The following is a 72,089-nucleotide window of genomic DNA, read 5'->3' on the forward strand; positions in this document are numbered from 1 at the left end:
TGTTAGAGTTAGAAAAGTTGTAGAATATCTACAATTAGAGAACATGATAAATCATTTCAAGTGCCTTTGCTCATCTGAATCGGCTCTATTGTATGAGTTCAGCTAGGAATCACTTCATATTAGGATTGATAACAGGTTATAGCAGAACATCAACATAGAACCAAAACTCAGAATCAGTAACTTGTCCATGACATCCATCAGCCAACAGAGCAAGTGAACAACTGGGCTAGTGCACTTGGTAGCTTGTCATAGGTAAAAGACCCATCACTACCAGGTATTCGGTTGAAACCTCCTGGTTCACACATTCCCCTTCCTTTGAAATAGGACAGATTAGGACCTATTCCTCCATCCACAAGCCTACCCTCTGCAGCAACAGGAAGTCAGGAACAACGAAAGAGAGGGGAAAAAAGAAAAGTCAACCAACTGGCAGAGTTAGGATTAAGTGAAGACTGAAGAGGATTGGGATTTGTGCTCAAAATTATGGGCTATTACGATGGCCAATTGCAGAATTATTGAAGTAAAGTGCCGCAAAATTTGGACAGGAAACTTGGATCACGGGTTTGTAGTAGCTTTCCTGTTGATAGTGTGCTGCAACAGCAGGCTTGGGTGTTTATTGAGGTTCTATCAGGCCTCCAGAATGTAGTGTTGCAAAGTTTGGTTTTAGCTTCACAGCAACAGCAGCAGTGGAGGGTTTTATTTTTTAATTTTATTTCAAAATTTATCAAAGAGTAGCAGTGGAGGTTGAGTGAAGGAAAGAAGATAGAAAGATAGATAAAGGGATAGGAGCCACCTAAGTCTCTCATCAGGACATTCAATTGTACAAAAGCAAGTTTTCATTCATCAATAATTGTCGGGGGAGACCTCTATGGACATTACAGTAGAGTCAGATAGTTTGCTGCCAGATAGCTTATGACAAAGGCAAACTTCCTGTAAAATTTAGCTGCCATACATCAAAATAGAAACCCTTGCATTAGAGAAGAAAATAGAACAGTTGAAATGGGAAACTACCTAGGATTTTATTATATTGAAATAAATTTACTTCCTAAAACTGAAAATAGATACTAGACTATGGTAGCATTATGGTAGGATCTTCCTCCATAATAAAATTTACAAGCAGCAGAAAGCTTGATTTTTAACAGAATAAAATTTACACATCTTCAATATCACAACGAAATTCTTAGATCAACAATCTACCAAAACCAAACCCAGGTTCTCCCTGACATCAAATCCCCTAAAAACAATAAAAATGATAAAAAAATACAATCATAAAATAAAACCCAGAAAAAGAGAAAGATGAAAACAAGAGCGACTACGCTAATTGAAAATGCATTATTGGATGAGCAGAATGCAGCAATTATCATATACCTAATGGTTAAAAACAGATTTCATCAAAACTCCAAAACCAGCTCGAGATGAAACAGAGATAGCAAGTTTTACATAAAGTGATGCAGATCAATAACAAACAAACATCCAAAAGGCTAAGACGAAATGTTACCTCTTAACTGAACAAATTATCTGAAGAAGAGAGACAGAGAAGAATAATGGAGTAAGAACTGCGAGGAAAGAATGCTGGAACCTAATCTCAAACTAGGTGATATGGAGAGTTCATCATCAGACCGGGTTCATACCTGGTCCGACCCTCGACCCCGGTCGAGATGGAGAAAACCGAATCGCTCCCGAGCGAACCGGATCCGGAAGATGGCTTGCTGAAGAAGAAAGCTTATTCGGCTACAAGCGTGCCCTAATCTTACTTATGGATTAGGGTAATCACCCTAATGATGGCAGACACAAACTGACGGCTGCGGATAATCATTATCGAAGGGATAACCATCGCATAACCTAAAGGTTATCTCAGGAGTCCTCTACTAGGCCAAACTAGTAGAAGTCTATCGCTCAACGGATCTAACTAATGAGATCCAATGACTACCCGAAGAAGGCTCAAGTGCATCCAACAAAGGAGATTCGAAGGTACACTCTATATAAACCTCACTACCATACAAGGTGAGGGAGGGGATCGACGGATCAATCGATCAAAAAGAATACTATCTGAGACTCAGGTTCAGATAAATACTGATAGACCTAAACTATCCGCGATCTGCTATCTAGATCACCTTTCCCAGTTCTTCATTCCTTAGCTCGTGCTTCTTAGCGGAGCCGTTTGTGATTAAGTTCATCAACCGACTTAGCCTTCGGAGGTGGACTCCCGACCCCAGCGGTCGGGCCACATCTAACGCTTTCGTTTTGCAGGACATCACGTGGAGATCCAAGGGCTGAGCAGATTTTGGATGCATCATTTGGCGCCGTCTGTGGGAAAGACTTGAAAAGCCATGGTGACTAGATCAGCAGCCGCAGCAGCCGCTGCACAACGCAATTCCGGTGTTCAGATACCTGGAGTGAATAATCCAGATATTCCCCAGGAAAGCCAAAATCCTATCGAAGTGGATGATGGCCAGGGAGGACGTAATCCTCCTCCTGATACAATCCAAGATCAATTGGATCAGGTAAAGATTCAACTCTTGGAGGTGAGCCAAGCACTCCGCATGCTCACCAGACGAGTGGTTTTACCACAAGAGCCTGATCAACGCGATTCAGGGAGACGTGCATTGCCACGTGACCAGAGAATGGCGGAAGACCGGAATGTTGATCAGAATTTCCGTCAAGGAGACCGAGGACTTCGGAGGATCGATGATCAACCGAGGCGAGGCGATCGGTTCGACAGACCGCAAGAGAGTACAACTGATTCAAATACAAGGTTGGATACGAGGGTAAGAACTCACTCACCCATCGTCGGAAGAACCGTTCGTGATGATCGAGCAGTTCGTGACGAGAGGAATGCTCGGGAAGGATGGGTTGTTCGTGATGATCGAGTAGCACGGGATGATCGTGTTAATCGAGGTCGTGATCATATTGCTGAAGATCACCCGACCCAGTTGGTCAAGAATTGGCCAACATCAATGAGAAATTAGGGCGGTTGGCTAAGGGAAGAATAAGCGAGGATATTTACTCGGTCATTCGGAAGACTCCTTTGCTTGAGCCAATTGCGGGATATCGGTTTCCCCATAACTTCCGTTTTCCTACCTTCTCAACATTCGATGGATCCGGAGATCCAACAGCTCACATCGGCTATTACCAACGAGACCATGGCGGTTTCGTGTAATTCGATGAAATTTTATCGTGGGTTTTGGTTCATCTTTAACGGAGCAAGACAAAAGTGGTTTTCTAACCTCCCCTACGGAAGGATCGTAAACTTTGACGAATTGGCGCGCCAATTCATAGGGCGATTCAGAGTGGGATACGAGATCAAGAAAACGGAAGAAACCTTGTTTCTTGTCAAACAAGGAAAGAGCGAATCGATCGGAGAGTTTCGAAAAGATTCAACAAAGTGACGATGGAGATAGAAAACTTGGATGAACAAGCAGCCAAAACCGCTCTATTCACAGGACTCACTAATCGGAAACTCCTGGAGTTATTACTACAAGATATACCTACAACTTATGCTGAGTTGGTACAGAGATGCGGAGCGAGGCTGAAGTCATGGAGATTCTAGATGCGCGCCAAGGAGATAATAAAGTCTCCAATAAGGAACAAAAGGCTCTGAGCGAAGCGAAGCCAAAGAAAAATGTTCGCAATCGGGTTGGAAAATCCCAGCCTTGGCGCCAAAGATCCCCCGGTAAAAGTGAGTACACTCCATTGAATGCTCCTCGGGCTGATATTTTGAATATCCTCAAAAGAAAAAATATTATAAAGTGGCCGCCTAAAATTCTTTTGAAACCCGGAGAGCAGCAGGATCGGGAAAAGTATTGCCGATTCCACAAGGACTATGGTCATTATACTAATGATTGTCGTCATCGAAAGCGAGATATTGAGAGATTGATATCTCGGGGACATCTGTCCGTTTTGTTAGCGGGAGAAGGGAGGATCCACGTGGGCCACGTGCGGCTGCTCCAAAGAGGGATCGTTCGGTTAGTTCAGAACGATCGAGGGAGGCCCCGAAGTCTAAAAAAGGCAAGGAGGTGATTGAAGCTGCTACTCAGTCACCAATCCTTACCATCTTCGGGGGACCAGAGCCCGAATCATTCCGGAGTCTGAAAACAAAATCCAAATTTGTTGGAGCCGGAGAGGCGCAGAAGCGGAAGAAGCTGAATGGTGAAGATTCTATCACTTTTAGCGAGGAAGACGAAAGAGACGTTTGTTTACCTCATGATGATGCTATAGTCATCAAGGTAGAGATTGCACGGCGGGAAGTGCATAGAGTATTGATTGATACGAGGTCTGCAGCTGACCTAATTTCCTACGAAGTGTATCAAAAATTGAAGGTTGATCGGGACTTGATGAAACCTTCATCTACACACCTATATGGCTTTGCAGGGGGTCATCTGCGGTAGCGGAAGGATCGGTTCGGTTGGATTTATCCATTGGAAGTTTTCCTAAGGAAACAACTGTCCGAATCAATTTTTTGGTGGTTCGAGAACTACCAGCCTATAATATGATTCTCGGGCGACCATCTTTATCCAAGATAGGTGCTATTGTTTCGACAAAACACCTGAAGATAAAATTCCCGACCGATATGGGAATTGGTCAAGTCTCCTCGACCGGAAGATCTCTCGGCAGTGTTATGTTGCCTATTTAAAAGACAAGGAGGGTCCGAGGAAGGTTACTGCCCTCCCCATAGAAGTTCGAGATGATCGGGAAGAGACGAGAGATGCAAAGGCCCGAACCGGTGGAGAAGCTGGAGCAAATCCAGTGTGTACCGAAGATGAGAAAAAGATTACTTATATCGGGTCCGAACAGTTTGGAAGAGTTTAAAGATGAGTTGAAGTTTTTTCTTCAACGGAATAAGGATGTATTCGCATGGTCTCTTTGAGGACATGCCGGGATCGATCGGGCCATTGCGAGCACAAACTCTGGATAGACCCTAAGGCGAAACCGGTGATACGAGAAAAGAAGAAATTTCTCTATTGAAAAGTATGAAGCCGTTCGAAGCGAAGTTGAAAACTTAAGAATTCTGGTTTCATAGAACCAATCGAGTGCCCAACTTGGTTGGCCAACGTGGTGATGGTGAAAAAGGCGAATGGGAAGTGGAGGATGTGTGCAGACTACACAGATCTAAACAAAGCTTGCCCAAAAGATTGCTACACGTTGCCTCGGATTGACCTCTTGATAGATGCGATGCGGGATATGAAACTTTAAGTTTCATGGATGCCTACTCGGGGTATAATCAGATCCTTATGAATAAGGAGGATGAGAAGTATACGGCTTTCATGACTGATCGTGAGAGCTATTATTACAAGGTCATGCCTTTTGGCCTAAAGAATGCAAGAGCAACATATCAGAGGGCCGTCAACAAGATTTTCAAAGAGCTGATAGGAAAGAATGTTGAAGCTTATGTTGACGACATGCTAGTGAAAAGCTTTACAAAAGCAAATCATATTGCAGATTTGATCGAGGTTTTCTCAAGTACTACGGAAGCATCAAATGAAGTTAAACCCGAGAAAAATGTGCCTTTGGAGTCTCCTCGGGCAAATTTTTGGGTTTCATGGTATCACGAGAGGGAATTGAGGCTAATCCTGCCAAAATACAAGCTACGATTGATATGGAGGCTCCCAAAACCGTTCGGGATGTACAATGTTTGTGAGGGGAGAGTTCTTGCTTTAAATCGATTTATCTCCAAGTCCGGAGAAAAATGTTTGCCTTTCTTCAAGGCACTTAAAGACCTGAAGGGCGATAAGGAAGCAAAGTGGAGTGAAGAGTGCCGAAAGCTTTCGAAGAATTAAAAGAAGCACTTGGACAACCACCAATCTGTCCAGGCCAGAGAAGGGGGAAATATTACAGCTATATCTAGCGACGTCCCTTTCGGCGGTCGGTGCGGTACTTGTTCGGGAGAAAGATAAGAAACAGGTGGCCGATTTACTATGTAAGCCACGTGTTGCTAGATGCGGAGACGAGATATTCGCAGATTGAGAAGCGGGCTCGGCTCTCATGATGGCCGCCGGGAAGCTAAGGCCATATTTTCAGGCTCATCCAATAGAGGTATTTACAACTTTTTCTCTTAGTAAAGTTCTTAACAAACCTGATTTGTCCGGAAGGATGGTGTCTGGTCGGTTGAACTCGGTGAGTTCCAAGTGAGCTTTAAGCCCGGAACGCAATCAAGGCTCGGGCATTAGCCGACTTTGTAGTAGAAACTACTGCACCGGTGGAGCCCACCATTGAGGATCCCATTATACCAACCACTTGGGAGGTATATGTGGATGGTTCGAGTAATAAAGATGGAGCGGCGTTGGAATTCTATTAAAAAGTCCAGCGGGATTTATTATTCGATATGCTTTGAGATTCGCATTTGATGCAAGTAATAACGAAGCGAGAATATGAGGCCACGATAGCGGGACTTCGGTTGTCAAAAGCATTAGCTATTGTAGATGTTACTATTTATAGTGACTCTCAGCTTATAGTCAACCAAGTCCAGGGGGAGTATGGCATTAAAGAACCACGCTTGCAAAAATATCGGGAGATAGTGCAGGCATTTCAAAACCAATTTCGGAATTCGAAGATATCTCAGATTTCGAGGAATGAAAATTCAGTGGCAGATGAGCTATCCCGACTAGCCAATGCCAAGGAAAAGAATCTAGACCCTTCGGTCTACATTGAAGAGATAACTTTTCCAAGTTATCATGAGAAAGAAATTTCTTATATTGAAGCGAGAACATTCTTTGGATGGATCCAATAATCGAATATCTAAGGGATGACAAATTACCCGAGGATCCAAGAAAGGCAAGGTTGATCAAGATTCGATCAGCTAGATTTGTCATTCGGAATGGGAGACTATACAAAAGATCTTATGCTGGACCCCTTATGAGATGTATAGGCCCGGAAGGAGCAAAATCAGCTTTGGCTGAAGTTCATGAAGGAATTTGTGGAGCTCACATGGGTGGCCGAGCCCTGGCCCACAAAATTCTAAGACTTGGGTTATATTGGCCTAAGATCCAAGAGGTTGCTATGGACTACGTTCGTCGATGTAGTAATTGTCAAATTCATGCTACGATGATCGAAGCGCCCGGCGGAAACTATGACTTCAATTCTAAATCCCATTCCCTTTGCAATGTGGGGAATTGATATCATGGGCAAATTCACCAAGGCATCGGCGGACGGGAATATCGATAGTAGCAATCGATTACTTCACAAAATGGGTAGAAGCCGATTGCACTGGCGACAATTACTTGAGAAAAAGTGGAGAAATTTGTGCTTGAATCAATCATATATCGCTTTGGGATTCCAAAGATTATTGTCACCGACCATGGTACTCGGTTCGATTGTCCACAATTTGAGCAATTCGTGGAACATATATGATCGAGCATCGTATGTCCTCGGTGTCATACCCCCAAAGCAATGGCCAGGTAGAGGTTACTAACCGAACGCTACCTGGAAGGAATAAAGAGAAGACTCGAAGCCGACAAAGCTTCTTGGGTCGAAGAACTACATAATATCTTGTGGGCTTATAGAACTACGGTTCGAACACCCACGGGAGAAACTCCATTCAGGTTGGCATATGGATCCGAAGCATTGGCACCAGTGGAGATAATGGCGGGGACATTACGGGATCGTGAGTTCGAGGAAAAAGCAAATGAACAAGGACTGCTTGATAGTCTTGATTTGTTGGATGAAGTTCGGGCAAAGGCAATAGCACGAACTCAACATTATCAAAGAAGGATAGCGTCTCATTATAATACTCGAGTGAAGAATCGTCGGTACTTAGCCGGAGATCTGGTGTTGAGAAACACCCTAGCTTCCGACCCGCGTCACCAAAGAAAGTTGGACCCTTCCGGGAAGGACCTTATATGGTTGTGAAACTGGTCGGTTCAGGAGCTTACAGGCTGAAGATCATCAATTCCCAGAAAGAGTTGGATCGTTCGTGGAATGCTAGGCATCTCAAAAAGTTTTATCCTTGAGGATGATTTCAATTTTGTTCGCGATGTAATCATTTTCAACTCAATCAATGCAATTTTTGGCTTTCAACAAACTATCTTTTGATTGGGGGGCATCATACACCACATTCAAGAACAAGATCCAACTATAAGGCATCGGATGAAAATTCGTATGGGTCCTTCAACACTTCAACACTTATGGAAATTTTTCGAACTTTCTTAAGTCGGGGCATCGGATGAAAATCCGAGTGAGTTCCTTTTGCAAGGCGTCGGTTTGAAACCCGAGTGAGTTCCTTCTCAGACTTATTGTATTTCTCCGGAAATCCTTAAGTAAAGGCATCGGTTTAAAACCCGAGTGAGTTCCTTCTCAGACTTATTGTATTTCTCCGGAAATCCTTAAGTAAAGGCATCGGTTTAAAACCCGAGTGAGTTCCTTCTCAGACTTATTGTATTTCTCCGGAAATCCTTAAGTAAAGGCATCGGTTTAAAACCCGAGTGAGTTCCTTCTCAGACTTATTGTATTTCTCCGGAAATCCTTAAGTAAAAGCATTGTTTCAGACAACTAAGACCTAATACAACGGCGATTCAAGTGGCTAGCAAAGTTCAAGATAAAGTAATTTCTTATTTCTTCAAAAGATCCAAAGAGGTCAGTATCAAAACAATTACAAGAGTTGGATACAATCTTCGATCAAAGAAGAAAGTCATTATAGGTGACTGTTAACAAGTTATACAAGATCGACGCGACTTTGCTAGAACAAACATATGAGTCAACCATTGGTGGGGATACAAGGAAAAGAAGAGAAGAAATGAAGATTACAAAAATATTTCGGTATGCATAAAATCCTCCGCAATTTCATACTCTTTGTCCAGCTTGTCCAGGAGAAGAATGATCCTCGACCAAACTCGCATTCAGTACAAGCTCGTCATAATTGACTTCTTCTAGCGGAGAATAAACAGGAGAATCTTCCAGATATTGCATAATATCTGGATCGGAAGGTGGAGGATCAATCTTATCCTTGGTCCGGTCGGGAGGACGAATACCCGGGTCGGTAAATACTTCGGGATGGCAAACAAAGACTGTAGGGAGTCGTATCAAAATGAGGATCCTTCCTTAATATTGATTCCCATACTTTGTTCTCACCATCCCGATGCGCTTTGCAAGTTATAAGCATTCAGCATATCAACAAAGGGTTTCTTGTGTAAATACTTGAAGACGCGAGCTCTGCGAACATCGGTTGGAAGGGATTCGGGCAAAGGAACGACAGCTTGCCTTTCGGGTAACGTTTCAGATCCTTTGGCTCCCGACTTTCCAACTGTTCGCTCCGATCGCCGGATCTTCTCCCCCGGCATCATCCAAGTCCGACCGAAGACGACCAATCATCAAATTTTTTTCTCCTCCGCCACCTCCCAAGCTAGATTCGAAGGCGAGCAATCTCAACATCTTTAGCTTCGGAGATTTCCCGAAGCCTAGAAACTTCATTGCTCAACCTACTGAGTCTAGTAACTTGCTTCCACTTGGTTGTGGAAGTTACCCCAGAAGACTCCCGCAAACAACTTCCGAGTTAGCGAGGAGCGAGAAAAGTAATTTTTCGGAATCGGAGGATAATGAAGAAAGACTTACATCACCGGTGACTTCGTAAAGACTTCATCTAGAAGTTTGGAAAGAACTGCACTCTCGGAAGTCATTCGAGCAGCAAGTACACCATTCCAACGCTCTGTCAAACTCGTTTGACACTAATTCGAGCGAAGGATGAGAAGGATGAACTACACCAAGAGAAGGATGAGCTTCATCACTTGTCACCCGACGGCGCTTCCTAGTGGCAAAATCCTCCAACTCGGAAGGAGAGGAGGAGGATGCCAAACAAGCACTAGAATTAGAAATAGGAGCAGCACCGCTGGGACCACACCTTCATCGAGACGCCAACATAGTTGCCTCGGATGCCCGAAGAGTCTCCTTCGGGGGTGCACCAACGAGCTCACCAACAGAGCTCACCGGCGGGAGCACCGGCAGCACCATCGGCAACGGAGTGATCAAGATCTTCCTGGGAAAGACGAGCGATCACTTCGGGCAAAGGAGGAGCGAGGGACGGCATCAATAGAAACTGCGGGAATCGACTTGAAGATTCACCGCCAGCAGTCGCCTTACGCTTGGAGGATTCACTAGCTGAAACCACCGCATTGGCCCCAACCACCACCGACGGAGCGATTTTCTTGCAAGATTTTGCTCTGATAAAGTTCGGGTTGATCTTGGGAGCCACTATGCAAAACAACAAAAAAACCAGCCGTATCAATCAAGAGAAATAAACGACAGCAACAGCGGGGAAACCCTAGTTTTCTAAAGCTTCTGACAAACCAACAAACTAAACCCCAAGTATCACTACTGTGCAGTTTACTCAGGGGGGAAGTGGGGAAAGAGATGAGTAATCAAAAAACTCACTTGTTCAGAAGTGGATAGAGCTGTTGTTGGAGTACGAGGAATACGGAAGCAGTCCAAAGGACGAAAGGTTGCTTTGGCACTTTAGAAAATCTAACTTGCAGAAGTCAGGATAGATGGAGAGTACCCACGAAGGCTTTAAATAGCCTCGGGTATAAGACGACGGTTGAAGGCTAAGGACAACCGACGACCCAGATCGAAATGACGCTTCGAAATCCGCAAAAAGCAAGATCAACGGTCGAAGGGATGCCACATGGAAACATGTGGAAGCGAGCACCGATGCGAGAGATACCTCCAATCGTCGCACTGCCATTAAAATAACGGATGTATTTCCGATTCATTGGAAACAGATGAATGGTATACAAAAGCAGGAAAACGTTTGAACTTCGCGAGAAGGGAAACGTGCGGACTTTGCAATAAATGAAGTAGTGGGGAAGATTAATGCATCTTCCCGAAACGCATCTTCACAATATTTCTACAAGATTATTATTCGCGAGGAATGAAAAGTTAAGTGATAAGTTTTATCATTAATACTTTGATATTCAAGGCAAGATTTTGGCAGGAGACGGGGAAATTTAGAGGCCAACATGAAAAAAGAAATGTCTATTCATTAAATTGAGGGTAAATCTTTACAAAAGGACAACTCCCTAAGCCTTTTCTTCATTGTTGCCTGAGGGACCCCGGGTCGGGAGGACTTTTCTCGGGACCATGAGAAGAGCCTTCCTCAAGAATGGCATCGGCTGAGTCCTCTACAACAACAACTTGAGACTCGGCTTGTGATTTCTCCCTCCGGAAGTGCTTGGCTCGTCATTCGGGTATGCCTCATATTGAGGGTCAGCTGGAAAAGGATCATCTTCTTCCTGGGCCCAGTCCGGGAGATCCATACCAACTTTCCCGAAGACCTCTTGGTGGCATACCTCACGAAAAGGAGCAATGTCGAAGTCAGGGATCGATCCAAGGATTCGCTCCCAAACGTCGTTCTGCCCCATGCGATAAGCTTGAATGTTGTAGAGACCTAGCAACTCGGAGAAAGGTACGCTGTTCAGGTATTTCCGAATGCACTCCTTCCGAAGCTCTGGCTTTATATGCTCAGGCTTGCTAGGGATCCCCAACTTCAGATGTTCTTCGAGCTCCCTACTATTGATTTCAAGGCTGTCACCAAACAACGTGGCAGCTGCCTTTTGCTTCCTGGCCTAGCGCTCGGCAGCAGTGACACGAATTTTCGAAGCTTCGAGGGCTTCCTTGAGGGAGATCACTTCTTCCTCATGCTTTTTCTGCAGCTCCACGGTAGCTGCAGTCAGCTGGTCTATTTCGGAATTGGCCTTGGCCAATTTCTCTTCACAAGTTTGCAAGCAAGGAGTGGTGCGACCAACCCGGCTCAATGCTTCCATGTGTTGATAAAAGCTAAACACAGCATTCCTGGGAAGGCGGAAGATATCAGAAGAAGTCATAAGAAATTATGAAAACATAAGTAAGCAAGAAGACCGGTACCTTGTAGATTGACTAACAAGGGAGGTGTCATCCAGGGCTTCAAACTCCTGGCGATCAGAAGGAGCAAGACTGAGGGAGCTCCATTCTGCAGCTTTCTCGGGATCCCGAGTAACCCTGTCGGTCATCTTCAGGGTCCACTGGGGGATGAAGACCACTCACCATCCGTCGAAGCTTTGGATTTTTTATTGGAGGGAGCATCAATTGTGTCATGCCTCCTCTTGGTTCGGGCGGAGGAAGAGACATTAGCCCTCTCCACCATTGGTTTCTTCCCTTTACCCGAAGCATCGGCTACAGGCCTGATATTCCTGATACCCCTATAAGAGGGGTCGGGAGAGGGAAGAGAAGCCTCTTGATCTACGGTCAAGACCCTGGGCGATCGTTGCTCGGCTGTCACAACGGCCCTAGCGGCCTTCACCCGCAGGCTTTCAGGGTTCATTCTGGGAGGCACTGCAAAGAAGAAGGACAAGAGTCAGAATTCAAAACATATCACTTCAGTCAAATCAAAGGATGATGGTTAGAAGCTCACAATGAGCCAAGCCCCAGTACTGAAGGATGGAGTTATACTCCACTTCATATCCATGTATCTCTTGATACCACGGAATGGATTTGATCTTTCTGATGGCCGCCTCGTCTTCTCTGGATAAGGGAAGGCCCCGGTTACTCTCGGACGAAGAAGTAAACCTCCTCCAGGTGGTTGGGAAGTTAAGATCTGATGGAGGCGCTCGACAGAAAAAGTATCGTTCGCGCCATCTTTTGTGGTTAGAAGGGCAAGTTCCTTTGACAAGGATGCTGCCCCTCCAATCAAGTTCAGCCTTATTGCGTTTGGAAAGAAAGACCCATCCGGGAGGATGGGAGATAGAAAGAACATGAAAATGTACAAAAAGAGAAAGAGATGGCGTAATGCCAAGCTCAAAACACAAACCCAAGAAGCCGACGATGAGACGCCAGTTATTGGGGAGGAGCATTCCGGGACAAATGTTCCAGTGATTCAAAACTGCGGAGAACAAAGGATTAAAAAAGGGAAAGCGAACCCCGCTTTCCAGTGCATCTATATACAGAGAAAATTCACCCGAAAGGGATGAATCAACCCTCTCATCAGGGTGGGGAGCCCTAACCTGATATGAGGAAGGAAGATCAAAATCTTGGACAGCTGAAAGAAGGGTTTCCTCATTATAAATGGAGGGAACAGAGCCAGGTCCACCATTGGACCCGGAGGTTTGAGGTTGCCTAGAAGACTCGACAATCTTGGAAGATCCAGACTCAAGAAGGACAGGAGAAGTTTCAGTTTTTCTTTCAAAACCTTTTTGAGAAACTTCAGCGAACTCCTGCCAGAGGACAGTTAGGGTTTTGTTATCACTATCCGACTGTTCGGGAGCAGGAGAATCAAAAGCATCATTGCTATTACCAACATGGGGTACCAAAGAAGCCCTATCGTCCGCCATTACTCGTTTCGAGTAAACTACAAAAGGGAAAAGACCAGTAAACTTACCGATTCGAGGAGACGGAAGCTTGAGAGCAGGAAGGCGCGAAGCAGACAACAAAGGTTCAAATTCCAGACAGGAAGAATGAAACCTACGAAGACAACGAACCGCTTTTAAAACTCCCGCACGAGTGTTCGGGAATCTGAACGATCAAGATTGATTCAAAATCAACGATCAAGATTGAAAGACGTTTTGAAAGTTTGAACTCACGAATCCGAAATAGGCGTTCAGAAACCGTCGCTTGGATGACATGAGCCACGACAGATCAACTGCAACGAGATATGTGGCCTTACACTCACAATGCTCGAGGAAAAGTGACCACCGCATTAAATGTGATATGACATTTAATGAAGCACGCAGAGATCATCACCTGACGACGAACCCAGTTAAAAACCAAGCCCTCGGGATCGACCGAACGCTTGGTCTGGGGGGCTCGTGATATGGAGAGTTTATCATCAGACCGGGTTCATACCTGGTCCGACCCTCGACCCCGGTCGAGACGGAGAAAACCTAATCTCTCCCGAGCGAACCGGATCCGGAAGATGGCTTGCTGAAGAAGAAAGCTTATTCGGCTACAAGCGTGCCCTAATCTTACTTATGGATTAGGGTAATCACCCTAATGATGGCAGACACAAACTGACGGCTGCGGATAATCATTATCGAAGGGATAACCATCGCATAACCTAAAGGTTATCTCAGGAGTCCTCTACTAGGCCAAACTAGTAGAAGTCTATCGCTCAACGGATCTAACTAATGAGATCCAACGACTACCCGAAGAAGGCTCAAGTGCATCCAACGAAGGAGATTCGAAGGTACACTCTATATAAACCTCACTACCATACAAGGTGAGGGAGGGGATCGACGGATCAATCGATCAAAAAGAATACTATCTGAGACTCAGGTTCAGATACATACTGATAGACCTAAACTATCCGCGATCTGCTATCTAGATCACCTTTCCCAGTTCTTCATTCCTTAGCTCTGTGCTTCTAGCAGAGCCGTTTGTGATTAAGTTCATCAACCGACTTAGCCTTCGGAGGTGGACTCCCGACCCCAGCGGTCGGGCCACATCTGACGCTTTCATTTTGCAGGACATCACGTGGAGATCCAAGGGCTGAGCAGATTTTGGACGCATCACTAGGGCTGCTGGAACCTTAAAACAGTGAGGAAAGAACGCTGGAACCTTTCTTCTTCTTCAAAACCTTAAGACCATAAAGCTGGAACCTTATCTCAAACTAGGACTTATTTCTTCTGCTTCAAGATTGTTCTTCTCCTTCGATCAAAAACTGGGAAATGATCTACGACTCAAGCTACTTCTTCTGCTTTCGCTTCCTGCTTCAAGCTATAAAATCTTCTTCTTCTACTTGCTGCTTCAAGGTACTAGGGCTTCGTCTGCTCCTCTGCGACCAAAGATTTTGAAATGAACTGGGAGTAACAACGGAATGCCCGCTTTTGATTGATTTGGAAAATGTAAAAGAAGTGGAATATGAATTGAACCGCGTAACTTGAACCGCCTTAAGGATTTGCACCGAACTGGTAGGCCAACCACTGCTTTAACTCATAGTTCGAAATTTCGAACCGTGTCGCCGTGTCGCTCCTTGGCGACATGGCGACACGGCCGAAATTTCGCCAAAAGTCGGGCGACTTTTGGTAGGGGTTCGATGAAAAATCGAACCCCTGTTTCGATGGGTTTTTTTGGTCATTTTGACCTGAAATTTGATGTGTAGCCTAATTTGAGGCTAATAAACACATTGGTAGTGTTATTTTGATCTAAAACATTACCTAAACTAATGTTCTTAATCGACCCATGTCCTACTATACGCGGACGAAAGCCCCGAAACTAAAAACCTAAAAACTCATAAAACCAAATCATATAAAGTCTACAATTTATTGTACAAATACTGTAATACATAATGTGAAACCCAGCCCTAACCTTGACCCGGAAACCTTGTTATTTGTAGGTCCGATGACCCGAAGTAAAGTAAGAAGTCAGCTTTGGGCCATCCCAGTGGAGGACTTGGTGTCTGGCTTTGGATCCATGAAAGTTGATGATGAAGTTCTATTTATGGAAACTGAATCTTGATGAAGATCGGATTAGTTGATGGACTTGGAGTGCTCTCTATCTTGGTTTGAAGGCATTTCTACCGATTAGGTAAGTCACTTGACTTGTGTGCAAAACCCCTTTAGGATTGGATTTGATCTGGGCCTTCAATTCCTGTTTTGGACTTCTTTGTCGGCATTGGTCGTGATTGGTCGATCGGGCCAGTCGACCAATCCACTCGACCAATGAGTGCTTGTCTTTGGCAATTAGGTTTTTCTTGCTCTATTTAAGTCCAATCTCGAGTCCACTTCGTATTTGCTGCCTCCAAACTCTTTGGAACGAACCAAAGACCTCTGCAAGTCATCTCCCTTGCATCCTTGGTGTTTTCTTGACGGATCTTCGTCGAAACTCTTCCTTTTGCATCAAAAGGTATGTCTACTCTCTCTTCTTCTCCTCCATCTTTGTTTTTCTTTCCTTTTGAGTTGAGACAGTAGAAGAGATGCTGCATTCTCTGTTGCAAACATCTCTGAACATGTTCTCATGATCATCTAAGGATTTGAGGCTAGAACAATGATCTTAACCATGATCATTGCAAGCTTTTGAAGGAATCATGATCAAACCATGATCTAATCTTGTTAAACTTCTGATTTGAATTCTGATCTCTTTGGATCTTCTATATTGATCATGTTAGTAGTTAATTACTGTGTTTTCTTTCCATGATCCATGATCTATCAATCTCTAATTGTTCTCTTCTACCATACTATGTGTTCTTCATGAAGCATGGTAGTTACATATATGGTAGGTTTTATTTCCTTATTTAGATTTATGCTTCTAAGCCTTTTTCCTTTAAGATCTAAGTATGTTTTCATGATACCTTTACCTGAAGCAATGATCCATCCTCCTATTGTTCTTGTCTTTGATTTCTATTTCGAATTCATCAAGATCCATGGATGATCTAATTATGGTAACTTTTTGTTTCCTAATTTGGATCTTGATGTCTTGATTTGATTGGTGTTTTGAGGTCCCCTATATGTTAGAATACTACTAATGTAGTTTACCCCTTGATTAGTACCCTTTTGAACCACCAAATTCGGATTTCATATCTTAAAACTCTGTTTTTTTTAGGCTATCGTCTCGCATTGGTCGATCGATTGGTCGACTGGACCAGTCGACCAATCCACTCGACCAATGGGTACAGCAACTCCAGAATTGGTCTGTGTTGGATGTTTTGGTATCTTTTCTGTTAGGGATCTTTCCTAATATGTTGTATATACTTGTTTAGGACCTTCTTCTCAAGTTTGCCAAGATCTTACTTGATTTCTTAGGATTCCTTTGCGAGTTATAAAAGGTAAGGATGGTTGTTTCCTTAATTACATAGATAGCATGAATCTAGTTTCTATATTTGAATATCATTGACATGTTTCCTAAATTAGATTCTTACAACGATATACCACTGCTGCATAACCTTGATTACAGTAGCATTGCTTAAATTGATTCATGTATGATTTACTTACCAATTATATACAAGTTGATTGTACTTATTGATTTCTTTCCATATATGAAGTTACCATATATGTGATGATATGAATTGATGCATGTGTATGCTTAAGTATGGTTTGGAAAGGAGAGGTGTCCTTTTGACACTTCTGTCCTTGGACTACTACGGGAATATTATGGGATGTTACCGGAGATGCCCTCTGGACACCTTCCTAAACTGTTGGATGACATATCTAGGATTGTCTAGTAGTGTTTGGCTAGGATGTCCTGTTATGTCAGACCCTAATCGGAGGGGTATTGAGACCGAACGACCCGTGGTAGCAATGGGGATTCATGGGCGCTCAAGACCGGTAACCAACCCGTGAGAGGACAGGAATCACATTGTGGGGGCCATTTATTGGTAGGGTTGCATATGGTTAGACTTGGGCTCACGGGCGCTTAAGACCGGTAACCAACCCGTGAGAGGACGTGAGAGCTTCCCGTTTACCATATGTGGATGATCAATAGGGTTGATGAGTCCGTAGTCAGGGACTATGAGGACTCTAGTGTGAAGGATACCGGAAAGGATCGTCAGGGACGAGGAATGGACGTATCTGGATCTACTTGATGTAACTAAGTAGAAGACTTGCATTTGGCTAGGTTTTACCCTGACATGCGCCAGTACTTATACCAAATGGTTGTGAGAGAGTGTGTTGACTTAACCCCCTGCCATGGTTTGTCCTGAGGGATGAAGGACCCATTACCAATCGGCTGCTCAAGACCGGTGAAATGATCCGTGAGAGAATCCAAGATATCTTAAATGGTTGAGGATGTGAGTGGACTTTCCTAAAGAAGTACGGTGCTATGACTTAAAGCATGTCTGCCAATAGAGACCAACATACATAGAGTTAGATTCATTCATTCATTGCTTGTCTCATATCATATTGCATTTATGTTTGTTCTGGAAATCCTGCCATTTATGTTATTATGGATTTTAATCGCTTTACCGAGTTTCTTTGAAACTCATTCCTTTATTGTACAATGTTTGTTAGACTATCCTGCAAGTACTGAGTATTATGACGGTCCCTATGAAGAAGCGCAAGGTGAAGAGGCATATCTCCAGGAAGGTGATTGCGGTTACCACAATTACACTGAAGATCCCGCGAGTGGTTATGCTCCGTACGATGCTTAGTCCGACCATTGAGTGGAAGCGTCCTTGTGCCATTTATGAGATTTACACTTATAAGGATGTTGTCTATAAAGTGGAGAACAATTTAGTTACCCAATGTACTTGCTACTGGGATTAGATTTTGTCTAGTTTATTCTCTTTAGAGCTACTTTTCCGCTGGTTGTAGAGTGGGATTTTTGCCTCACTTTACTTATCTGTTTGATACTCTGATTATATCTATCATTCTGATTCATTTATGATTCATTCTTTCTTTATTGGATCTATGGTTTATCTTCCGCACTTTTATTATGATTGTTCATGATTATGTTATTGTTTTTGTGGGAGGCTGATCACTCGATACCTGATCTTCGGGCTGTGGATCACACTCTCGGGTATGCCAGATAGGGTGACAGCAAAGGGCGGGGGGGGGGGGAAAAAAAAAGTCATCCAACCATATAAAATCTGAAACTCTCAGTACCAAGTACTGTGCCTAGGTGGATCGAATTCCTCTGACTCAGACTGTCTCCATTGATGCCCCCCCAACAAATTCACATACTCATCCCATCTCATACGATATTGAAAATTGTCTAAGTAATCATTAACTGCAGTTCTATAGCGGTCATCTTCCGCTGCCATGAGAACTCCAATTTGAGGGAAGTGAGAATAGGGCCAAGGAACGTACTGCATGCCATCAGATGCCCTTGTTGGTACGAATGACTCTGATTGTGAAAGAGGGAGAGGGACACCATAGCTCCCATGATACGAAGAACTAGAGGGGACACCATAGCTCCCATGATACGAAGAACTAGAGGGGTTACTAATTCCCATATCATACTGTCCATCTGAAGGAGGGAGAGGGACACCATAATTACCCGTAGGCCAATAACCTGATGTGGAGCCTACAGACTCATCCAAGCTCATGGACCCCATTGACGCAATCGCCGCATCCCAAGGATTAACATAGTCATGGCCAGCTCCCCTCTGATGGTGGCTCGGCCTCGTATCAGGATATTAACGACCACGCTGATAATCACCACCATGATCATAATCTTGAGTGGCATGATCAAAATGACTCTCCCCAGTGTATCTGAGTGGGGGCTGCTGTGTCTCTGGTAGTGGAACATGTATACGCTCTCCAATGCCTCCACCACCACCACCACCACCACCACCACCACCACCACTACCACTACCACCATCATCATCTCCACCAGTCTGACTAGGTGAGAGTGTGTCATCAGGATTGTTGTCCTGTGGCTCCTCCGTGCCTGGTGCCATCATCCAATCCTCATCAGCAGTGGCAGCTGCCTCGCATGTGCCTCGACCCTCTTCAAGTGGCCATATACTCACCCACATTAACCCCCGCAGCTTGAGCTAGTTTCTGGGTCAGGCCTCCCTCCAAGGTTGGTCCAATACCGGCTCACCCCCGTCCAACATCCACCGAGTGAGGGGATCTTGGTCATCTTCGGCAACATCAAATATATCATCGAGATTGATGTATTGCCTTTCATTCTCGAGCCCGCTCCCCCGGCATATTGCAGCTTCAACCTCATATTATAGCGAATAAATACGAGGTCATTTAGACGCTGGCTTCCCAACCGGTTCCTCCTCTGGGAGTGGATCATGCTAAATGTACTCCAATTCATCTCACATCCAGAGGCAGAGCAAGTATGAGACAGGATCCTGATTGCCAATCTTCGCAAGTTTGATGAACTATTGCCATAGAGATACCACCATTCAGCTGCATTATCACAAAAACATTAAGTTAGAAACTCAAAAGTCAAAAGACTCAAAACATTTATGCATCTAAGCCCTAAGGATGTAACTATATAAGTATCTAACCTGGATCCATGGTTTCTCTGCCCCGTACAGCACCAGCTCCACTAAAAGACCCAAATGCATCTCTAAACAATTTGATCTGCAATAATACAATCATTAGTATTGATTGGTTATCTAAATTATTTAAACAATTAATACAACTCACTAATCGTTTGAAATTCCCAATGTCTCACCTCATTGTGGCAAAATGATTGGACCATCTCATCTGGCTCCAACTTCATTATCACCTGTATCAGGGCATCCAATAGGTTTGTGTCCAACCCTAAATGTTGACTATATTGATACTTAGGGTTTAGAAAATATGCTGCATAATTAAAAAAGCTTAAAATTAGTACCAACTACCAAAGTACCAATACCTACAATGCTACAAGCCCACAAGTCTACAAGACTACAAGTCTACTACTACAAATCAACAACCCAGAATATTTACTTACCGGCCCTATGAAGAGGATGCATCAGATGAGCTGTCCATCGTGCATCGACAATATCTAAGAAAGCCCGATGTCCTCTAGGGTTTGCTGCCTTTATAGCATCCTTCATATGCTCAAGGGATGCATACAAATGGGGCATAGTGGGTCCCCTCAAGGAAGAGTCCACCATACGCAAGACCTTTACTATAGGATCAATGGTCTGCAACACTACAGTAACACATCTCCAAAAATCATCAGATGATATTGTGTACTGTGCGGCGCGCCCATTGGTCGTGCTGAATTATCACAAACTCATTAAGTCAATAGACAATAAATATCATACAAGATAATCATAAACTCATAATATAAATATAATAATTTATAAGATGAAATAGTAGATAGTTATCTTACTTGGATCCAGCCCAATCAAACCACTCCTGCGATGCAAACATGGATCTGAGGCCCGACTTCTTATCTTGCATGCTGCTCAAGGCGACAAAATTTGTCGCAAATCTTGTCGGACCAGGTCGCACCAACTCACCTCCACATGATCTCCGCATCATTGCCAAAGCAACGTTATGATTGTAGATGAAGTTGGTTACCTGTCTTGCACTCTCAACGGTGTTGTGGACAATGCTGATTTTTCCAATGTCCTTCAAAGATTAGGTCAATTGAATGTGCAGCACAAGGTGTCCACATAAGGTTATAATCAGTGAAGCCATCAACACTTTACCGGCCTTCTTATAGTTGGAGCCATTGTCGATGACAATTTGCACCACATTTTTCCTACCAACCTGGTCGATCACATCCCGCAGAGACCCATGATATATCCGTGGTCTTTCGTATGACCAAGTAGCATCCATCGATTTCAAGAAGACAGCTTCTCCAATCACAAGATACCATGAAGTTGATGATGGACTTTCTCGTCGGGCCGGTCCATCCATCGGACATGATGGTGCATCCATAAGTATCCCAAAAGGGTTTCATACTATCAATATACTCCCGCAGCTCTTGCTTCTCCTCTTGAAGGAGGGTGGTCATCAACTCGTAGGGTTGGGACCACTATATCCAGTGGCCCGCCACCGCAATAGTATCAATCATATTCGTATAGTATGGACCCCGTGTCGTGTTTGTCTGGGATGTGATTGTAATAAATCCACTTTGACATTGCCTTCTTTACCTTCTTTGCCATACCTTTCCATGCACCGGATATCTTGGGCTGCTTGGCCCCTTTTCTCCCGAATGTATCAGGATCTTGCTCCATGGTTGGGTCCGGACGGCGTGGATAATCGGATGGTTGCCGTGGTAGTGGCACCGAACGGTCTCGAACCTCGATGTATGAGGGGCCCGCCGACTCGTGATCCGCCAAACATGCCAAATACACCACCCCTCCCCCCGAATCGAAGGTCTAGCCCCCGTAGGCCTAGATGGACCAGCTCCCGTAGCTCTAGCTCGGCCATATCTTGCTCCCCGATGGTGCAATCGTCCGCTCTCTCGCCATGGCCCGCCGCATATCCCTCTCCTCCCCGATCTCTCGTCCACATCAACAGGATCAACATCCCTATCATCATCCGAATCATCCACATATGATGACGGCCCCCGCACCGCATCATCTAGTGCTCTGTTGACTTTCCTCCGATCATCTTTCTTCTTCCCCTTTTGTTTTTGTAAATCCCTAAGTAACTTGATTACATCTGGATGGGCCTCTGTGCATTTAGTCACATCCTTTGAACTCCCAATGATGTGACCCTTGAACCTACCGATGCCACCCGAGTATATTCTTTTGTGACAAAAATTACACTCGGTTTATTTTTGTCTCCATCAATAGCCGTACAATATTGCCATGTCGGGTCGGGCCCTCCCTCCTACCGCTGATCTCTCAAAGTTGTCCCTGACCCTGTCCTTGACCCTGTCCCTGTCCCTGTCCTCGTCCACCCTGGGAAGACCCAGTTCCCCTCTAACTCCCACCAGCAGACATGATAACTGTTGCATTCAAATAACATTAACAAATAACAACATCATTATAATTGTTTATACACATATAAACAATCATATATGAAATTATGAATATTGCATGTATGATATAATTATAAAAATAGCTGCCCATATCAAAACCGGCGATGAAGCCACATGGGCAACACAACCAACAGTTGAAAAATACTTATATAATTATTCCATAATTTTCAAAACATTTCCCCCCATTCTCCCCTATTTTTTGCATTTTCATAATTATTGATATTTTTATTAATATCAGAATATTTTTTGAAAAATAAAATAACTTATTTTTGGGTCAAAAAATATTTCGACTCCGTGAGTCCGTAAATCGGCTCACGGAGTTCCACATATGTTTTTTCTATCATCATACAACCACTGTATCACTTAAAAAGTAATCATACAAGATAATCAAAATATCATTTTTTACCCACAAAAATAAAAAAATTAAATACTTTGCGGAAAAAAATTCCGACTCCGTGAAATCGTAGATCGTCACATGGTATTCAACATATATTAATTTCAAAATCATCCAACATCATATAGCATGCATTTTGTGAAAAATTACTTGGATAAGAATGGTTACTTGTTTGACGAAAAAACTCTCGGATCGTGCGAAGGAACGGCTACTGATCGACAGAAACAACGTGATATCCGGCAACAAGGAAGCAAGATGTACCCGTAGATGTCGAAGATCGGACGAAAATATAGTGAAAAGTGCGAAAAATGAGAGAGAGAAGAGAGAGAAATTAAAAAAAATTCGAACGAAATTCGCCCGAATTTCGCCCTTTTATCGCGAGAAGTCGGCGATTTATCGACCGACTTCTCGCGATGTCGGTGTCGCTGGGGGGTGTCATATCGCCCCCCAGCGACATGGCGACATCGCCCTGTGTCGGCGATATGTCGCCGACATTTTGTACCATGGCTTTAACACTTTGATTGAGTTTTTTAATAATATAATCAATCCAGCCGGGGGGTGAAGGGGGGGGCCGGAAGAAATATGATTGGGCAGACAGGGGGGGGGGGGGGGGAAAAAGATTTTGTGGGGTATTTGGGGGGGCCCCCGCGGGTGTGTTTGGGGGTGTTTAAATATTTGATTGTTTTTTTTTTTAAAATTTATTTTTTATTTAAAAATAAATATTATTTTTTTTTATAATTAATAAATTATTGGTGTGATTAAATTTTTTTTGGGGTTTTGTTTATAATAAAATATTTTTTTGTTGGGATGGAAATTGAAAAAATTAACATTTCCAAGTAAGAGGTTAGAGTTGGAATCCTCTTGAATTTCACCTTCAATTAGGAGGTTAAACTTGGAATTCCCTTGGGACTAGGAGCAAAGTCTTGCCATAATATTTAAATTATATGTAATAGCTATCCTTGATGGTGCATCTAAGTTAGTTCAGCGAGGAAAAAAAACAACTACATACAATTTGCTCTTTATTTTATGTGGCTTTATTGTGAAGAAGTACGTTGGATAAATGTATTTTTCTATGTATTTGGTGTGATCAAACACTAGAAAAATATCTAACCATAGGTAAGGAGATAAACTAACTATCTCCCACCCTTTTCATATTTTGGCAATTATGATATCAATCACATCCAAGCTAGAAGTTTGTAATTTAAAATATGATACAACTAAAGACTGAAGACTGGTTACTTAGTTTGACAACAAGACATATAGGGTCCACCTGCAATGAGGTTATGTCTCATACTGATTGTAGTTACTACAACCAATATCTACCCAATTTTTTTTATCATAAAAATGGTTAATTTTCATCTGGACCCCCTGAGGTTTGGTTTATGTCATTTTTAGTTTAAAAAAAATGAGACTTTATATTTGCCTCCCATGTGCTATAGAAAAAGTCAATTTAAGGATAAATTATCACTTTTATGACCAATTTATCTTTATTCTTTTTCTTTTTTAATTTAAATTTTTTACATACATACCCCCACCTGCCATGAAAATTGTGACTCCCTTTTTAGTTCAAAAATTATAGAAAAGTCATTTCAAATAAATTTTAAAATATGACCAAAATACATTTATATGTTAAAATGATTCAATTACCCCTTAGCTTAAACCTTATTTGCAAAGATTAACCTTAAATGGAGATGGGTGTTTGTTTCTTAGTTGATTTGAGCAAATGGGAAATGAAGATGGGTGAAGGGAGAATCTCTTCATTTATTTCGGCTAAGATTTTACTTTGCAAATAGGGTTTAAGCTAAGGGGTACTTGAGTCATTTTAACATATAAGTGTATTTTGGTCATTTTTTAAAATTTATTTAAATTTTAGGACTTTTCTATAATTTTTTGACTGAAAGGGAATTACAAGTTTAATGGTAGGTGGGGGTGAGTACGAAAAAAAAATATAATAAAAAAAAGGGCAAATTGGTTATAAAAGAGATAATTTGTCCTTAAATTGGTTTTTTATAGCACAGGGGAAGGCAAATGCAAAGTCCTAGTTTTTTTTGACTAAAAATGAGATAAACCTAACCAAGGTTTAAAGTATCGGTATCGAGTATCGTATCGGTTAGGTGATTTTAAGAGACGTATCGTCCTGTATCGAATGTTGTATCGCTCTGACTAATGTATTTTAGTGTAATTTAATGGAAAGACGTATCAAGATTTATCGTATCGGTTTAATCAAATAAAGATACGTATCGTATCGTATCGTATCGTGGGATACTTTAAACCTTGAACCTAACCACTGGCGTCAATTTTCCTACCCAAAAAAAAAAAAAAAAAAAAAAATCCACTGGCGTCAATGAAAATTACCCATAAAAAAATATAGTTTCTGTACATTTTCCACGCCAGCCGGTGCATGATGCCAGGATAGCGCCAGCTAGCTGCTGCTTTATATATCCCTTAAAATGAATTACAAGGAACTGGAGGTGATCGGTGATTCCAACTCGGTCAGAGACACGGCAATTGCTTGCGTTGCGTCTTTGGTGTCTTTCACTTCGCGATAATGTCTCAGGTATTCCTCCTGGCTTTCTCCCCTTTTTCTCTCTGCCACTCTTTGTAGGGTTCTCAGTTTTCTTGCAATTTTTCTGCAATAAAAGAGGAAAAGAGAATACTTTCTATAGACCCATTTCGGCTTTCTCTAGACGTGTGTCTATAATCACTGTTGCTTTCTTTTTAGCTTAAATCAGTACTTATTTTACGCAGTTCCTGTGGTGACATGATTATGACATTTTTTTTCTTTCGCTGTTTGATCTGTTTTGTTTACTAGTGTGTTGGTCCAAATCCAATTCCTCTGGTTGTCTATCTTAATTTCATTAATTTAATAGAGAATCTGGAAACAATCTGGGAACGTTCTTGTTAGAAATCTGGTATTGTTTGTTCCCGTTCTTGCCGTGTTTCAGTAAAATCATATGATGAATTATATGGAACCGGATTCTCGTCTCTCGGAAGCTTATCGATCAATTAGTGATATGTTTTCAGAGGAATTGAATCTAGGTTGATTACTTTGTTTTCTGTAATACCACACCTCACAATTTTAATAAAACTTAAAACTTCATAATGATACTTGTAGAGGGGTCCTAGGGATAACTCTCACTTTCTGAAGGGATCCTAAGTCAGTCGAAGCTAAAGATTAGTATCCCAAGTTGAAACCAGAATCACAGAGCAATGTTGAACCAGACTTAAGAGATTTTCTGTATTGCTCTGCAGGTCTACCAAATGTTGACAGAACATAGACAAGTGTCCCAGTTAAGGTGGGAAGAAACCATTAGAATTTAGTAAAGATCTAATAAATGGATGTGAATTTAGCAACGGTGATAAGAAAATAGAGAGTTTTTGAAGAAAAGACTTAGGAAGCAGTTGAAAGTAGCAATGGAACTTAGAAATCTGAAACTAATGCAGAAATTATAAGCTAAAGTCTGATAGAAAATAGCAACTGGTGAAATTAGAAAGCATGTTTGTTAAGGCAGCAAAACAACCAAAGCGGTTGGGGCTCCGTCTAGGCAATTCGGCGACAAAGCATCGCTTAGACGGCAATAAGGCGACCAAAGCAGTTGGGTCAAATTTTTTCAATGCAATTATTTTTAAAGTAATAAATTTTTATTATAAGCTAAACAAACATTCAAGAATCACATTCATCCAAAAAAAATAAAATTCAAGAATCATAATTATGAAAGATTATCCAAAAAAGAACACAAACATAAGTTCATCTCATCAAGGATCACAACAAATGATTACGAACTATATCAAATTATAAGTATGAAAATGAAAGTAGTAATTTTACATTTTTACTTTACATTTATAATAGTGTGAGGCCAAATAAGTGCCTTATCCATTTAATGATTCACTGATTTCTGATTCCCGATTCCCAAATGACTAACTATTAAGTTCATATACGACTTTGTAGAATAAAATTTGATTTAAAAAAAGAAAAAGAAAAAGAAAAAATATTATTATGTACAAATTGTCAAAAAAAGGTCGTTGTGGTGTCTAGGCAGCAATAAAGCGCACAAAGTGACAAAGCAGTAGCAAATTGATGGAAAAACAGCTGAAAAATTGCATGTAAACAAAGCGGTGGCAAATTAGGTGGTTGAAAAACCCCTTACTGCCTTGGCGGACGCTTTGAAAACCATGTTAGGAAGTAAACTGAAAATAAACTGATCGAATTAAAAACAATACTGAAAATAGAAACTATACTAATGCACAGGCAGATTAGAGCAGAACATCAATAACTTCCTGAAATCGTTGGTTGAGTTGAAAAAAGAGCTTACTGATCCTGGAGCTATGGAAACAGGTTCAATGTTATGTGTGATTTGTAACTGATTGGAAACAGAAACAATATTAGTGCCTCAACCAAGGAGAAAGGAAGAAGAAAAGGATAGAAGAAAGGATATGCTAGGCATCATACCTAACTATGAAGTGGAAATCCCATAGGCTACAGCCTTGGCATTCTACTGAGATTTCCCTAGTGCTTCCGTGCAGTAAGGCAATTTTGAATCCACAAAACCATACTGTTGTCTTTCACAAAACTCATAGGCTCAAGGCTTAATTATTTCTCAAAGCAATGGTAGTGGGTACACTTTCCTCTGTAACTTGAGTGAAATTAACAACATAAGAAACCCCTTATATGGTGAGGAGAGTTCCTTTCTAGGCACCATGACCAGAACCAGGGGAGTGCTGCGTGGGCCCGGGGGGAAGGTTTGTTCCTTGGATTACGCATGCCACTCATGCTCCTAATGGTTTTTGTCTTTGAGGGGAATTGAATCATGCTTCTACATTGATTGGAGTTGCCATCTAAGATTAGGGCCTAGAACCCATCATCGTAGCACAACCTATGGCTTCAGTTACTTGATTCCATTTTAGTCTTGGTTAGATTTGTGGTAAGCATTGAAGTTGCAATAGTAGGAATGTATTTTCTCCATTCTCACCCAGCTGGACCAGTTTTTTGCCTAGATGCATTAAAGTCGAACATTCTCATCATTTGTCCTCAAAGCATATGTACGGCTACAATATGATGGTTCAGGCACAAACAAATGCTTTAATGATCTTTGTTATGACAAATATGACGGAGTAAAACGTATACCTATATCCTAATGACATCAAAATGTAATACCAGAAATCTCCCGATTCAGGGGAAGCAAATGATTGGACCAGCATCCTGGGATCACAATTGGTTTTGTATTCTGGTGATATAACAACTCTACGCTTTCCATACATGGATGAAGCAATGATTCACCAATGGACTTTGGTACTTCTTGACTCAAATGGGACAAAGGTATTTTAGGCAGAGTAATGGCTGAAGTGAGTGTTCTCCATACACAGACAGAGTAAGAGCTTCACTGACTTTGGTCCTCCACTTAAACGGGACAGATGTTTTTGGGGCTTTGAATAGGGTATAGGCCTACAAGAATGTCAAACGGGTCATGTATTCGGCTAACATGGCTATGCTTGAAAGAGAGAGTGGGCTTTCAAATCAAGGCTATAGAGAGGCCAAAATGGCCTTGAACACAAAATGGGATGCTGAAATGCATGTAGGGTCTCTCCGACTTATAAGCTGGGCCTATGTTAGATAGGGGTCACTTCTATTTATAGAGGTGCCAGTCTTTTCTGTGACACCATGAAAACTTCTGCCGGGTTGTAGAAAAACTCATAGTGTTGCATGACTGTATGTGCGAATAAGCGACAAGGGGAAACATATTTGTGCTGCTGTAGAGTTGCTGTTGCGTTGCAGAAACTATTCCTCAATAGATGCAACTTGTGAAAATCAGGTAAACTGGGCCAACTTCTGGCAGGAGAGGAGGTACTCTGCAATCATCTGGGTCCTGCTGCCATCATCATCAGGGGGGTGACAGCTGGAAATCTTCTTAGAAGTAGAAGCTATTTTATAATTTTATAAAATAGAAACTGGGGGCCTGGAATGTAGCTCATCCATTCATGGCTTATAGCAGCACTAATAAAATAAAGAATAAAACTTATTATCATCGAAAGTAACACCAATCCCTTTTGGTATTAAAGTCCTTGTATTTGGTCTTTTGGAATTGGTCCATTACAGAAGTAAAGCCAAATTAAGCCCGTAGCCTGTATAAGCCATTGGACACTCAAAATTAAGCCTGGTCCAGATTGACAAATGGTTTGTTGGTGACCTTGTTATTCTGAACTGCATCACTTCTATGGAGAAGTTCAATAACTGTTAATGTTATTATGCAATTAGTAATTGCCATAAGCAATAGAATAATGTTTTATGCATGGGTATATTCAAACACATAACACTTCCTGCAGCATCCTGTTCACCTCATCTTTGATCCATGGAAAGGAGTTGAATAACATGGATGATAGTCATCCACTAGTTCGACTGATTTGGAATCTAGAATGTACCCAGCTATGGGCCTCATGGTAAACCCTTGGTCTTACCATTGATTTAACCATAGACCAATCCTGGTTCTTGTGATTGTCATGCTGAACCACATGAATGAACCCAAGACTAGTAGCTGGGTTAGAATACTCCGTAGTTTTTCCCTGAATTATTAAGAAATTAAAACTTGGCGCATTACAGTTTGACTATTTGGTAAGTCATCAGAAAATCTTCAATACTATATCCAAATTTGTTGTTTTTGTTTCTTTTGTGTTGAATCTTTTGGATTAAGATCTTCTTATCATCAAACAGGTAGTTCATGGTTTTTATACATATTTCTTTGAGTCTAGATGCTTTACCCCTCAATCAGATTATGACACATGGGTTTGGCGCCACATGTCAGGTATGGAGCCCATGCCCTGACATGTGAGGCGTGCCCCTTGTTTGTAGGGTACCACATAGGTTAGCATATCCGAACTCTATTTTGTTAATTTTCGAGCAACTCAACAGCATTATAATTTTCAATTTTACTTGAACCTTTTTTTTTAATGGTCAATGATTCTTCTGTCTGAAGAGTTGCATCATAATCATTTTACGCGGTTAAGTCTATTTCTATGATTAGTCAATCACAATTGATTGTCTTTTTCCATTTCATCTTTTAAATTTACATCAAAACTGGCTCGTTTGATTTATCTAATTATTTATTTATTTATTTTTTTGGTGTTCCTCTAAAACCTGTTTCTCTAATCCGTGCATGTACTCACAAACCAAAGAGATACTTCCACTAATATAAGCTAATGCATTTGCTAATTTTCTATTTATATCCCAAATGTGATTCTAAGCTTGTTTCTACACTACCAATACATTAACTCGTGCAGTCTATTCACTAATGATCTTCTTTTGCCATTACCCTTTCGATAGTATGCATAAAACTATTTCCCAACTACTTGTTTTTATACCTTTTTCATGGCAAACAAAAGGACTATGAGCTTATAATCAATTCAAATGTGTAGAATCAAATACCTGTGCCTCATTTCTTTCGAGGTTTTTTAATTATTATAAATCTTAAGACATTGGTGCTCTGGGATATCGTGGATTTCCAGCTCCACAGAAACACTAAATTGATCAATTGAGTAATATTCTTGATTTTGTTTTTCTGGTAATAACGTTTCTAACCTGAAAATTCTTTTGATTCCAAGTGCAGACAATTGTCCTCAATGTTGCCATGACTTGTGAGGGTTGTGTTGGGGCTGTAAAGAGGGTGCTTGGGAGAATGCAAGGTCAGCATAGCCTTCACTTCTAGCTGGCTTTATTTTACCTTTTGTTGCTTTTTCCGAGATATTACTTGAATGACATCAGATTGCTTTCTACAATCAAGACTTTATTTTAACCACAATATATGTTGTTTAATGAATACAAATCACCAAAAGCACTAGACAAAACCCAAAAAATTTCATGAGTTCTGCACTTGGCAAACTACAATTATTTTTTGCACCCTCTCAGACAGATGGTAAGAAGTTCTACCTTTGAGGTTCTGGTATATTAGATGGTTGTGTTAACTGATACATTCCGAGTGATGCCTCTATTTGTGTATTTGTGTCCACGAACACCCATGCCCATTCTGAATGTGAATGCTGTTGCATGCATCAGCTATCGTCTTTTGATCCATAAGTTAGCCACATGGTTGTCTGGTGATAAATGACCAAATCCCATATGGCGACTGAGTGGCTCAATACAGTAGCCTTTCAACTCTAGACTGCAGCGTTGACTAGTTAAAATGGTGCACAGTTAATTTGCCGTATCAACTTGTGCTGATGGAAGATGGTTACCCTGTCTTATTGATTTATTTTTCATTTATGTGTCTTTCTAATTAATCTGCAAAGAAAACCTTTGGCAAGCACCTGGTTGATCTAATCTTGATATGGTTCCTTTATGACCGTGGTCAGGTGTGGAATCATTTGACATTGATTTGAAGGAGCAGAAGGTGACTGTCAAAGGCAATGTACAACCTGAAGCAGTTTTGCAGACTGTATCCAAGACTGGAAAGAAGACTACCTTCTGGGAAGCAGCAGCACCAGGTGAAGATCAAACAAAACCTGCTGCTGCAGCTGTTGCTTGATGAGTAAGAGTGGCTATCTACTGTGGCTTTAGTAGAAGAAAAACTGTGGTAATAGGCTGATTGAATGACTTACTGCGTGTACTGTAGACTGTTCAAATGGCCACTATTTGTGGTACTTGATTGTTAGCTTTTCGGATGACATACCATTTGCTTTCCAGAAAATGTGAAAGATATAAAGGGGAAAACAATGTTCTACGATCTTATGGATGTTTTTGTGTGTACGGTAATGCTCTGACACATTTGGTTGCAAATAATGCATGTTTTGAATATGTATTGAATTTTTATTCGAAATTTGACTTGTAATTAATCTATGCTATGTCGTTTACTGCTGTGGCTGCCATAAAGCAAGACCGTCTTAGTAACCATAAAACCGTTCTTTTCTTTTTTGTGGGAGGGGTTTGTTTAAAATATTAGGGGTTTTTCTTTTTTTAAATTTTTTTTTATATATATATATATACTAGTAAAAAACGTACGTGCAAATGCACGTAGTGATATATGGAGAAAAAAATTGAAAGAAAAAAATTGAAGCAACTATAAATTTAAAAAAGAAAAAAAAAAAGAAAAAATAATCATAAGAGATTGTTAAAGAAAAACTATCTCTAAAGGAAGAATTTCAGAAGGAAAATACAATTAAAAGTAAGACTGATGATCTCCAGTATGAGAGAAGTTCTGAGAAGTAACATAAGAGATTGTTTCTCTCCCTAGTTTTTCTGATTGACCGTAGCATAAGAGAGAATTCTTGATGGCATCTCTCATGTCGTCAAGAAATCATGCCATCAAGAATTCTGAGAATTCCAAAAATCCTGATCACCCGTTGAAGCTCTTGAGCTTGAAGATCATTGGTGAAGCGATGCACAGGGAGTGCATTCTCAGATTGGAAAATGTAGGTATATGGATTATCGTCCACAATCACATCCCTACTCAAATCCCTCCCCATCTTCAACAAATCCTTCACCAACTTTCCCTCTGTTTCCTTGCAAGAATCCTTGTAGAGTCAAGAGATCAAACCCTTAGGATCAACTTTATCCAACACGAAAGAAGCATACTCTTTTAATCCTGCAGTGAACAATAAAATTTCGAACTTCTCTCCTGTGGCTTCCCATAGTTCGCTTCAACACTCAAAAATCCATGAATGTTGCCGGGGTATGAGTGCCGGCGGATTTTCCGACCGCGAGAATCAATCTTTAACTGGGTTTGGATTCGGCTGTTACCAGGGATTGAGTTTGTAAATTTAAAAACTCTAAAACCCTTAAAATACAAAATATATATATATATATATATATATATATATATATATATATATATATATATTATATATATATATATATATATATATATATATATATATTTATATATAATACTTTTCAGTTTTTAATCTGGACCATTAAATTTTAGTTTGATGACATGGATGAATCTCAACCGTCATTGCTTTGCCACAGACAAAGCAATTTGCAAATAAAAGTCCGGTATACAACCACCGCAAGCTTATTATTATACGACAAAAAGAGGAGAAACAACAAAGATAAATAAATAGAAGAGATTGGTTCCGCATACCTCTTGAAGATACGAACTGGAATCCCTAAGAAATCGATCATTCTGATCTTCTGAGATCGATAACAACCCTTGTCATCAAACAATGCCTGAAAAGAGATCACCGAAATATATCAATTATCACCGAAATAAGCCGAAAAGTGAGAATAAACCTTAAGTAACAGTTGAACATTAGAACAACTCGTGAGGAGAAACGATTGAGAAAATTAAAATTTGCTGGAAATATTGAAGGAGAGCGAGAGACTAAAATTGAGAGAAGTCGTGAGAGATCAAGAGGGATTCGAGAGCGAGTTCGAGAGGGAGAGGGATATAGAGAGCGAGAGACTGAGATTGAGAGAGCTCGTGAGAGATAGTGGTGATTTAGAGAGAGATTCAGCGAGAGTTCGAGAAGCAGAGGGATAGAGCGACAGAGTTTGAGAAAGATTCAAAGAGGTCAAGAGAGAAATCAGGATTAAAATTAAGGATAAATTCATAATAATTCATGATTACAATGTCTAAATTATCCTTGCAAAAATAACTAAAGACATAACAAATAATACAACATTATTGGTATATATGAAAATTCTAAGGACAGAAAAGGACAGAAAAAGATTTGCGAAAAAGGTAGAGTACATGCTTTTATTATAGTAGTATGATATATATATTTTGGTAATATTAAACTCTTTGATATCTAGTCCCGGGGTTCTTTTTAAAAAAAAATTGAATTAATTAAATTAATTATATAGACATACTATTTTTTTTTTCCCCCCCCCCCCCTCCCAAGGGGGGGGGGGTTCCCCGAGGTGAAAAAAAAAAAAAAAAAGAAAAAGGGGGGGGGAACGAGAGAGAAAAGTTCGGCTACGTTCCCGTGAGAGGGTTAGAGCGGGAGAGGGAGAAGAGAAATGTGAATTGATTCTAGTAGGTGGAGAAAGAGAGACAGGGTAGTGCAACAATTCTAGAGATAATTTAATTTAGGTGTCATTTGTTTGCTGAATTAAGAGCATGATGGGAAAAAATTAGGGGTGTCAACGGTGCGGTTTGGAGCGGTTTCGGACTGAAAATCCCCCAGCCCAAATACAACCCATTTAAAAGATAACGGTTTCGGCGCGGTTTCGGTTTGGTGTGGTTTGAATTTGGGTTGGTTAGCGGTTTGGGCTAACGGTTTGGATTCGGTTTGGGCTAACGGTTTGGACTAAATTAAAAATCAATATTGAAACTTATTTTTATTTTTCCTCAACTCTTCACACAAAAAACTACGATAGAGAGAGGAAGAAGACTCCAAGTAAATCTAGTGATGGCATTAGCTTGATGCCTTGATCCAAACACCCCCAACCCCAAAAAATAAAAAATTTAGATTCTTCTATCATGTGTAGGTCAACCTTACAATCTTCACCCAATGAAATTAGATTTATATGAAGGCTCAACTTAAAATTACTTGTGATAAGAAATAGATTTGCTAGAGAGTGGTAAAATGTGAAAGTAGCTGAACAGAGAAAGTAAAATTGTAAAAGTGAAAATCCTTTACGAAACAGTGAAAGAAATTCTGCAACTAAAAGTGAAACCAGAAAGGCAGAAACGGTAAGGATTAACCGATTAAGGAATTAAGGCATTAGGTTCTTTTTTGTTTTTAGTAGAAAACTAAGGCGGTAGGTTTCTAAAATTAAATGAAATAGCCAAATAGGGTTTGCTACCGTTTTGGTAAAATTAAAAAATTAAAATAATGAAAATTTTGAAATTTAAAATTTAAATTCTCAAGAATATGAAACGTGGCGTTTCTAAAATTAAATGAAAACTAAGGCGGTAGGTTTCTAAAATTAAATGAAATAGCCAAATAGGGTTTGCTACCATTTTGGTAAAATTTAAAAATTAAAATAATGAAAATTTTGAAATTTAAAATTTAAATTCTCAAGAATATGAAATGTGGGGTGGGTTGAAGTTGAACAATGAGTTAATGCGCCAGTAAGGAATAAGGGTTTTTTTTTTTTAATTTTTTATTTATTCAAACGGGTTAACGGGCTGGGGTTCGGGCCTACCGGTTCGGGCTAGCGGCCGCACACGGGCTGGCCCGGCCCAGCCCGAAACCGTTCGGGCTGAGGGTCTTCAGCCCAAACACAGCCCATTAAGGTTCGGTTCGGGCCGGTTCGGGCTATAACGGACCGGTTCGGTCCGGTTTCAACGGTTCGGGTTGAAAATTGACACCCCTACAAAAAATAGGTGGTAAAAGATAAATTTTTTCATAGAATTTTAAAGTATCACTTGTTTGGTTCAATGTTGAATCTGTTAATGTGGCATGTTAATTTTTGACCCTATTAATTTTTAAAGTCCTACGTATTTAATGAGATTATGTGGAAAAATGTAGAATACAATAAAAGCTGGATTAATATTTGAAATTTTTTTTAATAAAATTCTTTCATTTTCTTTCTTATTTATCTATTCCATTACATATGAGTTTTACATGTCTATTTTTTCCACTTCACTCCTACAAACAAACGGTGCATTACAAAACTTAATTTGAAGATTATTTAAAACTAAAATAAATCATGTTAGATGTCATGTTGAGACTAGAAGTCGAGAAAAATTAGAGAATTAGAAATTGAGAGGATAACTTTTTGTAATTCCTATTATTCAGGGACACATGTCCTTTCCTTAAAGGGCCACAATGTTTGAACTTAGGAAACATATTTAAGTTGTCTAGACAGAAACTACCAATGTTTCTTGTCCAGGCAAAAACTCAATTTATAATATGTTTTTGGGTAACTAATTTAAAATATATTAATGTACCTGAACAGTCTGACAAATGACCGGATCCCGTAAGATAAATGCAGACTTTTATGTTATCCATTTCATCATTCATGATTTGCTGTTAGTTAATTTATCTGAAAAAAATAAAAAATTAGCTATAGTTACACATGTCCAAGTAAAATTCTTAACGATTAACCTAAAGTTTTTTATTCTTGACGATTCTCCTCCCTCTTTCCCTTCTGCCTTTTACCTTCTCTACTCTGGAAATTCTTGAATCTCACTAGAGAACCTCAAAGTCAAAATGGTTCCACCCTGAACAATTCTCTTTCGTTGACAAAAATGGTTTTTGCTTCTCATCTCTGCAAATCTCACCACATCACCTTGAGCCAGTTGCAGAGCGTTAACCGAAGCAAGTCTGAAATCCTTCCTCCTCGACTGCCGCTCCATGAATGGCATCTTCCTCCCAACAAACACCTCAACTCCCACCAAGGCTGATCACTCCAGACCACAGACAGCCCATAGCCAAACCCAAAACCAAAACAATACCCTAATCTTAATACCTCATCCAAACTCTAAGACTGCGTTTGTTTGCAAAGGTGGGGTGGGAAAAAACATGTGGATCCCATGTGTAATGGGGTGAGGGAGAAGGAAAGGAAAGGAAAGGGTTTTGTGGAAAAGTGATAGGGGTGGGTCCCACTTTTTACTTTTCCCAACTTTCCGACAAAGTCCTACCAAATATGTGGGGTTTTAAAATAGCATGGGGTGGGAAAGTTGGGCTGCCACATCAGCAGACAAGTTTCCTTGATTCAAGGAAACTTGTCTCCCACTTTCCCATACCAAGCAACCAAACAATCTACCATTTTGGGATTTAAAAGAAAAGTAAGAAATCTACACTTATTTCAAGAATTTTCCCACCCCACCTTTATTCTAGCAAACAAACGCAGCCTAATAGAAAAAATAATAACAAACCTCAGAAGCACGAAATTTGCAAGGAATTGAATGGATGAACGACAATACCAGATCACAACTCTTCGATCAAGATCAATGGTGATCAGAGTTTCTAAGTCCTTAATGCTTCTTGATAAAGAGGAAATAAATTGGCTCAAACCAGTTTGGATAAACCTAGGTTGAATGCATTGGACCAAGCCAGACCGACCAAGTCAAGGTTGGTCAAATGAGCATAAAGGCGGGATATTAAGATGAATCCTATAAGATCTGTAGTCAAAGAAAAGGCATTTAAGTGGGATTCAATAACCCGTATTTGAGTAAGACTCAATCATTAAAATCCTTGTTGAAGTCCAAACAATGTTCTAGTTCAAGACGAACTCATACTCTAAGGTATCAGGAATAACCTATAAAAGGGTAAGAAGGCACAAGAGAAAGGTACACTGAATAGAGCTATCTCTACTTTAAACTTTATTGTTCACTGCTTTCTTGTCTTCCTTAATCGGAGAGATTCCTAATTAGATCGTCGGAGGTGACATTCGACCTCCTCGGTCGAGCTCATTATTGCAGGTACATCCGGTTGAGAGGACGAACAGTTGGCACCGTCTATGGGAAACTAATCGAAAAGGAGGTCGAGAAAGGGCGAAACCTTGCATGGAATTGAAAAAATTCCCGAGCACCAAAGCCAACAAGATCCTTCAATTCTTCCAAATCCTCCAACAAATCAATTCGCAACGATGAATCAAATTCATGAGCTTCAAAAGCAACAATCTGAGCTCCAAAAAGAAATCTCATCCCTGAACGAATTGGTCAGGATGACCATGCGTCATATAATCACCCCGGGAGCAGGTTCTTAGGAATATCGAAAAATCCTGGAGGGGAGCAGACATGACTGAGCAATCATACCCGACCAAACAGCCCGACCATCTCAAAGAGAACTGTAGAAAGCAAAAGAGAAGGAGAGAGAAAAGTCTCAAGCTTCGAAGGAGACAATTCCAAAGAAAAATCCTCCAATCGACAAAGACAAAGGTCAAGGAAGTAGCATTGATCTAATAAAAAATCCGAAGGAAAAAAAGAGCCACAATGGTCCAAGTAAGCAGGATGAAGATATGAATAAGTGCATCACAGAATTGGACGAAAAGTTGAAAAAATTGAGAGATCTTGGCAAAGACAAGATGCATGCTGTTCTAAAAGAGGATCTTTTAGTCAAAACCATCTCAAAAGTAGAGATGCCAAAAGGCTTCAAGTGCCCTACTTTCACTGCATTTGATGGATCGCGATGCCCAAAACATCATAACACGCACTATAAGTCTGTCATGTCGACCTATAGACACAGTGAAGCTGTCACATCCACCCAGCCGGTACCCCATCAGGCATACCCGGGTATGTGATCTACAGCCCCAAGGATCAAGTATCGAGCAACCATGCCTCCTACATACGCGATAACAGAATGATGAACAATAATAATCAAGGTAAAAGCATAAAATAAACAAATCATGGATAAGGTAAACAAATAATCAAAGTGCGGAATAAAGATGATACCAAGATATAAATAATCCAAAGAGAGAGAGAGAGAGAGAGAGAGAGAGAGAGAGAGAGAGAGAGAGAGAGAGTGATCAAAAGTCACTTCCTCAATGGCAGCGGAAAGTAATCAAATCTAGTTAAGTTACTAAACCAACTTCTAAAGAGTATATTAAAGAAAGTTAAATTACAGGTCCGGTTTTAAGAAGAATTCAAATATAACACTAAACAAATGTTTCCTTGGTCAAATAAAGTATGTCCTTATAACTAAAAATATCGAAGTCCCAGCATAGCTGCTCCCACACCAATGTCGGGCTAATCCTGATGTGGAGCAAAATCCTCTTTGGTACCCTCACCGAGATCTTCGTAGTTGTTGGTGCTAATTCTGCTGATCGCCTTGAACCGTTGCTTTCGCACCGAACTCCTCAGATCTGGCTCGATTTGGCTTGCTCTTCGATCAATCAACCTCTCACTCTTGAAAGAGATAGAATACTAGTAAGAAACGGAGCCGATCGTCTTGATCGGCGTCTTGTCTCCGACGATCTAGTCAGTATTATGAAGATGATGCATCAGAGCTCATTGGAGCTTCTAAAGTGTTCTAATGGAGTTCAATCAGAGTGAGTTTAGAGTTTGGTTGATTTCAGAGACTTACCTCCTTACGAATCCTCCTTTCCCTTTTATACAAACTTTCCTGCTTATAACACTTTTTCAATCATGACCGTCGGATCATCACTCCTCTTTGGACGTCGCTGATCATCCTTCCTTTATTCTCTCAATCGAACCGGCTAAGATTGGTTTGACCGGTATAAACCGGAAATGGATACTTTAGTCACAACATAAGCCCCCAAGCCTACTGATCAGGTTGAACTTACATGAGACTCTGATCAGTAGGTTTAATCCTTCCTGTCAAAATCATCCAGTATACCCTACTCAGCCATTACGCCTTTTCCCTAGATATTCCTTGATTTCTTCAGAACTTTGATGCCAAGTCATCATATCATCATTAACTTGAAAGTTGATTTATGGCTCTGTCCCTTATAAAATTATATTCTCTGTAATAGTTGAATATAATAGTTGAACTGCCTTGCGTAATTATTATATTGTTGTACCCAGCCCCCAAATCATCCTGAAACCGGCTGAAATCACTTCCTTGTCAGACTTTTCGTCGATTTTTAAAGATCACTTTTCATCTTCCTTGACGTTACCGCCGCTTGATCATAAATTTCGTCTCTTTCTCACGTACGATCATCATATCTCCCCTTACTCTTCATACATCATCCTCATGCTTTTCGACTGCAATTTCCTATATTCACCGATTGATCCCATGCGTCGGTTATGAAAAGTAATGACCATTGATTTTGGACCATTGTGTATTTCCCCCCATTTTTCAAGAAATTTTCCTTCGCGTCTTTTCACTCTTTGTATATATCTGTCCAACTGTCACTGCTTCCCTCCGTACTTTGTTCTCCTCCTTCGAGAATATCAAATGTCACATCCTCCCAGCCGGTACCTTAACTGGCATACCCGAGAGTGTGATCCACAGCCCGAAGATCAGGTATCGAGTAATCAACCTCCCACATAAACAATAACATAATCATGAACAATAATAATCGATGTGCGAAAGATAAACCATAGATCCAAATAAGGAAAGAATGAATCATATATAAATCAGAGTACTAAATATAATCAGAGTGTCTAAATCAAATAAGTAAAGTGAGGCGAAATCCCACTCTACAACTAGCGGAAATGTAGTTCTAAAAGAGAAGAAACATAATAGAATCTAATCCCAATAGCAGGTACAATAGGTAACTAAATTGTTCTCAATCTTATAGACAATATCCCTATAAGTATAAATCTCATAAATGGCACAAGGGCGCTTCCACTCTATGGTCGGACTAAGCATCGTATGGAGCATAACCACTCGCAGAATCTTCAGTGTAATTGTCGTAACCGCAATCACTTTCCTGGAGATATGCCTCTTCTCCTTGCGCTTCTTCATACGAGCAAGTCATGAAACTCGGAACCTGTAGAGTAGTCTAACAAACATTGTACAAAGGAACGAGTTTCAAAGAAACTCGATAAGCGATTAAATCCATAATAACATAAATGGCAGGATTACAAAACAAACATAAATGCAATATGGTATGAGACAAACAATGAATGTATGAATCTAACTCTATGTATGCTTGGTCTCTAATGGCGGACATGCTTTAAGTCATAGCACCGTACTTCTTTAGGAAAGTCTCAATCACTCATCATCAGTTGGTAATGGGTCCTTCATCCCTCAGGATATTCCATGGCTGAGGTATAGGTCACCACTCTCTCACATCACCATTGGTCTAAGTACCGGCGCATGTCAGGGTTAAAGCCTAGCCAAATGCAAGTCTTCTACTCAGTTACATCAAGTCAGATCCAGATACGTCCATTCCTCGCCCCTGGCGATCCTTTCCGGTATCTTTCACACTAGAGTCCTCATAGTCCCTGACTACGGACTCATCAACCCTATTGGTCATCCACATATGGTAAACGGGAAGCTCTCACGTCCTCTCACGGGTTGGTTACCGGTCTTGAGCGCCCATGAATCCCCATTGCTACCACGGGTCGTTCAGTCTCAATACCCCTCCGATTAGGGTCTGACATAACAGGACATCCTAGCCAAACACTACTAGACAATCCTAAATATGACATCCAACAGTTTAGGAAGGTGTCCAAAGGGCATCTCCGGAAACATCCCATAATATTCCCGTAGTAGTCCTAGGACAAAAGTGTCAAAAGGAACACCTCTCCTTTCCAAACCATACTTAAGCATACACAAGCATCAATTCATAACATCACATATATGGTAACTTCATATATGGAAAGAAATCAATAATTACAATCAACTTGTGTATAACTGATAAGTAAATCATACATGAGTCAATTTAATATAAACAAGTAATGTTACTGATATCAAGACAGTACCACAGTAGTATAACATTATAAGAATCTAATTAAAGAAATAAATTAACAAGATTCAAATATAGAAACTAAGATATGCAATTTATGTTGTTAAGGAAGTAACCATCCTTACCTTTTATAACTTGCAAAGGAATCTTAAGAAATCAAGTAAGATCTTGAAAAACTTGAGAAGAAGGTCCTAAACAAGTGTATACAATATATTAGGAAAGATCCCTAACAGAAAAGATATCAAAACATCCAAAACAGACCAAATCTGGAGTTGCTGTACTCATTGGTCGATTGGATTGGTCTACTGTCCCAGTCGACCAATCAGTCGACCAATGGAGACAGTGGCCTACAAAATCAGAGTTTTAAGAATAAAGAACCGAATTTGGTGGTTCAAAAGGGTACTAAACAAGGGGTAAACTACATTGGTAGTATCCTAACATATAGAGGACCTCAAAACACTAATCGAATCAAGTTTTCGAGTTACAAATTAGGAAACAAAAAGTTACCATAATTAGATCAATCATGGTTCTTGAAGAATTCAAGATACAAATCATAGACAAGAACAATAGGAGAATGAATCATTGATTTTGATAAAGATATCATGGAAGGCATACTTAGATCTTCAAGAAAATAGATCTAAGAACATAAATCTAAATAAGGAAACAAAACTTACCATAGATGTATCAATCATGATTCTTGAAGAAAGCATGGTATGATAGAGGAGAAACAACTAGAGATTGATAGATCACAACTCTTGTAAAGAAAACACAGCGATTGTGTCACATCCACCCAGCCGGTACCCTATCTGGCATACCCGGGATGTGATCCACAGCCCCGAAGATCCATAGTTCAGGGACCACATAATCCACATCGACGATAATACAATCATGAACAGATAATAATCATAAACTAACAATGAATGATCATGGAATTCAGAAATAAGGTGTCAGACATAATCAGAGTGCGGAAATAAATATCAAATCAGATAAATTAAGAAGGCAGTGGGCGGAATCCACTCCTTCACCAAACGGAAGTGAGGTCAAAATTTAGTTAAGTACAAGTCTCAAGTTATAAAGGTAAGTTAAAGTTATTACAATTCTTCTAAGTATACTGTCACAAAAGAAGGGGTAACTACTCATAAGTCTCCTCCATAATAAATATATCTTCTTCAAAGTTGAGGACCATGGAGACCCAACATGACTGCTCCCATACAACTCCGGGGCTAACCCTGGTACGCCTGGTAATCTTCTTCGGTATGGTCACCGAAGTCTTCAACGTAGCCAGCCTCCGGATGGTAGTATGAGGTATCCGGGTCCGCCTCGGGGAGGGTGCCATCGGAGTAATCACCGTAGAATAGCCCGACAAAATATTGCAACGAGAAAAGGAATGAGTTCAAAAGAACTCAAGCAAGGAAGTTATCCCACCACACATAAACCACAAGATAATCATAAAATGATGCAGATGATATGAGGCATATAATGCAATATGACTTTATTCTAAGTATGCTGGTCATCTATGGTAGACATGCTTTAAGTCATAGCACCATACTTCTTTAGGTAGTCTCAGTCACTCATCACGGGGGGGAATTGGGTCCTGCATCCCTCTCGGACAAATCCATGGTTGGGGTTTCGGTCACCGCTCTCTCACATCACCGTTTGGTCTAAGTATTGGCGCATGTCAGGGTATAGCCTAGCCCAATGCAAGTCATCTACTTAATCATATCATGCCAGTTCCAGATACTTCCATTCCTCCCCTCTCGGGATCCTTTCCAGTATCCTTCACACTAGAGTCACGGATATTACTCACCGGACTCATCAACCCTATTGGTCATCCACAAATGGTAAACGGGAAGCTCTCACGTCCCTCTCACGGATCATTTCACCGGTCTTGAGTGCCCGTGAGCCCAAGTCTAGCCATTTGTAACCCTACCAATAAATGGCCCCTTTCGGGTAACCGTAATGCAATTTATGTCCTCTCACGGAGTGGATACCGGTCTTGAGCGCCCACAAATCCACACTACTACCACGGGTTGTTCAGTCTCAATGCCCTTCCGAATCGGGTCTGATATGATAGGGACATCCTAGCCATACATCTAGACAAATCCTATGCATGTCATTCAATAACCCGGGAAAGCGTCAATGGACACCTTCGGAGAACATCCCATACTATTCCCTCCGATGTCCAAGGACAGAAGCACCAGTAGGGTACTCCTCAATCCCAAGTTATACTTAAGCAATCACATGCCCAAGTTCATCATATCAGTTCACAAGATACAACGTCATAATAAACATTCAATTCATGACATTGACATAAGCCATCATATATTGAAATTGATAAACATGATAAAACATTGAAGTAATATAAGGTAAACACAAAGCTACTATTAAAAGACATATGTAGCAAGTCTAACACGATAAGAATATGAAATAGAAACTATATTTACTAGGTTAGGAATACCAAGTCAAGATTTCCATATCCTAGGTAATTACATCGATAACTATCCTTACCTTGAATCGGAGAAGAGAATGGTCCAAGATCACAAGCAGTGGCCCAAATAGTCTTAAAGTCTTAAACAAGCATATATGAAAGGTTAGAGAAGAAATCAGAACAATCGGAGATCAAACGAATCAGAACTGGGCAAAAGTTGCTGACAACAACTCTATTGGTCGATACATTTGGTCGATAGTATCGACCAATAGTATTGACCAAATCAATTCCAGGACAACAAGCTGGCTTTTCGGATTCTTGCCCAGATTTGGTCTTCCGGGTCTCGGATTGACATGAAACTTGGAGTATAGTCTAAGCACAACATGGGGACACTAATTATCAAGAAACTTTCATAATCCAATGGTCCATTTGGAAATCCCCAAATTGACATATTAAGGTTAAGAGTTGTAGGTCATGGCATTGGCTATATCTCAATGCAAATTAGGGGAAAACATGGGGGATTAGGTAGGGAATCGTTTAGAAGTAACATGGAGCACATATGCAAGGTATAGATTAGGTTAATCATGAGCTTCATCTCAGTTTTGGTAAATAAAGCAAGTTGGTAAGCAATAAATCATGGAAATGTGTAGTCAATGATCATGAGGTGAATCAATCATAGTCATATCGGTGAAAACATCATTGTATGGGGTTTAGAAGGTTCATGGCAAGGTGTATGCAAGGTTGCAGCACCTTGGCCATGGTCCCAACAGTAAAATAGAGAAAAGATGAGTGAGAAAGTGATTAGGAGAGAGAGTCATACCTTTAAAGTGGAACAAGAAAGTAGGAATGAGTGGTTGGCAATGATTGATGAAGAAGATGCTTCACCACTACCAAGGAGGAGTTCTTGGGAGGCTCTCTCACGTTCCCAGGATGTTAAAAACGCGAGAATAGGGCTCCAGTCTCGAGGAATAAATAAATAGAAAAGAATATTCCAAGAATCTTTAAATCCGGGCTCGAAGAGACTTGTTGGTCGATACCTTTGGTCGATGGTATCGACCAATAGTATCGACCAAAACAATCTCTGCAGAAATTTTACAGAATAGTTCAGCAACTTTAGGTGCGGACTTGGAGGGCTATACAAGGTCAAATTGCATGGGGTTTTCTCCTACAGTTCACTCAAGAGGTCTAGTTTCAGGGAGTACCTTCGGATTATGCACAGGAGTCCGTTTTGCTATTTCAACTGTCTCGCTCTTCATCAGTGCGCAGATTCTAACTTAGCATTGGTAATGTGCTCAAGGAAGGAGCAGCATCATCAATGTCCATAAACTGGAATCCCGACATTACGTCATCAACCAGTAGGGCCCATAAGTCCCTCCTACCACCACTTCGGGTCTTTGGACCTACAAACATAACAATGACCGGGTCGGGTCAAGGTTAGGTAAAAGCTGGATTTTACAGATTGACTACTAACATGATCAATAAAACAGATCTAAGAAGATCAGAATTTGAATCAAAAGATGAACAAAGACAACATCATGATTCCTTCAAAAGCTTGCAATGATCATGGTTCTAGCCATTAATCCTTAGGAAGATCATGAGAGATAAGTTCAGAGATGTTTGCAACAGAGAATGCAGCATCTCCTCTACTGTCTCAACTCAAAAAGGAAAGAAAACAAGGATGATGAAGAAGAAGAGAGTGTAAACATACCTTTTTGTGTAAGAACACGAGTTTTGACGAAGATCCGTCAAGATAAACACCAAGGACGCAAGGGAGATGACTTGTAGAGTTCTTTGGTTCATTCCAAAGAGTTTGGAGGCAGAAAATACGAAGTAGACTCGAGATTGGACTTAAATAGAGCAAGCAAGACCTAATTACCAAAGACAGAACCCATTGGTCGATTGGATTGGTCGACCAATCAGTTCAGCAACTTCGAAACAGGGAATTGAAGGCCCAGATCAAATCCAAACCTAAAGGGGTTTTGCACACACACCAAGTGACTTACCTAATAGGTAGAAATGCCTTCAAACCATGATAGAGAGCACTCCAAGTCCATCAACTAATCCGATCTTCATCAAGATTCAGCTTCCATAAACAGAACCTCGTCATCAACACTCATGGATTCAAAGCCAGACACCAAGTCCTCCACTGGGATGGCCCAAAGTTGACTTCTTGCTTTACTTCGGGTCACTAGACCTACAAATAACAAAGTTTCCGGGTCAAGGTTAGGGCTGGGTTTCACATCAAACATACCTATCCGCCATTTTCCTTTCACTTCTCTCCAGATTTTGTCCTTTGAGTCTCCTTCTTCTTCCCTGTCTTCTCTTATGGATACTGCATCTAACCCTTCTTCCCAGTACCTCCATACAACCCGCTATTCCTCTCAGTATCGAACAACCGAAAGATATGTCTGGTGCTTCTTCTTCTTCAGATTGGAAACCCACTCCGTATGCTCACGATGAAGCCATCGTCGTTTATACTCCTGTAGACATGTCTAGAGAAAAGATGGACCCAAATACGCAGGCCCCGAGTGGTATCCGACCAAAATAAAGAAATCTCACCTGACCTCCTATTTGGAAAATTACCATTTCCCTTCTGATGCCAAAATATGGGTCCCTGAATCTTCTGACCGTCCCTATTCAGTTGATCCAGGAGTCATCACCATTTACCTTGATCACCTTGATTCAGGTTTTAGAATACCTTTGATTCCCATAGTTCAATCTTTGTTGGACTACTATCATGTTTGTCCCTCTCAACTCACTCCAAACAGTTAGAGACTTGTTTACTGTTTTTTTGCTTTTATCCTCAAAATGAATAGTGTTCCCTATGTTGAACTTTTCAGAAATTACTATACCCTGAAAGTATCCCGCGAACGCGGATACCTTCATTTTTCCAAAAGAACCTGCATCTCAAATGAACTGGGTAAAGATTCCCAAATTTTCATTGATTCCTCCATACCCCATGATAACAAGCAATGGCGAGAGAAGTATTTTTTCTGCGCCATTCCGAATCCAAACTTTCGGTCCCGATGGTGTTTACATTCCCTAAACTCCTTATCCCCTTTGAAAGTGCATCCAGAACTCAATGAGTACGACCGAGAAACTTGGAGTTTGATTTCTACCGGAACTCCAATCGATGCGGCCAAGTTAAAAACGGATGCAGGCCTTATCAGTCCTGGTCTCTTTCCAGGTAAAGGTGATAACAATAATATACCCTTCTTTCCTTTACCATTACTTTTCCTTTAAATCTTTTTCTTCATTTTTGCATCTACAGAAACTGTTGCTCGTCCAATCCCTAGTGTTGCTGATCTTCGAAGAATTACCTTAGAAGAAAAGAAATCTGACCCTAAAGTTATCAAATCTTCCAAGAAAAGAAAACACACTGCCCTTCGCCTTTCAAAAAGAAAGCCTGCTGCGAAGGAAACTTCCCCTAGTCAAGAAAAAATTGACCAGGCGCCAGAAGATTCCGCCAGAGAAAATACTGACGTTCAAATTGTGAAGAAATAGTCAGCAAAACACCTGGTCCCAAGATGAGGACCTCCAGAACTTCCAACACCCTGAGATGTAGACTTAGGTCTACAGGTCCGGTTTCTGATCAAGGTTTATCTGGTTGAAAGAAAAAGAAAATGAAAGAATCCCATTCTGCTGCTACAGAAGTCCCCACTGAGGAAAATAATCCTCATGAAGAAATTCCTGCCACCACCAATGAAGAAATTCCCGTTGCCACCAAAGCTAATGTTGAAGAAAATAGAGAAAGCTCACTGTCACACACACCAGCTGATTTACCCCACGATACTTCTATCTTCCCAGAAAAGATGGTTGAGGATGAAGATTGAGGTAAGGACTTTTTTGACTATTCTCTTGATCATCTGAAGAGAATTGCTGAAGATATATTAATTCATGCTGCAGGTAATATTATTGAGGAAATTGCTGACCAATTGTGTGATATGAATGTTGATATGTCTGCCTCTCCCTTGGAAGTTGTTGCCAAGGATAATGTGAATGAACCCTCTGCTTTTGTCTTACCCTTATCAATCCCTGTGTTAGATGTTGTTGTTCTAGTCATTAATGCTCCCCCTTTTGTTGAAGAAAATGATCAAGATGCTCCTCCCTTGGAAGAAAATAATCAGAATATTCCTCTCCCTGAAGAAATTCATGAAGTTGCCCTACCAGAACATAATGCTGTTCCTCCGGAAGCTCTTATGGTAGCTGATCTCCAGATTGGTCATGGAGATCAAGAAAATATTGTTATGAATACTGGTTCAAATGATGCTGCCATAAATGTAGATCCTGAGAATGTAATTGAAGTTGCTAATCTTCAACTAGTCCTTGACCAACCTGATGATACCATGAGTGTTGTTGACTCTGGAAACTCTTTCTGTGAAACCCAGCCCTAAGCTTGACCCGGAAAACCTTGTTGTTTGTAGGTCCGACAACCTGAAGTAAAGCGAGAAGTCAGCTATGGGCCATCCCAGTGGAAGACTTGGTGACTGACTTTAAATCCATGAGTGTTGATGACAGTGTTCTATTTATGGAAACTGAATCCTGATGAAGATCGGATTAGTTGATGGACTTGGAGTGCTCTATATCATGGTTCGAAGGCATTTCTACCTATTAGGTAAGTCACTTGGTGTGTGTGCAAAACCCCTTTATGTTTGGATTTGATCTGAGCATTCAATTCCCTGTTTTAGACTTCGTTGTTCGATTGGACTGGACCAGTCGACCAATCCAATCGACCAATGGGTTCTGTCTTTGCTAATTAGGTCTTGCTTGCTCTATTTAAGTCCAATCTCGAGTCTACTTCGTATTTTCTACCTCCAAACTCTTTGGAACGAACCAAAGACCTCTGCAAGTCATCACCCTTGCGTTCTTGGTGTTTATCTTGCCGGATCTTCATCAAAACTCGTGTTCTTACACAAAAAGGTATGTCTACACTCTCTTCTTCTTCATCATCTTTGTTTTCTTTCCTTTTTGGGTTGAGATAGTAGAGGAGATGCTGCATTCTCTGTTGCAAACATCTCTGTACTTATCTCTCATGATCTTCCTAAGGATTAATGGCTAAAGCAATGATCTTAATCATGGTCATTGCAAGCTTTTGAAGGAATCATGATCTTGTCTTCGTTCATCTTTGATTTAAATTCTGATCTTCTCAGATCTATTTTATTGATCATATTAGTAGTCAATTGCTGTGTTTCCTTTACATAATCCATGATCTATCAATCTCTAGTTGTTTCTCCTTTATCATACAATGCTTACTTCAAGAATCATGACTGATACATCTATGGTAAGTTTTGTTTCCTTATTTAGATCCATGTTCTTCAGTCTTAGATCTATTTTCTTGAAGATCTATGCACGCCTTTCATGATTTCTTTATCAAAATCAATGATCCATCATCCTATTGTTCTAGTCTATGATTTGTACTTTGAATTCTTCAAGAACTATGATTGATCTAATTATGGTAACTTTTGTTTCCTAATTTGTAACTTGAAAACTTGATTCGATTAGTGTTTTGAAGTCCTCTATATACTAGGATGCTACCATTGTAGTTTACCCCTTGTTTGGTACCCTTTTGAACCACCAAATTTAGTTTTTTATTCTCAAAACTCTGATTTTGAAGGCCACTGTCTCTGTTGGTCGACTGATTGGTCGACTGAGATAGTAGACCAATCCAATCGACCAATGAGTACAGCAACTCCAGATTTGGTCTGTTTTGGATGTTTTGATATCTTTTCTTTTAGGGATCTTTCCTAATATTTTGTATGCACTTGTTTAGGACATTCTTCTCAAGTTTGTCAAGATCTTACTTGAATTCTTAAGATTCCTTTGCGAGTTATATAAGGTAAGGATGGTTACTTCCTTAACAACATAAATTGTATATCTTAGTTTCTATATTTGAATTTTGTTAGTTTATTTCTTTAATTAATTTCTTACAATGTTATACTACAGTTGTACTGTCTTGATATCAGTAGCATTACTTGTTTATATTAAATTGACTCATGCATGATTTACTTACCAGTTTTATACAAGTTGAATGTTATTATTGATTTCTTTCCATATATGAAGTTACCATATATGTGATGTTATGGATTGATGCTTGTGTATGCTTAAGTATGGTTTGGAAAGGGGAGGTGTCCTTTTGACACTTCTGTCCTTGGACAACTACGGGGATATTATGGGATGTTTCCGGAGATGCCCTTTGGACACCTTCCTAAACTGTTGGATGACATATTTAGGGTTGTCTAGTAGTGTTTGGCTAGGATGTCCCATTATGTCAGACCCTAATCAGAGGGGTATTGAGACCGAACGACCTGTGGTAGCAATGAGGATTCATGGGCGCTCAAGACCGGTAACCAATCTGTGAGAGGACATGAATCACATTGTGGGGACCATTTATCGGTAGGGTTGCATATGGTTAGACTTGGGCTCACGGGCACCTAAGACCGGTAACCAACCCGTGAGAGGACGTGAGAGCTTCCCGTTTACCATATGTGGATGACCTATAGGGTTGATGAGTCTGTAGTCAGGGACTATGAGGACTCTAGTGTGAAGGATACCGGAAAGGATCGCCAGGGGCGAGGAATGGACGTATCTAGATCTGACTTGATGTAACTGAGTAGGAGACTTGCATTTGGCTAGGCTTTGACCTTGACATGCACCGGTACTTAGACCAGTGGTGATGTGAGAGAGTGGTGACCTATACCCCCAGCCATGGAATGTCTCGAGGGATGCCGGACCCACTACCAAAAGGCGTTGTGTGATGAGTCCTTCCTAAAGAAGTACGGTGCTATGACTTAAAGCATGTCTGCGAATAGAGACCAGCATACATAGAGTTAGAATTATATTGCATCATGTGTTTCATATGATATAGCATTTTACTTTGCTTTGAAATCCTGCTATGTATGATGATATGGATTAACTGCCTTACTGAGTTTCGTTGAAACTCATTCCTTTTGTACAATGTTTTGTTAGACTACTCTACAGGTTCTGAGTATCATGACTGCTAGTATGAAGAAGCGCAAGGAGAAGAGGCATATTTCCAGGAAGGTGATTGCGGTTACGACAATTACACTGAAGATTCCGTGGGTGGTTATGCTGCGTATGATGCTTAGTCCGACCATAGAGTGGAAGCACCCTTGTGCCATTTTTGAGATTTATACTTATAGAGATGTTGTCTATAAGATTGAGAACAATTTAGTTACCTATATTACCTACTATTGGGATTAGATTTCATTCTGTTTCTTTTCTTTTAGAACTACTATTCCGCTAGTTGTAGAGTGGGATCCCGCCTCACTTTACTTATTGATTTAGACACTCTGATTATATACATGGTGTATTCTTTCCTTATTTGGATCTTTGGTTTATCTTTTGCACATTGATTATTATTGTTCATGATTATGTTATTGTCTATGTGGGAGGTTGATTACTCGATACTTGGTCTTTGGGGCTGTGGATCACACACTCGGGTATGCCAGGTAGGGTACCGGCTGGGTGGATGTGACAGAGTGGTATCAGATCCCAAAGTTCGAGGAAATCCTAACCACAGAAAACAATAACGGAACATTCCTGAGTCATAGATCTAAAATGACTCCTCTACTTTTAGAAATGAATAATAGAACACTTGGATTAGAAACTTAACCAATGAAGCATAACAGAACATTTCTGAATAACATACCATAATTATACTTAAACAAATGTCACTTAATGCAATAGAAGAAAAGTGCATAATACACAATAATTAAGTGAAACAAAATGAACTTCATTAATTTCAAAAGCTTTTACAACGATTACATCAGATAGTGCATAAATGAAAATCCTAATGTATAGTCTATCTAGGTGATCTCCTCTAATCTCTGTATGCTCTGAAGTCCTCTGCTAGCTGAGTCACCTGATGCTCTATCCTATCCTGTCGTGACTCCATCCTCTCATACATCTGCTCTGTTCTGACCTCCATCCTCTCTAGCATGGAAGTCATCGATCTCATCTATGCCCCAAGATCTGAAGTCTCTGGAACTGCATGAGAAGGACCACCTGTCTCAAAGTGCGATGAAGGAAACTCGTGATGCCCCGGCTCAGCCTCGTGCATCTCTGTATCATCTCCGGCCTGATCATCACTATCAGGACCGATATCCTCTCCTCCATCCTCTGACTCCTCCTCCTCTGTCTTCTCATCATCCTCATCCTCTGGACCAGGAGATCTCACTGTCTGTCTCAGCCTCATCTGGCGAATGGTCCTAGTCTCGATAATATATCCTCATGAACCAGTGTCCACTGGTGTATCCTCGAAACTCACTCCGAAATGCTGGAAAATCAAAGTCAGTAGCCTTTTATAGCAAAGGTTTCGAATGCTAGGCCGCAGAACAGGTTCCAGCATGACCTGTTGAATGATGTAAGAGAGATCTATCTTGAAGCCCATGTAGATGCGGTAGATGACTAAGGCCTCCATCACTGTGACCCGATGGTGATGTCCAGCCTTCGGCATAATGTTTCGGTCGACAATGCGACTGTCACATCCACCCAGCCGGTACCCTATCTAGCATACCCGAGTGTGTGATCCACAGTCCACAAGATCCAGTAGTTAGAGAAATCAACCTCTCACATTCACAACAATATAATTAAGAACAAGACTTAATCAATGTTAACAATATTATTCAATGAATCAAGGTAAAGTAATGAGATATTCATCAGAGTACGGAAAAGATACCAATAGATATATATAAATCAAACATAGAGTGAGGCGGAATCTCACTCCACGCCACGAGTACAGCGGAATGTAGTTCGAAATCAAATGGGATTACAACCAATTCTAAAGACAAGAAAGAAAGATATAATCTAAACTAGAGTCTTTTCTACTCACTAGAGTATCCTTCACACTAGAGTCAGCGTATCCAACTCTCTCAAATACGGACTCATCAACCCTATAGGTCATCCACATATAGTAAACGGGAAGCTCTCATGTCCTCTCATGGGTTGGTTACCGGTCTTGAACGCCCATGAGCCCAAGTCTATCCATATGCAACTCTACCCACAAATGGTCCCCACAATGTGATTCATGTCCCCTCACGGATATAACTCACCGGTCTTGAGCACCCATGAATCCCCATTGCTACTACGGGTCGTTCGGTCTCAATACCCTTCCGATTCGGGTCTGATATAACAGGGGTATAACCTAGCCAAACACTGCTAGACAAGTCCTAGGTATGAAAACCAATAATCCGGGAAAGCGTCAAAGGGCAACATTGGAAATATCCCATACTACTCCCAATGAGGTCCAAGGACAGAAATGTCAAAAGGACATTCCCCAATCCCAAATCATACCTAAGCAATCACAATCATAATTCAGTCATATCATCCACGACAAATATCACATCATATGAAAGAGTATAATAAGACAAGATTAAATAAATAAGGAAACATACATGAGTAAGTATTCATACATAATCAAGTACATAAAGTAAATAAAGAAATAAGATCCTAATGTACTTGCAGCATTCATATCATAATAGAAACTAACATAACAGTAGCAAATGTAAGTAGTTCCCAAATTAGAAACTAAATCTACGCAAATCTATGTTAATATGGTAACAACTTTCCTTACCTTAAATAGATCCGAGAATATTCCGGACGAACAAGAGGATGAATCCAAAGTTAGCAAATAATCCCTAAAATAGCATCACACAATCATTAGGAAGTAGTCCTAAAAGAATAAGCATGATTCAAATCAAATCGGACAAAGAAAACAGATTATGTTGTTGCGGGTTGATTGGCTGGGTAGCATTGGCCAGTTGACCCAGGCAGTCTGCCCAAGAGCAAATCCGAAAGTAAAAAGGGAATCTTGATCCGAAACCTATGCTACACAAACCGGAATGCGACGAAACTTGGAGGGATTGTCTAACACAGTAGTCTAAGCCTAGAAAGCATAATTTAGACATCAAACCACCATTAAAACATTACTTCCTAATTTAGAACCATAGTTTCTATTTTGGTAAAAATCATAGTTTTCATTGGAAACATGCTATGAATGAAAGAGATGAACTAGAGATGATTAGATCTCATTCTAGTACAAGAACACAGTAGATCAGAGGTATGAATAATCATATAGAAGCATCTATAATGCTAGAATGAATCAAAATAGGAAATATTATCATAGTTTAAGAAATCATAAGAATCATGTTAAGAATGAATGAGACGATCATAGTACAAGAGAATGAAAAGAGATTGTAAAGATATGACTACAAGGTTGCAGCATCTTCATCATAATCTCAGTTCAGAGATGAGAGTGATCATAGAAAGAATAAATCATTAACATAAAAGATAGATTACTAACCTTTAATTGAAGAACAAGAGAGAGAGTTTGCAAGATTGCAAGATTAGGTCTTCTTCTTCACTCTTGAAGGCTTGGAGATGGTTTCCCTTCGTTCTCTAGGTGTTATGGAGGCTAGGGATACTAAAATCACGAAGTCATGGGGTATATATAGCAAGATTCTCAAAACAGAAGATTCTGTTCAAGTTCAGCAACTCTGGGTCGATTGGCTGGGTAGCATTGGGCAGTCGACCCAAGCACTTGACCCAGCCGACAAAGAAAGCCAAAAATAGGGATTTGAGGGTCTTCCACTACTCGGAATCAAACGAAACTTTAAACACATATTCTATAACATACCTAGCATGGAAAAATGGCTTTAAATCATATCCCACCAAGCTCTAAGGTCATCAACTAATCTTCTCTTCATCAAGGTGCAGTCTCTTCTCTATATCGAACACTGACTTCAAGTATTGGGCATCATCTTCAATCTCCATAGGTTTGGAGTCGAACACTATATCATCTACCAATATGGCCCATAGTTGACTTTCACTTCTACTTCGAGTCTTTGGACCTACAATCAAAGAGTATCCGGGTTAAGGTTAGGGCCGGGTTTCACAGCGATCGATAATCAGTGCTGAATCAATCATCCGCCCTCTGGTCCACGGAGTGAAGCATCGGCGACTATCCCACAGTGTAGAGCAAATCTCATGCAGCTCATACGGCATCAAGTAACTGTCGATCCCTGGCCCCGCAGGTATCCACACGCACTGCCGTGGGTAGTAAGGAACTCGCAAGATCTCAACCAATGATCTCGTGGAGAAACGTATCCGTGTCTGAAGGACCCTGCTCCTGAGGACTAACCGAAGAGGATGTCCTGGACCTCGAGACTCCTCTATGTAAGTAAGGTTGCTGAAGAACAACCTCACTAGCTCCAAATATACAGGCAGATCCTCGGTGAAGAGATGTGTCCACTGCATAGTGTCGAATCTCTGCCGAATCCTAAAGACTCTGAGCTGACGTAGGTGAAGTAGACATCTCAGCTCGATGTTGCAGTGATTGAAGTAGGCCTCGTACAAGAACTCGGCCTGTGGTGTATCGAGCATGTCTGGTCTCCGAACCTCCTGTCTAGGCTCTGAAGGAACCTGACCTCTGCCCCTGAGTGCCCCTACAATACGACCATGACCTCTACCTCGTCCTCACCCTCCTCTTTGCATAGTGTATGTCTGTGGAAGAGACAAAAGACATTGCCAATTAGTGCTATTTCATGATTTCAGCCAAAAGGGTATTTTCGTAATTTTTCAAAAATTCAAATTTGGGGAAATTTTTATTTGAAGATACTAACATGTGCACAATACTTGGAATTGCATGATCATGAACTTTATTTGAAGTAAATCGATCGAAAACTATGTTAAAAGTGGAAAATTCAGCAAGAAGGAAATTTGGGGATTTTGCAATTTAGGTCAAAATGGTATTTTTTAAAAGTTGAAATTGGTTGAATCAAATTATATGGACATATCTATAATATCATCTTGAGCATGTAGCATTTGATTTCTTGCGAAAACTCCAAGCGGTTTGGGAGAAATCGAAATTTTTCTAAAGTTAACAATTTCGGTACGAAAACGTTATGAGATGTGCAAGAATGTGTTAGAACTTGTTGTCTATGCATGTCATTGTGTTTAAAACCTTGGGAATATGTTTCTAAGTATTCCTAAGCATGATTTCTAACATTGGATACAAGCGAAACATGGTTTTTGTTGAAATGCAAGCATGAGAAGATGAAAATGGAAGAAGGAATGAAAGATTTACCTTGTATGTGATGAATGTGTGTTGATGTGTTGTTGTTGAAGGACCAAAACACCTCAAGAACACTTGGAAGAACCTTTGGAGACTTTCCCCAGAGCTCTCTCACGTTTGGAAGAAGATAGAATGAAGTTAGAATGAGGAAATGAGGCTTAAAATGCGAATTTTCGTGATTCGTGAGCATTGGTCGACTCATTGGTCGATTGGGCCAGTCGACCAATCCAATCGACCAATGGACACAGAAACCTCATTTTCTGCTGATTTTTGGAAAATGTGATTTTTGTCCTATGGATTATTGTTTGATGACTATATGGATGTATTTAAGCATGATTTTAATTTTGAAATCAATTGGACTTGTGGATATTGATGAAACTTCAAAATTTGGTGTTTTTGATATTTTCAGTTTTTGCAGAATGGTTTCTCTGAGAAGTGGATGTGGTGGATCCAGTTATAATGGTGGTCATGATGAGATACCTCATGGAGGTGGTGAGATACCTAATGGTGGTCATGATCAGCAGACCAACAATGATCATCAGGGTACCCATGACATACCCGGTGCCCCGAATGTTGGAAGCTTTCATGATATTGCCAATATCATGGGCAATATGATGCAGCAACAAGTAGCTCAGTTCAACCAGATGCTGGCGGGTTTCATGACTCTGCATAATGAGACTCGAGCTGGTGCTAATGTGAATCCTCATGCCACGATCCTGAATGCGGGAGGTTTAGCTGGAACTCATACTCGCCTGATGGAGAGTTTTCTGAAGATGCAAGTGCCCACTTTCACTGGAGTTACCAAGGACCCCTTGTTTCCTAACAAGTGGCTTCGTGTGTTGGAGAAGGCTTTTCGACATCTGCAATGTTTGGAAGCTCAGAAGATTCTGTTTGCTGAGCAAAAGTTGCAACATGAAGCTGACGCATGGTGGACCTCCACTCGGCCTGTTTTGGAAGGTTTGCATGCAAGAGTTGTAACTTGGGATTTGTTCAAAGAAGCTTTCTGCATGAATTACTTCCCTGAGGCTGTGAAAGATGCGAAGGAAGCTGAGTTTATGGTTCTCACACAAGGATCTTTGTCTGTGTTGGAGTACCAACAGAAGTTTGAAGAGCTTCATTTCTTTGCTCCTGATTCTATGAAGCTTGATCTCGCCAAAGCGAAGAAGTTCTTCAAAGGATTGCGCCCTGCCATTAAAGCTTACCTCACTGTTCAGCCTATTGTGAGCTATGCCCAAGTGGTGCAGAACTTGAAGAAGTTGGAAGAAACTGAGAAGGAGAATGCACGTGTGCAAAGGCCTTGGCAGCCTAGGAACCCAAGATTGGTGGATCGTAATGATCGGCGTTTTGTGAGACCTACACCCTACCCCACTCCTGCTTTTCAGCCTAGGAGTGTAGGTCAGAGCCCTGGTTTTCAGCAGCCCGGCCAGTTTAGACAGTATGGCAGGAACCAACCACCAGTGAATGCTAGTGCTAGGCCTGTGAATGCGAATCCTAGGCCTTTTTTTCAGAAGCCCTCTGTTGTAGCTACTCCAGTTGGACCTAGAAATCCTGTTTGCTTTTTCTGTAAGCAAGCTGGTCATTTTGCTTGTGCCTGTCTGAAGCGGCCTACCCAGCAGCCTGGCTCTGTGGTGAAGAATGCTCCTACTCCTCCCTCTGGTAAAGTGTTCAGTAATTCCAGTGTTGAGCAAGAAGCAAGCCACGATGTGATTACAGGTACATTGTTAGTCGCTTCTATTCCTGCATTTGTCTTATTTGATACGAGTGCATCTCATTCGTTCATGTCATCTGCATTCATCAAGAAAGCTGACCTAATCCCTGAGAAATTGTCTAGTTATTTATTGATTAGTACACCTACTAGTTATGTTGTGAAACTAGATAAAGGGTTAGTTAAATGTCCTGTGTTGATTGGTGAGAAGAACTTGGAAGCCAATTTAGTACTTCTTGATATGAAGGACTTCGATGTCATTTTGGGAATTGATTGGTTAATAGTCCACAAAGCTGTGTTTCTTTGTTCCTCAAGGAAGATTCAGTTCCATATTTGTGGAAGTTCGGTCTTTGAATTTCAAGGTGAGAAAAGAAGGGTTTGTAAGAAGATCCTGTCTGCACTGATGCAAGTCTATGCCCTAGTGGATGATGCTTCATCTGAAGACAAGGGTAAAATGGAGAAAAGAGTTGACGAAGTCAGGATTGTTTGTGACTTTGTTGATGTCTTCCCTGATGATCTATCAGGAGTGCCTCTAGATAGGGATGTTGAGTTTTCCATAGATCTCATCCTTGGTGCCGCCCCGGTATCTAAGGCTCTGTATAGGATGGCTCCTACTGAGTTGAAGAAGTTACAAAACCAGTTGAATGAGCTCATTGATAGAGGTTTCGTACAACCTAGTGTGTCACCTTGGGGAGCTCCAGTTCTGTTTGTCAAGAAGACAGATGGTAGTATGCGTCTGTGCATCAACTACCGTGAGTTGAATAAGCTGACCATCAAGAATAAATACCCACTGCCCAGAATTGATGATCTCTTCGATCAGTTGAAGGGTGCAGCTGTGTTCTCGAAGATTGACTTGAGATCTGGATATCACCAGTTGAAAGTGAAGCCAAGTGATATCTTCAAGACAGCTTTCCGAACAAGCTACGGCCATTATGAGTTCAGAGTCATGCCTTTTGGTTTGACTAATGCTCCTGCAGTGTTCATGGACCTCATGAACTGAGTATTTCACGATGTGCTTGATAAGTTTGTGATTGTCTTCATCAACGACATCTTGATCTATTCGAAGAAGAGCATGCGAGCCATCTAAGTTTCACTTTGCAAAGATTGCGAGAAAAGAAGTTGTACGCCAAGTTTAGCAAATGTGATTTCTGGCTCAAGAGAGTAGTATTCCTCGGCCATGTGGTTTCAGCTGAATGTATTCGTGTCGATCCTGAAAAAGTCCAAGCTGTGGTTGATTGGGAAAGACCGAAGACGGTGACGGAAATAAGAAGTTTCCTTGGATTGGCGGGTTACTACAGAAGATTTATTGAGAACTTTTCTCGGTTGGCTGCTCCTATGACTAAGTTGACCAGGAAAGAAGAGAAGTTTGTTTGATCTGACGCTTGTGAGAAGAATTTCCAAGAGTTGAAGGATAGATTGACAAGTGCCCCGGTTTTGACTATACCTGATAGTTCCGGTGGTATGACAGTGTATACCAATGCGTCAAAGATTGGTTTGGGTTGTGTACTGATGCAACATGGTATGGTCGTAGCCTATGCTTCTCGGAAATTGAAAGATTATGAGCGGAATTACCCCACTCACGATCTAGAACTTGCCACTGTTGTCTTCGCTTTGATGATTTGGAGACATTACCTCTATGGTGAGAAGATTGCCATTTTTACGGATTATAAGAGTTTGAAATACTTCTTTACTCAAAAGGAGTTGAACATGAGGCAAAGTAGATGGTTGGAACTAGTCTCTGATTATGATTATGATATTCAGTATCACCCTGGTAAGGCAAATGTTGTTGCTGATGCTCTTAGTAGGAAGAACCAGAAGAAGACTTTGGATTTGAATGCTTTGAGTCTACCATTGTTGTCTTCTATTGAGAGTTTTGATATGGAAGTTGTCCCTGAGAATTCTGATTCTGTGCTTTCTGCCATGACGGCAAGATCTGGCCTTAGAGATAAGATCGTTGCTCTGCAGAGTTCTGATCAAGAACTTATGGACAGAGTTGAGAAGATTTCTTCGAATCCTGAGTCGGACCCCGACTTTGGTATATCCATGGATGGTACTTTATTGTTTAGAGGTAGACTGTGCATGCCGGAAAATGAAGGAATTAAGAAGGAAATATTGAAGGAAGCACACCAGTCAGTCTTTACTATACACCCGGGAAGCACCAAGATGTACAAGGACTTGAAGGATCATTTTTGGTGGATTGGTTTGAAGGCTGATGTTGATAATTTTGTTGCCAAGTGTGAGACTTGCCAACGTGTGAAAGCCGTTCGTCAACCCCCATCTGGATTACTTCAACCCCTTCCTGTTCCTAGTTGGAAGTGGGAGGATATCTCTATGGACTTCGTGACTAGCTTGCCTCAGACAAGTAAAGGCAATGACACTGTGTGGGTGATTGTTGATAGGTTGACCAAATCAGCCCACTTCATTCCTATGAAGATCACTCATACTCTGGATAAGCTAGCTAGGCTTCATGTGGACAATGTGGTTCGTCTGCACGGAGTGCCAATGAGCATTGTCTCTGATCGTGATCTTAGGTTTACCTAAAGGTTTTGGAACAGTTTGCAGAAGGCCTTGGGAACCCAATTGAATTTGAGTACAGCTCATCACCCATAGTCAGATGGACAATCTGAGCGAACAATTCAGACATTGGAAGACATGCTCAGATCTTGTGTGGTGGATATGCGTGGTAATTGGGATGAACACCTAGCTTTGGTTGAGTTTGCCTATAACAACAGTTATCAAGCAACAATAGGCATGGCTCCATTCAAGGCTTTGTATGAAAATACTTGTAGGACACCTTTGTACATGACTGAGACGGGTGAAAGAAAAGTCTTTAGGTCCTGAGATGATTGAAGCTACGGGTGCGATGGTTGATATGATAAGAGAAAGGATTAAGTCTGCCCAGTCAAGACAGAAATCTTATGCTAATAAGAGAAGGACTGATTTAGAATTTCAAGTTGGAGAGAAAGTTTTCTTGAAGGTTTCACCAATGAAGGGTGTGATGAGATTTAATGTTAAGGGAAAGCTTAGCCCTCGTTTCATTGGACCTTTTGAGATTTTGGAAAAGGTTGGACCTGTTGCTTATCGATTAGCATTACCTCCGCCTCTTGCTGGAGTTCATAATGTGTTTCATATTTCGATGCTTCGAAAATACATAGAGAATCCGGAACACATTTTACAACAAGCACCTGAAGGACTTAGTGCTGATCTGACCTATGATGAAGAACCGGCCGAAATCTTGGATAAGAAGGACAAGCAACTACAGAATCGCACCATCCCTTTGGTGAAGATTAGGTGGAAGAACCATACCCCTGAAGAAGCTTCTTGGGAGAAGGAAGAAGATATGAAGGAGAAGTTTCCTCACCTCTTTGGAAGCACAGGTACGCTTTCAATTTCGAGGACGAAACTTCTTTAAGGGGAGGAGAATGCGAAACCCAGCCCTAACCTTGACCTGGAAAACCCTGTTGTTTGTAGGTCCGACAACCGTGAGTAAAGCGAGAAGTCAGCTATGGGCCATCCCAGTGGAAGACTTGGTGACTGGCTTTGAATCCATGAGTGTTGATGACAGTGTTCTATTTATGGAAACTGAATCCTGATGAGGATCGGATTAGTTGATGGACTTGAGTGCTCTCTATCATGGTTCGAAGGCATTTCTACCTATTAGGTAAGTCACTTGGTGTGTGTGCAAAACCCCTTTATGTTTGGATTTGATCTAAGTCCTCAATTCCCTGTTTTGGACTTGCTGTTCTGATTGGTCGACTGATTGGTCGACTGGACCAGTCGACCAATCCAATCGACCAATGGGTTCTGTCTTCCTTGCTCTATTTAAGTCCAATCTCAAGTCTACTTCGTATTTTTTGCCTCAAAACTCTTTGGAACGAACCAAAGACCTCTGCAAGTCATCTCCCTTGCGTTCTTGGTGTTTATCTTGATGGATCTTCATCAAAAATCGTGTTCTTACACAAAAAGGTATGTCTACTGTCACATCCTCCCAGCTGGTACCCTATCTCGCATACCCGAGAGTGTGATCCACAGCCCGAAGATCAGGTATCGAGTAATCAACCTCCCACATAAACAATAACATAATCATGAACAGTAATAATAAAAGTGCGGAAGATAAACCATAGATCCAATAAGGAAAGAATGAATCATATATAAATCAGAGTACTAGATATAATCAGAGTGTCAAAACAGATAAGTAAAGTGAGGCAAAATCCCACTTTACAACTAGCGGAAAAGTAGCTCTAAAAGAGAATAAGCTAGACAAAATCTAATCCCAGTAGCAAGTACAATGGGTAACTAAATTATTCTCCAATTTATAGACAACATCCCTATAAGTATAAATCTCATAAACGGCACAAGGGCGCTTCAACTCAATGGTCGGACTAAGCATCGTACGGAGCATAACCACTCGCGGGATCTTCAGTGTAATTGTTGTAACCGCAATCACCTTCCTGGAGATATGCTTCTTCGCCTTGCGCTTCTTCATAGGGACCGTCATAATATTCGCACTGCAGAATAGTCTAACAAACATTGTACAATAAAGGAATGAGTTTCAAAGAAACTCAGTAAGGCAGTTAAATCCATAATAACATAAATGACAGGATTTCAGAACAAACATAAATGCAATATGGTATAAGACAAGCAATGAATGAATGAATCTAACTCTACATATGCTGGTCTCTATTGGCAGACATGCTTTAAGTCATAGCACCGTACTTCTTTAGGAAGGTCTCAATCACTCATCATCAGTTGGTAATGGGTCCGGCATCCCTCGGGACATTCCATGGCTAAGGGTTAAGTCACCACTCTCTCACATCACCATTGGTCTAAGTACCGGCGCATGTCAGGGTAAAGCCTAGCCAAATGCAAGTCTTCTACTTAGTTACATCAAGTCAGATCCAGATACGTCCATTCCTCGTCCCTGACGATCCTTTCCGGTATACTTCACACTAGAGTCCTCATAATCCTTGACTACGGACTCATCAACCCTATTGATCATCCACATATGGTAAAACGGGAAGCTCTCACGTCCTCTCACGGGTTGGTTACCGGTCTTGAGCGCCCGTGAGCCCAAGTCTAACCATATGCAACCCTACCAATAAATGGCCCCCACAATGTGATTCCTGTCCTCTCACGGGTTGGTTACCGGTCTTGAGCGCCCATGAATCCCCATTGCTACCACGGGTCGTTCGGTCTCAATACCCCTCCGATTAGGGTCTGACATAACAGGACATCCTAGCCAAACACTACTAGACAATCCTAGATATGTCATCCAATAGTTTAGGAAGGTGTCCATAGGGCATCTCCGGAAACATCCCATAATATTCCCGTAGTAGTCCAAGGACAGAAGTGTCAAAAGGACACCTCTCCTTTCCAAACCAAACTTAAGCATACACATGCATCAATTCATATCATCACATATATGGTAACTCCATATATGGAAAGAAATCAATAATTACAATCACTTTGTACATAATTGGTAAGTAAATCATACATGAGTCAATTCAATATGATTAAGTAATGCTACTGTAATCAAGGTTATGCAACAGTAGTATATCATTGTAAGAATCTAATTAAGGAAACAAATCAATGATATTCAAATATAGAAACTAGATTCATGCTATCTATGTTGTTAAAGAAGTAACCATCCTTACCTTTTATAACTCGCAAAGGAATCCTAAGAAATCAAGTAAGATCTTGGCAAACTTGAGAAGAAGGTCCTAAACAAGTGTATACAACATATTAGGAAAGATCCCTAACAGAAAAGATACCAAAACATCCAACACAGACCAATTTTGGAGTTGCTGTACTCATTGGTCGAGTGGATTGGTCGACTGGTCCAGTCGACCAATCAGTCGACTGGTCTAGTCGACCAATCAGTCGACCAATGCTGACAGCAATTCCAAAACAGGGAATTGAAGACCCAGATCAAATCCAATCCTAAAGGGGTTTTGCACACATAACAAGTGACTTCCCTAATAGGTAGAAATGCCTTCAAACCATGATAGAGAGCACTCCAAGTCCATCAACTAATCCGATCTTCATCAAGATTCAGTTTCCATAAATAGAACTTCATCATCAACTCTCATGGATTCAAAGCCAGACACTAAGTCCTCCACTGGGATGGCCCAAAGCTGACTTCTTACTTTACTTCGGGTCACTGAACCTACAAATAACAAGGTTTCCGGGTCAAGGTTAGGGCTCGGTTTTACATTCTCCCCCTCTTAAAGAAATTTCGTCCTCGAAATTGAAAGCGTACCTGTGCTTCCAAAGAGGTAAGGAAACTTCTCCTTCATGTCTTCTTCCTTCTCCCAAGAAGCTTCTTCAGGGGTATGGTTCTTCCACCGAATCTTCACCAAAGGGATGGTGCGATTCCGCAGCTGCTTGTCCTTCCTATCCAAGATTTCGGCCGGTTCTTCATCGTAGGTCAAATCAGCACTAAGTCCTTCAGGTGCTTGCTGCAAAATGTGTTCCTGATTCTCTATGTATTTTCGGAGCATCGAAATATGAAACACATTGTGAACACCAAGCAAGAGGCGGAGGTAATGCTAATCGATACGCAACGAGGTCCAACCTTTTCCAAAATCTCGAAAGGTCCAATGAAACGAGGGCTAAGCTTTCCCTTAACATTGAATCTCATCACACCCTTCATTGGTGAAACCTTCGGAAAGACTTTCTCTCCAACTTGAAATTCCAAATCGGTCCTTCTCTTATTAGCATAAGATTTCTGTCTTGACAGGCGCAGACTTAATCCTTTCTCTTATCATATCTACCATAGCACTCGTAGCTTCAATCATTTCGAGACCTAAGACTTTTCTTTCAACTGTCTCAGTCCAAGACAAAGGTGTCCTACAAGTACTGCCATACAAAGCCTTGAATGGAGCCATGCCTATTGTTGCTTGATAACCGTTGTTATAGGCAAACTCAACCAAAGCTAGGTGTTCATCCCAATTACCACCCATATCCACCACACAAGATCTCGAGCATGTCTTCCAATGTCCGAATTGTCCGCTCGATTGTCCATCGACCGTGGATGATGAGCTGTACTCAAGTTCAATTGGGTTCCCAAGGCCTTCGCAAACTATTCCAAAACCTTGAGGTGAACCTAGGATCACGATCCGAAACAATACTCAATGGCACACCATGCAGACGAACCACATTATCCACGTAAAGCCTCGCTAGCTTATCCGAGTATGAGTGATCTTCATAGGAATGAAGTGGGCTGATTTGGTCAACCTATCAACAATCACCCACACAAGTGTCATTGCCTTTACTTGGCCGAGGCAAGCTAGTCACAAAGTCCATAGAGATATCCTCCCACTTCCAACTAGGAATAGGAAGAGGTTGAAGTAATCCAGATGGGGGTTGTCGAACGGCTTTCACACGTTGGCAAGTCTCACACTTGGCAACAAAATCATCAACATCAGCCTTTAGACCAATCCACCAAAAATGTTCCTTCAAGTCCTTGTACATCTTGGTGCTTCCCGGGTGTATAGTAAAGACTGACTGGTGTGCTTCCTTCAATATTTCTTTCTTAACTTCTTCGTTGCTGCGTGCACGCACAGTCTTCCTCTAAACAATAAAGCACCATCCATGGATATACCAAAGTCGGGGTCCGACTCAGGATTCGAAGAAATCTTCTCAACTTTGATCAAAAGCTCTTGATCGGAACTCTGCAGAGCAACAATCTTATCTCTAAGACCAGATCTTGCCGTCATGGCAGAAAGAATAAAATCAGAATTCTCAGGGACAATTTCCAAATCAAAACTCTCAATAGAAGACCACAATGGTAAACTCAAAGCATTCAAATCCAAAGTCTTCTTCTGGTTCTTCCTACTAAGAGCATCAGCAACAACGTTTGCTTTCCCTGGGTGATACTTGAATATCACAATCATAATCGGAGACTAGTTCCAACCATCTCCTTTGTCTCATGTTCAACTCCTTTTGGGTAAAGAAGTATTTCAAACTCTTATGATCCATGAAAATGGCAATCTTCTCACCGTAGAGGTAATGTCTCCAAATCTTCAAAGCAAAGACAACAGCGGCAAGTTCTAGATCGTGAGTGGGGTAATTCCGCTCATAATCTTTCAATTGCCGAGAAGCATAGGCTACGACCTTGCCATGTTGCATCAGTACGCAACCCAATCCAATCTTTGACGCATCGGTATAAACTGTCATACCACCGGAACTATCAGGTATAGTCAAAACCGAGGCACTTGTCAATCTATCTTTCAACTCTTGGAAATTCTTCTCACAGGCATCAGACCAAACAAACTTTTCTTCTTTCCTGGTCAACTTAGTCATAGGAGCAGCCAACCGAGAAAAATTCTCAATAAACCTTCTGTAGTAACCCGCCAATCCAAGAAAACTTCTTATTTCAGTTACCGACTTCGGTCTTTCCCAATCAGCCACAGCTTGAACTTTTTCAGGATCGACACGAATACCTTTGGCTGAAACCACATGACCAAGGAATACTACTCTCTTAAGCCAGAAATCACACTTGCTAAACTTAGCGAACAACTTCTTTTCTCGCAACCTTTGCAAAGTGAAACTTAGAAGACTCGCATGCTCTTCTTCGCTCTTCGAATAGATCAAGATGTCATCAATGAAAACAATCACAAACTTATCAAGCACATCGTGAAATACTCGGTTCATGAGGTCCATGAACACCGCAGGAGCATTGGTCAATCCGAAGAGCATGACTCTAAACTCGTAGTGACCATATCGCGTTCGGAAAGCTGTCTTGAAGATATCACTAGACTTCACTTTCAATTGGTGATATCCGGACCTTAAGTCAATCTTTGAGAACACAATTGCACCCTTCAACTGATCGAAGAGATCATCAATTCTGGGCAGCGGGTATCTATTCTTGATAGTCAGCTTATTCAACTTGATAAGTTGATTTCATGCATATTATTTTATATGATTAATTAACTATATTTCCATGTATTTACAATTGTTTTATATCAATTTACCCTAATATGATATGAAAATGAATATGTTGCACCCTTTCCTTTATTTTCTATAATTTTGGTGATTTTATATATTTCCTAACAAATTCTAATAAAGATTTATTACTTTTACATGTAGGAAATTATCAATCAAATATGGGTATTATTGCAAGAGTCCTACCTCAAGTCAAAAACATAAAGAGAATGAGTCCTTGCATGCTTCTACGTTTTATTTTCTATTTAGGATTTGATCAAAGAAGGGAAAAGAGGAAGAAGAATCCAATTCAAATAAGAAGGATAGAAGAATCCCGATTTTGAGTGTCTCTGTCCAGTTTTGATCAAGATCTTCATCGGATGGTCATATGGTGTCCGATCGAGCTGATTTTTGGAGGAGAGCTTCACGACTTCTTGGTCTTCAAATCCAACGGTGGGATTATGCATTGGAGATCTCTAAGTTAGTGCGATTCATACGTCAAAACACTCCTTGGTTAAGTCAGATAAGAACTCTGAGTTTGATTCAAACTCTGAGTTTAATTAATCTATAAAAGGAGATCAAACTCCAGGAAGAGGGGGAGGACGTTTTTGGAGCCTTGGAGGAGCGGAGAGATCGAACCAGGAGACGTTGGTTGGCTTTGGAGATCTGAATCTTGGGAATAAGTTTTTCTTGATCTTCTTTCAATGTTCTTGAACTACTCTGTAATGTTTTTAGTTTCGAGTATGAATTAATTTAGTTTTCTAGGGATCAGATGTAGCCTATCTTTGAATTCCCACTCTTGACTTCATCAATATAGTTTTGAATATTGTTTCCCTTGATTGAGTTTTTACTTCTATTCTTCATGCTTTTGATTAATTGGCCACTAATCAACTGATTTGTTAATCATAATGAACTGAGAGGGGATTTATGTGTTTAGTTCATTGGAGTAAAAGCCATGAATTACATGTAGGATAGAGATATACTTACATGGTTTGTGTAGTTGTTACATGGGAATCCACAGAACTTAATGATTTCTCAGTTGTTGTAACCCACATAGAAATATAGTGGGTTAGCAATTGAGGGAATTTCTATTAGTACTCGAGAGAGACTAATAGATAGGAAAGGGAATCTCGACTATCAATCAGTAAAATATTTCTCAAATTATAAAGAGGGAGAAAAGGGTGGGAATGCTTAGTTATGGTGAAATCTGACCCCTAGGTCTTTAGCAATTAATAATCTCAATTTAACTTTCAATTTGCAATATAGTCTAGAATAATTATCTTTCTTATTATTTGTTCAAATAAAATTGGTATAATTAATTTGGTACTTAATCTATAGTCTTCGAGGGATCGATCTTTTATCATATATTACTTGTTACGACAGCGTACACTTGCGTTGTACTTTTTCACAACACAACTCACGGTAGTCGATGCACAAGCGCATACTACCGTCTTTCTTCTTGACAAACAAGACCGGAACTCCCCAAGGTGACACACTAGGCTGTACGAAACCTCTATCAATGAGCTCATTCGACTGATTTTGCAACTCTTTCAACTCAGTAGGAGCCATCCTATACGGAGCTTTAGATACCGGAGCGGCACCAGGGACGAGATCAATTGAAAACTCGACATCCCTGTCTGGAGGCACTCCCGATAGATCATCGGGAAGACATCAACAAAGTCACAGACAACCCTGACTTCATCGACTCTTTTCTCCACTTTACCCTTGCCTTCAGATGAAGCATCATCCACTAGGGCATAGACTTGCATCAGTGCGGACAGCACCTTCTTACAAACCCTTCTCTTTTCCCCCTGAAATTCTAAGACCGGACTTCCACAAATACGGAACTGAATTTTCTTTGAGGAACAAAGGAACACAGCTTTGTGGGCTGTTAACCAATCAATTCCCAAAATAATATCGAAGTCCTTCATATCAAGAATTACAAAATTGGCTTCCAAGTTCTTCTCACCAATCAACACGGGACATTTAGATAACCCCTTATCTAGTTTCACAACGGGACCAAAGAGGTGTACTAATCAATAAACAACTAGACAACTTCTCGTGGATTAGGTTAGTCTTCTTGATGAATGCGAGATGACATGAACGAATGAGATGCACCCGTATCAAATAAGACAAATGCGGAAATAGAAGCAACTAACAATGTACCCGTAGTCACTTCATGGCTTGGATCCCGCTCAAGACCTGGAGATACTGAAAACTCTACCGGAGGGAGGAGCGGGAGCACTCTTCACCACTGGAGCAGGCTCGTTGGGCGTGCCACTTCGGACAGTGCATGAGCGAAATGACCAGCTTGCTTGCGGTAGAAGCAAACAGATTGCGTTGGGTCCAACAGGGGGTGGCTGCAACAGAGGACTTTCGAACAAAAGGCCTAGCACTTGCACTTGCACTTGCACTCTGCCGGTGGTCGGTTTCCGCCATCTTGTCTAAACCGGCCAAAGCTGCGAAAACCCGATTTCGACCTACACTCTTAGGCTGAAAGGTAGGAGTGGGGTAGGGTGTAGGTCTCACAAAACGCCGATCATTAGGATCCACCAAGCCGTAGTTCCTTGGCTGCCGGGGCTTTTGCACACGTGCACTTTCCTTCTCTGTTTCTTCCAATTTCTTCGAGTTCGCACCACTTGAGCATAGCTCACTATAGGCTGGACTATAAGGTAAGCTTTAATGGCGGGCGCGATCCTTTGAAGAACTTCTTTGCTTTGGCGAGGTCATCCTTCGGAGAATCTGGAGCAAAGAAATGAAGCTCCTCGAACTTCGTTGGTACTCCAACACGAGACAGAGATCCTTGTGTAAGAACCATGAACTCAGCTTCCTTCGCATCTTTCACCGCCTCGGGAAAGTAATTCATACAAAAAGCCTCTTTGAACAACTCCCAAGTTACAACTCCTGCATGCAAACCTTCCAAAACAGGCCGAGTGGAGATCCACCATGCATCGGCTTCTTGTTGCAACTTCATTCAGCAAACAGAATCTTCGAGCTTCCGAGCATTGCGGATGTCGGAAAGCCTTCTCCAACTCACGAAGCCACTTGTTAGGAAACAAGGGGTCCTTGGTAACTCCGGTGAAAGTGGGTACTTGCATCTTCGGTAAAACTCTCCATCAAAGTAGTATGAGGATTTCCAGCTAAACCTCCCGCATTCGGGACTGCGGCATGAGGATTCACATTAGCACCACCTCGAGTCTCATTATGCGAGTCATGAAACCCACCAACATCTGGTTGAACCGAGCTGCTCTTGCTCATTGCATCATATTGCCCATAATATTGGCAATATCTCGGAAACTTCCAACATTCGGGGCACCAGGTATCTCATGGGTACCCTGATCAACATTAGGTATCTCACCACCTCCATGAGGTATTTCACCACCTCCTTGAGGTATTTCACCACCTCCTTGACCACTGGATTCACCACGCCCACTTCTCAGAGTAACCATTCTGCAAAACTGAGAACATCAAAATACCGAATTTTCAAGTTTCAACATAAACCACAAGTCAAATGATTTGAAAACTTAAATCATGCTCAAATATATCCATATAGTCATCAAACAATAATCCATAAGGCAAAAATCACATTTTCCAAAAATTCAACAGCAAATGAGGTCTCTGTGACCATTGGTCGAGTGATTGGTCGATCGACCCATCGACCAATGAGTCGACCAATGCATGAGTGCAATGCGAAAATTCGCATTATAAGCCTCATTTCCACATTCCAACTTCATTCTATCTTCTTCCAAAGGTGAGAGAGCTCTAGGGAAAGTCTCCAAAGGTTCTCACAAGTGTTCTTGAGGTGTTTTGGTGCTTCAACAACAACACAACAACACACAATCATCACAAACAAGGTAAATCTCTCACTCTTTCTTCCATTTTCATCTTCTCATGCTTGCATTTCAATCAAAACCATGCTTTGCTTGTATCCAATGCTAGAAATCATGCTTAGGAATGCTTAGAAACATATTCCCTAGGTTTTAAACACAATGCCATGCATAGACAACAAGTTCTAACATATTGGTGTTCATCTCGCAACGTTTTTATACCGAAATCGTTATCTTTAGAAAAATTTCGTTTTCTCTCAAACCGCTTGAAATTTTCGCACGAGATCAAATGCTACATGCTCAAGATGATATTCTAGATAGGTCCATACAATTTGATTAAACCAATTTCAACTTTTCAAAAATCCAATTTTGACCTAAATTGCAAAATCCCCAAATTTCCTTCTTGCTGAATTTTTCGCTTTAATCCAAGTTTTCGATCGATTTTCTTCAAACAAACTTCATAGACATGAAATTCCAAGTATTGCGCACATGCTAGTATGTTCAAATCAAATTTCCCCCAAATTTGAAATTTTTCGAAAAATTACGAAAATACCCTCTTGGCTCAAATCTTAAGGTAGCACTAACTGGAATTGTCTCTTGTCTCTTTCACAGATACACACTATGCAGAGGGGAGGGCGAGGACTTGGTAGAGGTCGTGGTCGCATTGTAGGGGCACTTAGGGGCAGAGGTCAGGTTCCTTCAGAGCCTAGACAGGAGGTTAGGAGACCAGACATGTTCGACACACCTCAGGCCGAGTTCCTGTACGAGGCCTACTTCGATCCTCGCAATATCGAGATGGGACGTCTACTTCACTTACGCCAGCTCGTAGTCTTTAGGATTCGGCAGAGATTCGACACATTGCGGAGGACTCATCTCTTCACCGAGGATCCGCCGGTATACCCGGAGCTAGTGAGGTTGTTCTTCAAGCAACCTTACCTACACGAGAGGAGGCTCGAGGCCAAGGACATCCACTTAGACTTGTCCTAAGGAGCAGGGTCTTCCGGACTCGGATTCGCTTTTCCACCCGAGCACCGGCTGAGATCTTGCGGGTTCCTTACTATCCACGGCAGGTGTGTGTGGATACCTGCAGGAGCAGATCTAGACAGACCATCCGATGCCGTACGAGCTTCGCGAGATATGCTCTACGCTATGGGATAGTCGTCGATGCTTCACTCTGTGGACCAGTGGATGGATGACGGATTCTCGCACGGATTATCGGTCGCATAGTCGGCCGAAACATTATGCCGAAGGCCGGACATCACCATCGGGTCACGGTGATGGAGGCCTTAGTCATCTACCGCATCTACATGGGCTTCGAGATCGATCTCTCCTACATCATTCAGCAGGTCATGCTTGGACTTGGTTCTGCGGCCTAGCATGCGGAACCTTTGCTATGGGAGGCTACCGACCTTGATCTTCGGGCATTTCGGGGTGAGTTTCGAGGATACACCAGGTGGACACCGGTTCACGGGGATACTCAATCGGGACTCGGACCATTCGTCCGATGAGACTGCAGCGATCGAGAGATCTCCTGGTCCGGAGAGTGGGGATGATGAGGAGTCGGAGGATGAGGATCAGGAGTCGGAGGATGGAGGAGAGGATATCGGTCCCGATAGTGATGATCAGGCCGGAGATGATGCAGATATGCACGAGGCTGAGCCGAGTGCATCACGAGTTTCCTTCATCACACTTCGAGGCGGGTGGCCCTTCACATGCAGTTCCGGAGACTTCGGATCTTGGGGCACGGATGAGATCGATGACTTCCATGCTAGAGAGGATGGAGGTCGGGACAGAGCAGATGTACGAGAGGATGGAGTCACGACAGGATAGGATAGAGCATCGGGTGACTCGGCTAGCGGAGGAGTTCAGAGCATACGAGAGATCAGAGAAGATCACCTAGATAGACTGTACCCTAGGATTTACATTTATGCATTTTAGATGTAATCGTTGTAAAAACTTTTGAAATTAATGAAGTTCATTTTGTTTCACTTAACTATTGTATATTATGCACCTTTCTTTTCTTTGCATTAGTGACATTTGTTTAAGTATAATTATGGTATGTTATTCGGAAATGTTCTGTTATGCTTCATAGGTTAAGTTTCTAATCCAAGTGTTCTATTATTCACTTCTAAGAGTAGAAGAATCATTTCAGATCAATGACTCAGGAATGTTCAGTTATTGTCTTTTGTGGTTAGGATTTCCTCGAACCTTGGGCTCTGATACCAATCTGTCACATCCTCCCAGCCGGTAC

General features: G+C 41.2%; 2 protein-coding genes across 2 annotated transcripts; one reads left to right on the forward strand and one right to left on the reverse strand.

Moving 5' to 3' along the window:
* Positions 1-14,705: 14,705 nt before the first annotated feature.
* LOC149024246 (uncharacterized) lies at positions 14,706-20,416 on the reverse strand. The gene is made up of 6 exons (XM_089143442.1): positions 20,281-20,416; positions 20,020-20,150; positions 19,850-19,925; positions 19,644-19,748; positions 19,201-19,335; positions 14,706-14,725 (listed from the first exon to the last, which is right to left on the reverse strand). The coding sequence occupies exons 1-6, from the start codon at positions 20,414-20,416 to the stop codon at positions 14,706-14,708; spliced, it is 603 nt and encodes a 200-aa protein (XP_088999568.1).
* A 4,710-nt stretch (positions 20,417-25,126) lies between these two features.
* LOC149024247 (copper transport protein ATX1-like) lies at positions 25,127-31,496 on the forward strand. The gene is made up of 3 exons (XM_089144561.1): positions 25,127-25,223; positions 30,265-30,340; positions 31,007-31,496. The coding sequence occupies exons 1-3, from the start codon at positions 25,215-25,217 to the stop codon at positions 31,177-31,179; spliced, it is 258 nt and encodes an 85-aa protein (XP_089000687.1). The 5' UTR covers positions 25,127-25,214; the 3' UTR covers positions 31,180-31,496.
* Positions 31,497-72,089: the final 40,593 nt, after the last annotated feature.

Source organism: Hakea prostrata, chromosome 2 (genome assembly GCF_041222555.1).
Source record: "Hakea prostrata isolate BN-2017 chromosome 2, UWA_Hpros_2, whole genome shotgun sequence".
In the NCBI taxonomy this organism is placed as follows: domain Eukaryota; kingdom Viridiplantae; phylum Streptophyta; class Magnoliopsida; order Proteales; family Proteaceae; genus Hakea; species Hakea prostrata.

Excerpts from the sequence above, each read along its gene's own strand:
- LOC149024246 (XM_089143442.1), bottom strand. The coding sequence starts at position 20,416 with ATGCCCCATTTGTATGCATCCCTTGAGCATATGAAGGATGCTATAAAG. Across the intron at positions 19,336-19,643 it reads TGGATGTGAGATGAATTGGA|AGGGTCGAGGCACATGCGAG; the intron begins GTACATTTAGCA and ends GGCCACTTGAAG. Across the intron at positions 14,726-19,200 it reads TGGTGGAGATGATGATGGTG|AGGAGCAGACGAAGCCCTAG; the intron begins GTAGTGGTAGTG and ends CTTTGGTCGCAG.
- LOC149024247 (XM_089144561.1), top strand. Across the intron at positions 30,341-31,006 it reads GGTGCTTGGGAGAATGCAAG|GTGTGGAATCATTTGACATT; the intron begins GTCAGCATAGCC and ends GACCGTGGTCAG.